This window comes from Oryx dammah, unplaced genomic scaffold (assembly GCF_014754425.2).
Source record: "Oryx dammah isolate SB20612 unplaced genomic scaffold, SCBI_Odam_1.1 HiC_scaffold_25, whole genome shotgun sequence".
In the NCBI taxonomy this organism is placed as follows: domain Eukaryota; kingdom Metazoa; phylum Chordata; class Mammalia; order Artiodactyla; family Bovidae; genus Oryx; species Oryx dammah.
In genome coordinates, this window is record NW_024070209.1 from 57760639 (window position 1) to 57832727 (window position 72089).

The window sequence follows — 72089 nt, forward strand, 5'->3', positions numbered from 1 at the left end:
GAGAAGGCAATGGCACCCCACTCCAGTACTCTTGCCTGAAAAATCCCATGGACGGAGGAGCCTGGTAGGCTGCAGTCCATGGGGTCGCTAAGAGTCAGACATGACTGAGCGACTTTAATTTCACTTTTCACTTTCATGCATTGGAGAAGGAAATGGCAACCCACTCCAGTGTTCTTGCCTGGAGAATCCCAGGGACGGGGGAGCCTGGTGGGCTGACGTCTGTGGGGTCGCATGGAGTGAGACACGACTGAAGCGAATTAGCAGCAGCAGCAGCAGCAGCAGCTTCTCAAGAACAAGGTTTTAATAAATGGTTTCTCTTTAAGAATCCAAGTTGAGAAGTCTGACTCTGGTCTTAGGAATGTATAGCTTTTCATACACCCCAGTATTCTTTAGATGACTCCAGAATTTTTCTTCTTGTGACTTTCCTATATTCAGCAAAGTCTAGTCATCCTAGTTCTCAAGAATTACATTTACAGATAGCTTTATGCTTTGGAAGTTGTTCAGAAATATTAGCATTGGGTATGTGGTGACTCGTCAGAACTTTCATGTCTCTAGAGTTTCATGAATCACTAAATCAAAATGAGACCAGGCACTCACCAGTATATATCACCAGACACTGATATACACTTTTGAAAGTTTTAAAAAATCACTCTGTCTTTTGATCAGTGGAAAGCATAAAAGAGATGTTGAATATGTTTTAAAAATTAAAAGTGCTTTTTATAGTACCAAAAGGACCATTATTCATTGGGTCAGCTTAGTAAAATCTCAATATTCTTAAAATGAAAGAGAAATTGTGAGGGTATTTTTCTCATGCACTCCATAAGCCAAATAAAATTTTAACAGTTAAGGAAGGTTGATAAAAAGCACACTATTTCCTCGATATCAGAATCATTAACTTTTTAATAAACTGCTTTAATATACATGAAACTGCTGGATATGTACAAAGGATACAATTTATACTCCTAAGTAGTTTAAAAGTAATGCTTAAACCACCAAGAGAAATTAAGGTTCTTTAAAAGTAAGATGTTTGATTTTAAGACAGATCGTACATATTTTAATACTTGTAAAGTTTGAAAATGAAATGATGGCAAAATAATAAACAGTAATAAAAGGTTTAAGAGTGAGAATATAAAAAATTCTAAAAAAAATCCATCCCCCAAAATTATGAACAAGCTTGACAAAAAGGCAAAAGCTAAACAAAATTGATGCCTGGATATCAGATAATGAACATGTGTATAACTAAATAAGATTATGACATTTAGCATTATTGTTTGTATCTGAAAATAATATATTTTAATATTATATACATAATGTTCTTAAACATAAAGAAAAATAACTCAAGTATAATTGCTTTTAAACAACCATATGACATTGAATACCCATATATCTCACATACATATATTTTTAAAATACTTAAATTCATATTGCAAACAGATTGTAGATTAATTTATATTATACTTTTGAATGAGCCCCGTTCTTTACTAACATGTCCAGTACACCTGAATTGTCTCAAAAATAATTATTTGGAGGACATATTAAAAAAATATAATGGCATCAAAATAATTTTATGTTTCTTCTCTCATTGCCTTAATGCATCATGATGGTTTTCTGAATTTTTGGACATCCATAGAGCATGTCTCTCCTTTGCTTCAGTCATTTATATATTCATTGAATTCTCAGACTTTAGAGTTAGGGGTAAAGATGTAATAACTGAACTTAGAGAGAAGGGTAATTTCTTTGGTTTTTCTTTTCTTTTTTTTTTAAGTCTTCTAGTATACAAAAAGTAAGGTACAATAAACCTGTTTGACACTTTGATAAGAGCATTTTAAGATAAAGAAAGTATAACTTCAAAATGAAACTTCCTAAACAAATTTATGATTACAATTTTACCTACTATTTTAGTGGTTAGGATCTTTGAATTTCATTGAATTATAAAAACTAAAAATTGTATTAGTTTTTTACAATATATTTGAATATTTGAAACAGACAAACTAAAATGAGTAAAGATGGGTTTGTTTAAGAAAACTCACTCTTTTTTTAGAATCTTGGTAACCAAGCAGGGCTTCCCTGGTGGCTCAACTGATAATCTGCCTGCAATGTGGGAGACCTGGGGTTTGACCCCTGGGTTGGGAAGATCCCCTGGAGAAGGGCACAGCTACCCACTCCAGTATTCTGGTCTGGAGAATTCCATGGACTATATAATCCATGGGGTTGCAAAGAGTCAGACACAACTGAGTGACTTTCACTTTCAGTAACCAAATGTATTCCAAAATAGAAATATATATTATGAATTGATGCCATCTTTGAGGTCACTTTTACAGTTAGAGAAAAACCATATAAACCCTAATCTTGGCACACCAAATGATACCAGACAAAGAGGGAAAATTCCTGAAATTGTTTTATTTTGGGAAATCAATGGTACTTAATTCATTTATCATTGTTCAGTGGCCCAGTTGTGTCCAATTCTTTGCGACCCCATGGACAGCAGCACGCCAGGTTTCCTGATCCTTCACCATCTCCTGGAGTTTGCTTAATTCATATTCACTGTATAATTTCTTTTGAAAAGATGACAATTGCTGTTTTCTGCCTTCTTTTAAAGTTAAATATCATCAGATAAATCTTTGAAATTATATTGATTTTATTAAAATAAACAAGAAAACGTCTTTGGATATAAATTATATGCTTGCTTTTCAATTTCTCCTTCCTCCCTTAAGTCATGTTTACTGAAACATTTCTTTTTTTGATTTTCTGCTGGCTATCTAATTTGCTGTGCTGGGAATTATTAAAAGTTGAGTTCTTGTTTCATTTAACTGACTTCTATCAAATACATTTACGTGCTAATGAAGCCCTGAAAATATTGCTTGTTTATTTCAGCATAAATTTGATCATGATGCATTTAACTGTTATTAAGTATTTGATATTTATTTTTTTAATTAATGCCAACCATTGTTAAATATTCCTAATAAGATTAAAAAAAGAAAATACTAGAAATATAAAGTAATTATATTTTTCTTTTTTGGTATGGTACCTGTAGATGAAAAATTGTTATTTTCTTCTGTGTTTATAGCTCTGTAAAAGTAATAGCAGAGAGGTCAGCCTTAAAATACTTTAGGTTGATGGTCAAACCACAACATGGACCAAAATTACATTGATCCAGTGGTTAGATAAAGGGGTGAAAAAGAGGTCTCAGAAATTTGCTTTACTTCTATAATATTGGACAAGCAAATGTATATCTGACCTTTCTGTGATATAATTTTTCCATCTATTGAATTGGGATGATAACTTTCCAACTAACTTGTTGAAATGATTAGTGAGCTTCTATTCAAAAACCACTCTGAACTATTCCATAAGAAATTTTTCAGTGTAAATATAAATGATTATTAGCCATAAGCCCTATTGTCTACTGAAAAATTTAAAATACAATGCGGCTATATTATTTTCATTGTTATTATTAATTATAATGATGGCTATAATATAGCCTTATGTAGAAACAAGTGTTGTGGTTATATTTTAATAAAGTGAATAATAAACCTGAATTTTCAGTCCCTTGTCTGAGCTGTAATTTAGTTTGAGTACCAAACTTGCTAATATTTAAATAATACTCATGATTTGTAAATACTTTCTTGACTGAATATTTTTTCACCTTTCAAAGAAAGCAGCATTCACAATTCATTTTTTAGTATTAACTCTAAAGAAGAAATGGGTTATAGAAACAACTTATAAATTTTCAATCTAATCAGGTATTGCCATCAATTCATTTTCATAACAAGTAGAGGTAATTTTAATTTCCCCAAAGGTTTTATCAATGACAAGTGGGACTCTTCAAATAATATGTAGGGTATTCCTTTTAAATAAGTTAATATGTGATTTTATGAACCTTGTATTTCTCTAGTTGTATACATGTATGTACATATACACACATACATGTTCAATGCTTTGATGTGAATATAAGTCTTTATTTTGGTTGAATAAAGTATGAGCTCTTATTTTTGCATAAATATATGGTTACATATTTCCCATGATTTATGATATATTTTTAAATGAAAAACATTTAAGTTTTCACATGAAATATTACTGTGTGCTTTCAAATAAAGAGTACCACTTAGCAAAAACTGGCAACCTGCAGACAAAAGAAAAATGCTAGCATTACTAGAAAAGACAATAAGTCATTCTCTCTGTGATTGGGAAGGTGGAATTATTACAAGTTGGAGATTCTTCCAGTCAACGAATGTTTCTTCCAGTTATATATTCTAGAATGAGAGAAGTAACTACATAATGGGGTCACAGACCCACGGATCCAACTCTGAAATGTCTTGAGCTACAATTCCATTGCTTTCATGACCCCTACTTTGACTGGAGGACCACATTGATGTTTGGGATCTCCAGGTTAGTGTCTCTTTGGAGTTGACATCCCCAGTAATCCCCAAAAGTCTGATTACTTCACTCTCCCAAAAGTACCGTCACCTTGGTAAATAGCTGTATGTACACGTATGTTGATTCACGTTAGACTTCTGTTCACTGGACCTAGTACTCTTCTACTTATACAGATCAAGTAAGAATTTAGTAGACTGCTGGTGTATTTTTTTTTTTTCCTGAGGACATCATGGTTAAATTGACAATATCATAAGCCTCTTTTGAATCAGACTATATTGATTACTTCTTTGACTCTACAGTTCCATATGGTAGCACTGCCCATCATATCTTTGGCACTAGGCCTGTGCCAAATAAGGATCCCATTTTTCACATAACATTTAAGAATGTCAGTTCAGTGGAAGCTGTCCCCACTGTAATTTCTGTCCTGTAATGTAGAGTGACAACAGAGGCATTAATCCTGAATTGCTTTCTCAATCTTTTTCCCCAGTATAGTCACCAGGTTGTCAATCAATCAGTTTTATGATCTTGGAATATGGTCCACAGTATTCTAACCAGATTTTCTTTGTTTGAAGAATTACTGCTTAGACTCTAATCTAGAAACTTAAAAGAAAGATGATATAAACTATAAATATAAAATTTTAGCTTTTTGAAGTTCATAATTATCTGAGCTTTCTATCTCCTCATAGTGTACCTTTTCTCAAATGATTAGAGGATAACTGATGACTTTAAATCAAGATTCCAATGATTTTCCCTTTAATTTTGGCCTAACACCTTCCTTGAGAATGTGCATAGGTTTCCTCCAAAACATGAAGACTGGCAAGGATGATTGGCCAAGAAAGAAGATAGCATCTACTCTCTTTCTCATTGTATTTCTTAGTGAAAGTTTATTGCAATATGATGATCAAGTGTGTAAACAAATATACATTTTTATTAATGTTGTCCAACTATTGCTATTCTATTGATAGTGAACAAAGATAATCCTATTCTGAAATATGAACAAGTATAATTTTGTGGATTAACCTGAAGTATTTTTATTTTTTATTTTCTAATTATAAATGAATGTTTTGTTTAGAAAATGTTGAAAATATGAGATTAGTTAAAAGATAAGCAGAAAGATGATCCAAAAATGCCACTATGCAGAGATTCTGCTACCTTTACATCTAATAATATACACAAATATGTGTGAGTATTTATAAAATTAATTTAGCATTGAAAACTGTTGTATAGATTTAAATACATATTGTTACTTTAAAGTTAACTTTCTGTGATGAATAGAGTCACTTTTTAAAATATTAGTTTTTGAAGTCACATTAATAACATGTCATATTCTATTTGCTCCTTCCTTTTAGTTGAACTTTCATGATGCTTTGTTTTACTGTTACTAATATTTCTTCAATGACTTCATTATCTAGATAGATTCCTAGAAGATAAAATACATAGCCAAAAGAATGAAAATGTTAAACTTAGTTCATGTCACCAAATTACTCTCAAAAATATATACTTGTTTGTATTACCAGATGAATTGCATGAGCTATTTTCCCACATATATACCAACATTATTTATCTTTTTTTTCCAAGTTGACAGTTTCCTGGTGTTTAATATACATGTTTTTGGCTTTAGGCTGTAGAATTATTTTTTTCTGTGCATTTTGTGTTATTGGATTTCTTATTTTGAAATATGGTATATAAATAGTCCGTGGTATCGACAGTAATACTAGTTTTTGTTATCTTTTGTACATTCCTTGTATTTTTAGAAAGACCTTTCCATCTTGCAAGGAAACATTTGCTATGTTTTGATCACTCCCTCAATAATTTAATTTTTATATTTTTTCTTTAGTATAGCTAAAATATCCTTTAGTATATCATGTGAAACATGGACCTAATTTTTATTTATTCACTAAAGAATTTTTTTCAGTGTGTTTTACCATTTTAATGTAGAATTTTCATATTCCACACAAGTTTTTGTTTTCTATACTTTTCCCATTGGTTTATTCTCTATTTTATATCAAAATCATATTTTTACAGTTTTTAAATATTTCTTTAATAAATGTCCTTATTTCCAATGCTAAATTCCACATATATTTTTTGCTTTGTTTATTCATGTATAGCTTCATTTGAAATAAAATTTTGCATCTTTCTCTCTCTGTTTCTTTTTTTTTATTCTAGAACACACACACACACACCATTTTGACTGGGATTTTGTGGATCAATTAATTCATTTGTAAATAATTGAAATATCTAAAGCTGTCAAAAAGAAATGTTATGGAGTAAAAAATGGCAGAGAGCTCCATTTATGTTTTTTATTTCTTATATTCTCAATAAACACGAGCTGACTTGCTTTTTATTATGATTTAAGTATGTATATAAAATATATATATATAATATTATTATATTTTGGCCAAATCCTTAATTTGTTAATTTTTTTGAAATTTCTAGTTCAAAAATAATTTTGTAAAGAAAAAAAAAATGTTATCTTTATAATAGTTACATTTCTTCTGACTTATATTTCTATATTGTATTTCCTAAACTTTCTAGAATAATGCTACATGATTATGGTGATCTGTAACAAAGTTCTTTTGTTTCTAATCTTAACACAGACTGTCTCCTGTATTTTTATGCATTTACTTATTTATTCAACAAAAATGTATTATATACCTTCATTGTGTCTGTTAATGCTGAGTTCAGTGCTATGTTTACAATAGTGGATAACATACTTTATTTTAGGTAAAATTTTATCACATTTTTATCCCTTAAGCTCCATTTATAAAATACACATTTATTAGGATGGACATTAAGTATTACTTAATGACATTTGGGAACTTCATTTTTCTCTTTTTGTGAGTCCTGTATTTTTCCCACCTTTTAGTTATTGATTATATGAAATAAATATTTTTATTTCTTAATGTTAAAATTTTTTTGCCTTTCTGGAATATATTATGATTGTTTTTCACAATATTTTTCCTAGATCAACCCTCATTGTGTTTACTTTTATTTTGTCTGCAATTTTTAAACCTCTCTTAATAAGGGAACTCAAAATTATACTCTCTTTATCAGTTGTTACATTTATTATTTATCTTTTTCTGTTTCTGAAATGGTTAAATTATATGGACATGATCTTTCCCTTTAAATTTACAAAATATTTATCATAAACTGCCTTTGTGGTATCTTTTTTGGGTATAGTATTGAGAAAATGGTGTAAATTTTATCCAGATGTTTTTTGCCTTTTTGTGTCTTTGAATCAGAATGTTGAAATAGATTTCCTAGAAAACACCCATTTCATTGAAAAGGTAGCATATATAATGATTTATGTGATAATTACATTTTCTTAAATATCTTCTCTAGCCATGTAGTTGTTCATTCAATCCCTGTGGACCACTATACTAGAAATTGTAAATAAGGCAGGTGAATTTCTTCAATCTATATTCTGATAATCCAGAATAAAAAAGTCATTAAAGTATTAGATGTACTTTTTCCTTAAGGTTTAAAATTCCTTCATGATATGTAAAATTTCTCTAGTTGTACTTTTTTTTGCATTTTAGTTTTGTTGATTTACTCTTATTCATAATTCCTGAAGGTTTTCAGATTTATTATTTTTTAAAAGAACTTGAGGAGAATTACCTTCAAACTATAGGAAATTTTATCAATGTGCTATTCCCATGGTATAATATCATCTATGTTTGAATGAATTCCTCCACCAATACTCTCAGACATTCTAAGTTATTTTATCTTACCATTATCTTAAATTTCACTGCCTTATATAGCCAGATTATTTCTTTGATCTATAACAGATTGGCAAAGTATTTCTGGAAAGGACCAGATAGTAAATATTTTAAACTTTATGAACTATATGGTCTGTTACAACTACCTAACCTTGCCATTATAGCATGAAAGCAACCATAGAAAATACGTAGAAGAAGAACACATCCGTGTCCCAATAAAACCTTATTTGCAAAAGCAGGCAGTGGGTGGATTTGGTTCAGGTTTTATAGTTTGCTGACTCCTAACCTAGATCATTTTAAACATGCGTTGGTCTTACCAATCAAGAGTGAACAACAGAATTTTCTCCTAACCTGATACTTTCTTCTACTATTGTCCTATCTTAGTCTTCCCCTTAATAGAGAGTCTGGTCATAAGATTCTACCCCAGAATTTCTACAGTCTGTAATTAGAGCTTATTAAACCATCAAAAGAGGTCTTGCTAAATTTGCCCCTGACTTCATTGTCACTAAATGCTATGCCTTTATTTAAAATTCTTTGCTTCACTGTGACATCTCCATAATATTTAAAACTGTCTTTTCCTCTTTCTTTAAATGTTTTCCTTTCCACAATTCCATAGTCAAACTATTTCCCCTTCATTCCAACATGTTTCTTTTTCATATCTTTTATAAGTTCAACTTTCTCTACTTGAATATTATGTTTTCCTTAAGGCTCTTTGGAGAAGGCAGTGGCACCCCACTCCAGTACTCTTGCCTGGAAAATCCCATGGACGGAGGAGCCTGGAAGGCTGCAGTCCATGGGGTTGCTGAGGGTCGGACACGACTGAGTGACTTCACTTTCACTTTTCACTTTCATGCATTGGAGAAGGAAACGGCAACCCACTCCAGTGTTCTTCCTGGAGAATCCCAGGGACGGGGGAGCCTGGTGGACTGCTGTCTATGGGGTCGCAGAGTCGGACACAACTGAAGTGACTTAGCAGCAGCAGTAAGGCTCTTACCTTGCACCTCCTCTTATATCACTATATTCTCCCTCCCTCTCTCTCAGTGATAGCATTTACACACACAGCATGCATTATCATTTATTTACTAACAGTAAATGTTACTTCTCTATTACTTGAACTCTTCCCTGAGTTCTCCATATGTATACCAATTTCCTATTTGACATCTCAATGCAAATATCCAAGAGTACCTTAAACCCATTTCCAAACTAAATCACGGCCTTTCCTTCTAAGACTATTTTCCTTCTGGCAGCTCATGTCTTGTCAATGAAGCTATCCATTTCTGTAAGTCAGAATCAGGAATCTTCCTTGACTCTCTGTACACACTCTCACATCCCATAAACAAATTACTTTTTGAGTATGTCCCAAATCCATCCATTCTTCTCTCTCTTTACTATTGTCATCTTTTGTCCTATTTAGTTCTCGCAGGCCCAACTCTTGCTGCATTGGATTTATTCTCTGTATATACACTGCATACAAGGTGGATCTTTCAACACAAGAGCTGATCATGATACCGTTCTCCTTCATTTAGAGAATTTAGTGGAGTCCTGTTGTTTTTGGATAAAAACTAAGATCCTTAGCATAACCTTAAAAACCTGAATAATCTGATTCTTTCTTCACAGATCCTTCTCACCCATACTCCTCCTGCTCTCAAATCTCCAACCAAGAAACCCTCCACATTCTATACTGACTTTCTTTTCTTTTCTTTTTACTGGTCATGCTCTATCCTTTGATAACATTACTGTGTAAGCCAGCCCTAGGCTGCTACTCACTCAATTTATTCCAGCTTATCATCTCCTCAGGAAGCCATTGCTAAAATTTTTATATTGTCAAGCCACAAGATTTACTTCATCACCACCACTTCTTTTTAATTGTGATTTGATTAACATCTTCAAGTTCTATTTGAATCTCCCATATCCATGCAAAAGTACCATATGACTGTTTCTGTTTGACCTTATATCTCAATGTCTTATTCTATACTTTGTATAGAAGAGGAATGTCATAAAAGTTTACTGGAAGAATAAATAAATGCATTCCCAAATTTTACTACTATTTTCTGCCTTCAAAAATTGGCTTTCTTCTTTGAAAAATCTCTATAAATTTTTATCTTGAAAAATTTGTTTCTTTCGTTATTTAAAGTTCAAACTATATAATATAGATTTGATGTAGCTCATTTATAATAATTTTTCTGATTGACTTTTTATTAATATATCATCTTATTATATCTGTGTTCAAACTGACATAATACATAAGGACAAAAACAGAAAAATACCTATGTATAACTTGGTTTACTATTTTCCTAGAATTTTTGTATATTTTTGTAACAAACATAAATAAAAGCAAACTGTTTATAATCTGCCAGTTTTATTTACTCTATTGTGAGCATATTAAGCATCCACCTACAGTGTAGTTTTAGTTAGTGCATAGTACTGTATATTGGTTTACTACATATGTGGATTATAGTTTTATTCCAGTAAATTTTGCAAATTTTTGGAATAAACAAACTTAAGATGACCACTTTTGAACTTATATCTTTCTACATATGTTTAATATTTATAATTTTATATTAATATTCCAATCCATCTTATCCAAAATTTAAAAAAAATTGATGGTGATCTGTTACAATTTAGATCAAAGACATTTTGTTCTATATTTTAAGATTCATCATTTTCATTACTAATAATACACTGTAATACCTTACATTTGTTTGACATTTCTATATTTTACTTTCTGTATTTTATGTTCACTTGCTTTGCCAATTTTTATTAACTTCTATAGGTTTTAAATTAATTTATTCATCTTTTAGCTTTTATAAATATCACAGATGTTTTCCTCAGCAATTTTTATTCATCTTTTAATTATGTGGGATTTTGGTTATATAATTAGAAAATTAATTTCACATAATTAAGTTATTGTATGTTTTATTTTATGGTTTCTGCCTTTATTGTATAGTACAAAAATTATCTCCAGAAATATTAAATAAATATTCATTTGTGACCCTCTAATTGTTTCATGGTTTTATTTTTTGCATGCAAATCATTAATTCAACTAACTTTTTGTTGTCAAAATTTTGCCTACTTCCACAATCTTATTAGTTATTTACTCACAGTTATTAATATTTGATTTGTTAATCTCATAGTGTTAAATACTTACAGATACATATATTAAAGTATGCATATATGTTTATGTGTTATATGTATGGATTATGTTTTCACATATATGTTTCTATATTATATAAATATGTATGAATACACATACTCTTCTATTAAACTTTTAATTTTCCTCCTACTTTTTATTTAATATAATCAGTAGAATTACATTTCATTGTTCATATTTTTAAAATATTTTGGGTATAATTTTGAGTTTCTAACTTAATTATAAAAGGCACTATATATAGTATTTCATACATTTACATATATAATATATCTTATATATGCATATAGATATTATTTATAATATACATTATATTAAGTGTGTATATAGTTCTTTCAACTATCTTGCTTTCTATTGCCTTTTAACTTCTCCAAAATCATATTCTAGAAATAAATCACTGTTAACACTTTACTCTGTATTTTTCTGGATATTTTCTGTGCATTTATAAATGAATATGTTTTTTTACTATATAATATTATACTACTTGTACTGATCTAAATTCTATTTGTATGCTTTTGGCTTTGCATCTTGTAATATATCTTGGACTTATATCCATGATGGCAAATAAAGATCTACCTCTTGGTTTTCAGTTTACTAAAATGATTCTCTAGTGGTAGACAAGTGAGATGTTTGAAAATATAGAGACAAACCTTAGAATTATTACATCAATACCCCAATAAAATTTTTTGATACTTTTATTGGAATTGTGTTATTTTTAAAGAATAATTTGGAATGAATTAATAACAAATTCTAAATCTTTCATCTTAAATATGATAACGCTTTACTTTTTAAACACTAAAATATTCTGCATGTGAGAAAAATTTATATTACATATATTGCAATTACAGTTGACCTTTGAAGGCAAATTTGAACCTCTTGGGTCCACTTATACATGGATTTTTTCAATAGTAAATAATCCATGTAATACAGTATTACATGGTCCATCACTGGTTGAACCTGAGGATGCTGAGGAACTGCAAATACAGAAAGCCAACTATAAATTATAAGCAGATTAATCTCTGCATTGTTCAAAGTCAACTGTTTTTTACCTTTGTTCCTAATATATACATGATGGATTTTTCTCTTTTGGTATTTTCTACCTGTTTTTTCTATCATCCACGTAATCTTTATTTGTATGTGTATGTGGCAGTGGGGAAGTTATATTTTTTATGTGCCTATTGCAACTAAAAACAACACTATTTGAAATGTTAATTCTAATTGTGTTTCAGTATATTTTCTTTGATTTAATAAATAGGGCATTCTTCATTTATCCATTATCTCTTAACTCTCCCAACTGTTAAAATTTGCATCTTTTATTTTAGTTAAATGTCTAAAATGATATTGACCGATTAGGTTGGTCAACAACTTCCCTCTCTCTCATTTTCACAATAGTTCTGAGGAGGAAAATCATTACTGCGTATGATTTGGGACAAAACCTACAATGTTCAAAGTGATAGAGCAGTGTTTAGAGTGGATATTAAAAATCTTCCACATGAAAAGGATGCACTAGGTGGCCTGGAAGCAATTCTCAAATGGGAATGTTTCCACTCGGATAAAGTAGACTTAGGTTGCTGAGTGATACCACTTTCTTCCTTAGTATCTTCTATTAGGCTTCTTCTAGCAAATGGCAGCCCACTCCAGTGTTCTTGCCTGGAGAATCCCAGGGATGGGAGAGCCTGGTGGGCTGCCGTCGATGGGGTCGCACAGAGTCGGACACGACTGAAGCGACTTAGCAGCAGCAGCAGCAACAGCATTTGTAGTCTTTTGATTTGATTGTAGCTGCCGTGGGAGCCAAAATCAGCCTATAAGTTTGGGCCAAAATATTAGGAATCTTCTCTGTTTAAATTTTCATTAAATGAGTTGCATTTAATGAAACCTAGGCAAACTCTAATGTCTTCCATGGCAAGAGAGATGATACGAAGCAATAGTATAAAATATAAGAGTTAAGAATCAGTGCAACTTTGGAAACTTACAGTGACATGAGCAGACCATGCAGCCTATGTCAACTTGTTTTCTTATCTATAAAATAATGAAACACAGTTAACAACTGGGCAAGTTCAGGTAAGTGTGTAGAGAGCTAGAAGTAGAAAAGCTTTCCTCAAGGCCTTGTATTTGGTGAAGTATGGATATTTTCATACTCCTACTCCTAAAAGACTCCTAAAGTAGGAAATGATCTAGTAGAGATTTTCCAACCTCAGCACTATTAACATTTGGGGTCACATATTTGGTGGTGGGGGATGTGGTCAATCTGACTTGAGCATTGTGGATATGCCTGACCTGAGCCACTAGAAACCAGCAGCAGCACCCACTCTTCCATTATGACAACTGACTGTGTTTCAAGATATTGCTCAATGAGCCCCTGGGAAAACGGAAGTAATATTGGCCATGATTGAAAACCACTGATGTAGCACATAGAATTTGATATTGGAGAGATAAGAATACATTTATATAGCCAAGAAAAGGTCACTAGTGAGCCTCAGACTTCAAAATCTTGATGTCATGTGTATGGAACAAGAGGTATTTGAAGCAGAGATGAATAGGTAACTCTAAACTCAGACTCACATCAAAATTTAGAGATTTCTATGTCAAGCTTTTAACTAACATCAGGAATGAGATGCTTTGTTTTACTATAACTGTTATCCAAGGTTAAAGGACTAACAAGGGTGTACAGATAAAATGGTCAGTCCTGTTCCAGGAAAGAATAAGAAGAAATGAATGATTTTGCTATCCCCATGGTAGTAGTGTAGGTCTAGAGAATTTTGCATGAAGAGAGGCAATGCTGGGAAAATCATGCACATGGTAGTTCAAATACATCTTTCCACAAAGCTCCTGAAAAATTGGGTTTGGGAAACATGAATAGCACCAATCAGGCCTAACAATATTTAATGCATTAATCAGTGAATTTAAAACTATGACTTTGTTTGACCATTATATATATGGAAAGGGGAAAAAACCATAATGAAAGACTTTCTATTCTCACTTCAAAGTTGGAAGACCTGCAAAGCAAGAATCAAGGGGGAAACTGAAAAGCAAATAAAAGATTTTGAACACACCAAATGAAAATGTGTAGAAGAAACTAGCCTCAGGAAAAACCTGGGGCTGGCAGAGGCATTTCTGTAATTTTCTACAATCTCTTAAGAAGATAGTTTTTCAGAAGACTTGCTCTATTAGAGGAAGCAATCTTCACGGATGGTAGAATTTCCCCCTATTAAATGGGAGGGGTATAGTTAAACTCTTGATGAAAGATTTCTTCCAATTGAGTTTGAGGATCACAAGTTATGAAGTCTGAACACATGTCACAGACTTATTGGTACCGTGGAGAGGATAAAATTAAAAAGACTGCTTTTTTTTTTTCCTCCCATAGGAGCACTTTGGAGTCAAAAGTACCTAGGATCTAACACTAACCCCGCCATGTTATTAGCTCTGGAATCATGGGCAGACTTTGAAGCCCATGTCAACCTGTTTTCTTATATATAAAATACTGATGCCTTTTGTACCTTATAAGCTTATATAAAGATGTCATATAGTAAAAGACGTAGTCTGACACAGAGTGTCCTTAACAAATGGTAGCTATTGTGATATTAGTATTATGCATGCAATATCCTCTCTCTTTATTAAGATGTCATTAATTTTGAGTTATGTTTATTACTGTTATCAACTATTTCAGCATATTAAGGAATATGTGATGGCACTTTGGAATAAGCCATTACATAAGACAAAATGATTATATATATACATTATTTATATTCATATTTACATAATTCCATATAAATCCATATTTATACACATATATATACACACACACACATATATACACATATGTATACACAGGGAGAGAAACAGACAGAGAAAGGAATAGAGTGTGTGTGTGCGTGTGAGTATATGAATGTAGATATAGTTCTGGGATTAAAATATTTTGTCTTCCTGACTTTTTGAAGCTGTATAAAAGTGTGACATAAGGGATATTTGGAGGAAGATCCTGAGTATAAGCTCTGAAAAAATTTTCAAATGAACTTCTGTCATTACTTATGGGAAATCTGGAGTGATAAATGCCTATATTATAAAAGAAGAAAAGTCTCATGTGAATGTCCTCAGCTTCTACTTTAATAAATTAGAAAAAAAGAGTAAATCAAATTTAAAGTAAGCCAAAGTAATAATTAGTGAAGACAGAAGTTGAAATGTATCAAACAAAAAAGTATAAAATAATAAGGAAAATTATTCTTTAAGAAAAACAATACAGTTGATTAAACTCTAACTGATCTGCAAAAAAAGAAAAAAAATGAATATCAGTATCAGGAATGAAAGAGGTTGGATCATACCAGTTTCCAAATATATTAAAAGCAAAGTAAGAAAATATTACAAGCTTCTTTTTGCAAATTAACTTGATATCTTAGACATAACTAAAAAATTCATCAAAAGACAAAAGATACCAAGGTTTACTGAAGAAGATAACCTGAATATCCTTATATCTATTAACTAAATAAAATAAGCACCACATATGAAACTCCAGGTGTCAGTGGCATTATTGATAAATTTTATCATTCATTGAATAAAGAAATATAGAAACAAGAGGATTGAAGAGAAAATTAAAGAGGAGGAAACATTCCAACTCATTCAGTAAAATCGTCACTACACTGGTACCAGAAGCAGACAAACAAATTACAAGAAAAGAAAACTAATGTAATAGTTAGATGTAATAAATATACATCTAAGAGTTCTACTGCTACTGCTAAGTCACTTCAGTGTCCGACTCTGTGCAACCCCATAGACGGCAGCCCACCAGGCTCCCCCGTTCCTGGGATTCTCCAGGCAAGAACAATGGAGTGGGTTGCCATTTCCTTCTCCAATGCATGAAAGTAAAAAACGAAAGTGAAGTCGCTTAGTAGTGTCCGACTTCTACCGACCCCATGGACTGCAGCCTACCAGGCTCCTCTGTCCATGGGATTTTCCAGGCAAGAGTACTGGAGTGGGGTGCCATTGCCTTCTCCACACAATACCTCAAAATTTATAATCGTGACCAAGCAGGGTTTATCCCAGGAATTCAGGAACACTTTTGGTATAGTGCATGTGTGCTCAGTTGTTCAATATGTCTGATTCTTTGTGATCCCATGGACTCTAGCCTGCCAGACTCCTCTGTCCATGGAATTTTTCAAGCAAGAATATTACAGTGGGTTGTCATTTCCTTCTCCAGGGGATCTTCCCAACTCAGAGATCAAACACATGTCTCCTGTATCTCCTTGGCAGGTGGATATTTACCACTGTGCCACCTGGTATAGTATTCTAATATCAATCAATATAATTTATGATGTGGTATAATTAGCATATAATTGTCTAAGTACATATGGATAAAGCATTTGACAATATGCAACATACATTTCTAGTAAAACTCAGCAAACTAGGAATAGAAGGGAACTTCCTTAACCAGATAAGGATTATTAGAAAATAATAATATGGCTTTCACCGTAATATCAGGAACAAGAAAAAAGTGTTTGCTTTCACCTTCTGTTTTCATGATGTGAAAATTTTAGCCAATAGGCAGAAATTAGAGACTAAATCCATCCAGATGGGAGAGAAAGATATAAAACTATATTCAGAAAACAGACCATCTAAATAGAAAATCAAAGGGGATTCTATTAAACAGCAACACAAAACTCACATAATAAGTAAATTTATCATGGTTAAAAGTGTGCCATATTATTATATGAGATCAATTTACTTCCATATTAATAATAAATAAATATTTAAATAAAAACAATGCAATTTATGATAATATCAAAATATTAATTACTTAGGAAATAAATCTGAAATAAAATACCCAAGATTTGATCTGTACTCTGTAAACTACAAAATATTGCTGAGAGAAATTAAAGAATACATAAATAATCAGTGAGGTAGATTTTCTTCATGAATCAGAAGACTATTTATTATTATAATGTCAGTTGTCCCCAGATTGATCTAAAGATTCAATATAATTGCAAACAATATCACAGCAGACTTATTTTTGTGGAAAATGCCACATTAACATTGAAGCCTGGAGAATCCCATGGGCAGAAGAGACTGGTGGGCCATAGTCCATGGAGTTACAAAGTCAGATATGACTGAGCAACTAACTAAATCTCATGCTAAAATGTGAAAAATCTAGAATAATCAAATCAAATTTGTAAAGGAAGAGCAAGTTGGAGGGAAATTTACTTTATTTTAGGACTTATAAAGCATTAGTATTCAATACAGTGTAGAACTGACATGAAGATAGACAGTCAATGCAACAGAATAAAGTTCAGAAGGTAAACCCATACTTATATGGACAACTGATTTTTGGTAAAAATGCAAAGGCAGTACAAGGGAGAAAGCATTGTCTTTTCAACATATTATGTTTAATATCCATATGCAGAAAATAAAATAACAAAATGCATCATACCTCATATCAATTTAACAATATGGATCATAGACCTACATGTGAAACTTAAAACTATAAAGTTCCTAGAGCAAATAATATAGTAGATAAAATTTTTTGTTTTTTTTTAAGATATTATAACAAAAGCATGATCCGTAAAAGAACAAAATAAACTTTAAAAATTTGCTCTTGGTAAAACACGGTTAAAGGGATAAAAATATGAGCCACAGACTGAGAGAAATAGCTAAAACACAAATGATAGGTCATACCAAATGGTGACAAAGATTTGGAAGAACTAGAATGTTCATTCAATTCTGATGAGCATGTAAAATGGTAAAATCATTTGGGAAAACCATTTTAGCAGATTCTTAAAATGTTAAATATAATCATAGCCATGTGACCTAATACTTCTACTACAAAATTTCTGCATATTTAATCAGAGATATGAAAGCTCATGCTTATACAAAGACTTGTACATGAATGAACATAGCAGCTATATTTGTAATATCCAATCACTAGAAATCACCTTTATGCTCATCAACAGATTAACAGGTGAGCAGATTGTGTTTTATCCATACAAAGGGACACTACCCAGAAATAAAAATGGACACAGCAATGATATGCACCATAAAAGAATCTCAGTATTTATGCTGAGTGCTAGAAGCCAAGCAAAAGAGAGAATGTTATACATGATTCCATTTGTGTAGCTCTCCAGAGAACACAAACTAATGAATAGTGATAAAGAAAAGATCAGTGGTTTCCTGGAGATGGAGAGAATTATTGGTAGGAAGGTTAAAAAAGGGCACACAGAAATTTCTGAAAGTGGTGGATATGCTCATGGTCTTGATTGTGCTGATGGTCTCACCAGTATATACAAATTCCAAAACTCATTAAATTGTGTATTCTATATATGTGCATTCTATATATTCTCTGTGTGTGTGTGTGTGTGTGTGTATATATATATATATACTGCATATATATTGCATGTTAATTTTACTCTGTAAAGCTGTTAAAAAAAACAATGCAAACACTGTCTTGCAGAAGAATAGCCTGGACCATGCAAAATAAAAAGAAGTGGGAAAAAAACAGTGCACAGATCTGGGGATTTTTCTGTGAAAAATTCTTAAGAGTAGAGAAGCAGTAATGGGAAAAGGAAGCTTCACTTTTAATTATCTCCTGATATCCTTCCCTGATGTTTCCCAGAACTCAGCCAAGAGTATAAGTACCTAAATGTTGGGAAACTGGGGATCTAGGGAACACTGCCACTGGGAATCTAGGGCACAAGTCATTGTTCATCACCTCCCAATGTGTAGAAGAACCACTGACAGCCATGAGAAAGATCAAGAAAGATTCTGTAATAGAGATCTAAGGAGGGATTGCCTGGTCACAAAAAAATCAAAACCAAACCAAATCCAAACAAATCAATTCGTTAAATGAACTTCTGTCCCCAAATTTGTTGTTTATTTTTCCTTTTATAGATTCTCTACACTCATAGACAAAACTTGGCAGGTCTTTTGTAGTAACACTTGCTTTTAGTTATAAATTCTTTAACATGTTAAGAAAACGTGCTTTCAGCTTATAACGGGTTTATAGGAAATGTATGGAGAAGGAAATGGCAACCTACTCCAGTGTTCTTGCCTGGAGAATCCCAGGGATGGGGGAGCCTGATGGGCTGTCGTCTATGAGGTCATACAGAGTCGGACACGACTGAAGTGACTTAGCAGCAGCAGCAGCAGGAAATGTATATTGATTATTAATATAAAAGTAAGCCATGTCTATGGAAATAATTGCTTTTAACTTATTACTAAAGTTGATTTATTTTGTGAGACTTCCTAATTTTCAACCATCACCACTTTACTACTTGAAACTCTGTCATAGAATAGCATGGTAATATATGGCTGAAATAAATTCAGTATAAAATATTAAGTATTAGGTATCTATACCTGTAAAAAATTAATTACTACTTTTTTCAACTTGACTTTTTATTAGCAGAATTAAACTCAGTTTGTTAAAAAATTGTGAAGCTTTCTGTAGTTTCATCATTCTGCAGTACAGTACATAAAAATGGATGTGTATTTCATTTATGTTATATTTTAAAGTCTTGGATCCTGGATTCTGGGTCTTTTACAGAACATATATTTCTTAACTCATTTTTATATATGTTTATTTTTAAGAATTTATTTAAAGTGTTAATGAAATAGTTTCAAAAATTTATACTTTTTAGAAAGTAATTTCTAAGAGATACTCAAGTTTGTTTTCAAAGTAGTAGAAATAGATACTTTAAATATTAAATTTAAAAAGTCTCTCAATTTGTAACTTTATAAGTGACTTATTGTTTTGGTCTTCACTCCTTTCTTAAATACACATATTTAATGCATATAGCTCTGATCTTGATTTCAAGATATTTGTATATATAGTATTTATTATTCTTAAAAATGGTCCTCTGATTTTTATTATTGATACACTCAATATTTTTGTTTAATTGTTACTAATTTATACCTTTCCTTAAATATATTTTTATCATTTGTATTACTAAGTGTGGTTTAGTTTTTTAAATTTTTTTATTTCATAATGAAAGAATTTAACCCATGATATTTGGTCAGAGTAGAGTTTTGGCTTCGTTCCATGAGCCCTGATTGGTATGATTCTGATTATTCATAATTTTTAAACAGATGTTAATTAATTTTTTTGTTGTCTATTTTCAACCTAGTTTAGTTAAAAAGAATGCTATATTTTGGATTTTGAATTGCTTTTTTTTGAGACGTTTGAAATAACTCTAATTTTTTAAAACAATTTTATTGCATTACTTTTACTTTGTAAAACAAATTGAGATGTTTCTATGTTGACCAGCACAAAATATTTTAAATATTTTAGTCCCTGGGTACAAAAATGTATTGTTTCTTTCTGTGGCATAACAGCAAATATATAAACTATCTTAATGATTTTAAACTGTTTAATTTCTTGCCTATCTACTGATCTCTCAAAACTGAGAGATACATGTAAATTTCATGAGGTTTTCCACACAGTTTTATAGTGGCTCCTTAAATCTCGATTATTTTATTTTTTAGTACAAATAGGTTGGTGTTTATATATTGTTTTCACATAGAATGTTTCAGGAGTTTTTATATCCTTTAGGAAAGTACAATTAGAAATATATACCAGTGTTTTTGTTCAGAAAAATTATTTTCACCTAAGTTCTCTAAAATTTTGTATTACTTTTGTAATCTTGCATTTAAAAATTTTATCTATATACTTTTCTACATATTAACATATAGGTTCTATACATGTCATATGTTAAGTATGAATTTTGTTTTTTCAATTTTAGATAGTTTTAGATGAAATTTAAATTTTTCCTTAAGTCCACTTGAAATAATTCTTATGTGTAACTGACACATTCTTCACATCTTACAATATGATTGCATGCCTTTTAACTTTATATTTTCTTATCATCTTTATTATCTTCAAAAGGTATGTACCTTTTTTCATAATTCAAATAGGTGTCTTCATTTTTTCATTCTTTAAAGTTTTTAAATTATCTGGTTCCACTAATTATCTGAAAATTGAAGAAATGTATAAAATTTTATGCCCACTCCCGAGACAAAGAATTTAGCATTCTTTTTGCCTTTTCTTCAACAATATATTCTTATCATTATTTTAGATCTAACTTTATTACTATTATATAATATATAATTATATATATATTACATAATTATATTATATAATTTACACATATATATTTACATAAATACTTAATGTTTTAAAGTTTATTTAGTTTGTATGCATTGAACAAAAGGTATTTTGGATTTTTTTGACTTCTGTTTTATATTATTGAATTCTTATGTTGCAGCATTAAAACCTGCTTGGCAAGGTGGAACTTTGCTGCATATTATTCTTGCATTTATCTAGAATGTGCTAAGCTGTTGGAATGATATTGTTTGAGATGTGATAAGCCATTTAAATATGTATATGGCATTTTTCATCTCAGCAACATTGCTAATTTCCATCCAATCATTTTTCTGTTTTACTTCCTTTATCTTTTGTTTACTTCTGTATTTATCAATAATTGGCTTCTCTTTCACTTTCCTCTTTATCTATTTTGTAATCTCTCAGTATTTTCTAGCTTTTTAATTCCCTTTCACATTCAGAGTATTATTTTCAAATATTTCTTCTGTAACTTTAATTTTCAACAAGCTATTTAGATCTTTATGTCCTGTAATCCAGAGTTTCTCTCTGAAATTTGTACTTTTTTTGAAATTTGCTCTTGTCTGCTTTTTAAAAAAATTTTTTTTCTCCCTTTCTTACATTCTCTCTTTTATTTTCTCATTTTGTTGCTTTTTCATACCAACACTCTTTCCATTTTTGTTACTCAATCCTCTTTGATGACTGTCAGATATCACTGTAACTTATCATGTCAAAGAAAAAGAACCATTTTATGAACTGTTTCTCTAATCTTTTTCAAAGCTTTTAATGATATTGATTTTTCTTTCATTTCCTTTTGTTCTGTCATATATTGTTACCAATCTCATATTTTCTTCCTGAATGAAAGAAATATTGGTTCAGATACAGTATTGCAAAGACACAATGGGGCAGGGCTGACTACAGTGTCCAAAGGTGAGGTTGTGGAAAGTCCTCAAATATACAACAACACTAGAAGTCAACCTGAGATGCTTAAAACCTTAATTTCAAATTCTAGCAAGTTTTACCCAAGTTTTTACTGTAATGAGTTACTATCTTTCTCTAGGCTGCCTGATTTTAATATGTAGGTACAGTATCTTTTGTTGAGCTTTACAGATTGTGTGTGTGTGTTAAATTGAAGTATAGTTGACTTACTATCATTTTAGTTTTGAGTGTACAGCATAGTACATCAATATTTTTATAAATTAGGCTCTATTTAAAGTTATCATAAAATATTGATTATATTCCTTGTGCAGTGCAGTATATACTTGCAGCATATTTATTTTATACATAGTACTCTATAGTTCTTAATCACCTACTCATATCTGGTCCCTTCCCTCATGCTCTCACCCCTAGTAATCACTAGTTTTTTCTCTATATCTGTGAGTCTATTTATGTTTTGTTATATTCATTTATCTTAATGTTTATAGATTCCACAATTAAGTGATAGCATTCAGTATTTGTCTTTCCTGTCTTTCTTATTTTACTAGAAATAATACCCTCCCGGTTTATCTATGATATTGATGCAAATGGCAATATTTCACTCTTTTTGTGGCTAAGTAACATCCCATTAAATATATACTGCTTCTTCTTTATCTGTTAGTCTGTTGATGAACACTTAAGTTGCTTCCATATATTGGCTATTGTAAATAATGTTGCTATGAATATTGGGGTGAGTGTATCTTTTCAAACTAGATTTTTCATTTTCTTTGATTATATACTCGGGGGTGGAATTGCTTCATCGTATCATAGTTTTATAGTTTGTTTTCCAAGGAATCACCGTAGTGCACCAATGTGCATTCCTACCCAAAATATGCCCTTTTCTCCACATACTCACCAAAATTTGTTGTTTGTGGTCTTTTTAATGATTGTAATTTTGATAGGTGTAAGGTGACATGTCATTGTGATTTTGATTTGCAATTAGTAAATGATGGTTAGCAACGCTGAGAATCCTTTCATGTGCCTGTTGGCCATCTGTATGTATTCTTTGCAAAATGTCTATCCAGATCTTCTATATACTTTAATCAAGTTGTTTGTTTTTTGATATTGATTTGTATGTGCTATTTATGTATTTTCGATCTTAACCTGTTTGTGTCATATTATTTGCAGATATTTTCTCCCATTCAGTGAGTGGTCTTTTTATTTTACTAGTTGTCTCCTTTGCTATGTAAAAGTTTATAAGTTTAATTAGGTTCCATGCATTTATTCTTGCTTTCATTTCCTTTACATTAGGAGACAGTAACAAAGAAAAATATCCCTGCACTATGTGTCAAAGTATTATCTTTATGCTTTCTTGCAGGAGTCTTATGGCTTATGGCCTTATATTTAGGTCTTTAACCCACTTTGAGTTTATTTTTCTGTGTGATATGAGAATATATTCTACCTTCATTCTCTTTCATGTAGCAGTCCAGTTTTCCCAGCACCACTTATTGAAGAGACTGTCTTTCCTCCATTGTATATTCTCGTCTTCTTTGTCATAGAATAATAGGCCATAAGTGTGTGAGCTTATTTCTGGGCTCTCTATTCTGTTCCATTGATCTATGTTTCTGCTTTTGTGCAATACTGTTTTGATGACTCTAGCTTATTTTAGGATTATTTGTTCTAGTTCAGTGAAAAAAATGGGCATTTTGATAGGGATTGAATTAAATCTGTATATTGCTTTGTGTATTATGGGCATTTTAACAATATTAATTTATCCAGTCAATGAATGCTAGCTATCTTTAAATTATCTTTATTATTTCTTTGTATTATCTTCAATTTCCTTCATTACTGTTTTATATTTTTCAGTGTATAGACCATTCACTTTCTTGGTTGTTTATTCCTAGATATTTTATTCTTTCTGATGTGATTTTAAACAGGATTATTTTTTCTCTCTGATAGTTCAATATTAGTTTATATAAAAGCAATGATTTCTGCATATTAATCTTATATCTTGTTACTTACTGAATTCATTTATTAGTTTTCATAGATTTTTTGTGGTGACTAGGGTTTCCTTAATATAGTGTTGTGTCATGAAAATATTGATTGTTTTAATTCTTTCCTTCCAACGTGGATGCCTTTTATTTTGTCAGGTCTGACTCCTGTGGCTAGCACTTCCAATACTATGTTATAGAATTGGCAAGAGCAGGGATTCTTGTCATGTTCCTGATTTTAGAGGAAAAGCTTTCAACTTTCCATTGTTTAGTATAAAGTAGGCTATGGGTTTGTCATAAATGACTTTTTTAATAGGAAGATGTGTTCCCTCTATACTCATGTCGATGAGGGTTTTTAACATGAATGAATGCTGAATTTTGTCAAGTGATTTTTCTGCATCTATTGAGATGATCATGTGATCTTTATTCTTCCTTTTGTTTCCTTTTATTTCCCTACTAGTGATAGGCCTGTTAATATTTCTATTCCCATGTAATTCAGTCTTGGAAGATTGGATGAATCTAGAAATTTTCTGTAGGTTGTCTAATATGTTAGCATTTAACTTCATAATATTTTCATGATTTTTTCTATCTCTGATATCAGATGCTCCTCTTTCATTTTGTTTATTTATGCTCTCTCTCTCTTTTTCTTAATAATCCTGGTTAAAGGCTTATTAATTTTGTGTATCCTTTCAAAACACCAGTTCTTGGTTTTATTGATCTATTTGTGTTTTTTTTTTCTGTCTCTTTTATTCATTCCTGATATTTATGATTTTCTTTCTTCTGATGACTTTGGGCTTTGTTTATTCTTCTTTTTCAAATTTCTTTAGACAGGAGTTTAAGTTGTTCAGTTGATATTTTTCTTGCTTCTTAGGGTAGCCTTGTATTGCTTGTATTCCCTCTTGGATGCTTTCCTTTTGGTGCAATTGCAATATCCCATAGATTTTTGAAAAATTGTGTTTTTGTTTTCATTTGCCTCAAGGTAATTTATTATTTCCTTTTTGATTTCTTCATGATCTTCTGTGTTTCAGTGGCATGCTGTTTGGTTTACAAGTGTTTGCATTTGTCCCATTTTTCTTCTTATAATTGAATTCTAATTTCATGCTGTTGTGATTGCAAAAGATGCTTGATAGAATTTTTATCCTTCTAAATTTTTGAAACTTGTTCTGTAGCCTAGTGTGGAGAACATTTCATGTGCGCTTGAAAAAAAATGATATATCACTGGTTTTGGATGGACTATGGTGTGCTTAGTCACTCAGTCATGTCTGATGCTTTGCGACCCTATGGACTGTAACCTGCTAGGCTCCTCTGTTCACAGGGATTCTCCAGGCCAGAATACTGGAGTGGATTGCCATGCCCTCCTCCAGGGGATCTTCCCAACCCAGGGATCAAACTCAGGTCCCCCACATTCCAGGCATATTCTTTACAATCTGAGCCACCAGGGAAGCCCAGACTATCACATCTGTTAAATCCAACTGATCTAACCTGTCATATAAGAATATATCTCTCACTGATTTTCTGTCTGGAAGACTTTTCTTTGATGTAAGCAGGTTGTTAAAGTCCCCTGCTATTATTGTGGTGTTGTCTATTTTTCCCTTTATGTATGTTAACATTTGCTTTATATATTTAATTGCCACTATATTAGTTGCACATATTTTAACATGTGTTATATCTTCTACTTGTATGGAAATATATTCATGTAAGAAGGCATACTTAATAAATGCAGTGTATTCTGACTCCTTCACTGACTGTTTCCTATCTCTCTTCCTGTGCCCTGGCACACAATAATGTTGAAATTTAGGACAATTAGTAACCTCTCAAGGGGCTCTAATTACCCAAATTATAAAAAAGAAAAAAAAGTTCCATGTCTCTACCTTTAAATCAAAATTAGTGAGGAAAACACCTTGAAGGCCAAGTTGGGACAAAACATAGGCCTCTTTAAATACAAATAAAAAGTTCTTGAAGGAATTAAAAGTGCTACTCCTATAAACACACAAACAGTAAGAAAAGAACATGAAACAGCCTTTTTGCTTATATGAAGAAAATGATCTGCAGAGATCAAATCAGCAACAATTACCCTTTAAGCTAAAGCCTGTCTGTTCCAGAGAAAGATCCTGATTCTATGCAATTCTATGGAGGCTGAGGGAGGTAAGGAAGCTACAGTAAAAAGTCTGGAGTTAGCAGAGGTTGATTCACGAGGTTTAAGGAAAAAAACGTCATCTCTATAACATGAAAGTGCAAGCGAAAGCAGTAAAGGCTGATGCAGAAACTGCAGCAAGTTTACACTGAAGGTCTAGACAAAATGAAATAATAAAAATCCCTATTCTAGACAACAGATTTTCCAGCATGGATTAGACAACTTATATTGGAAGAAGATGCCATCTAGGTCTTTCAAAGCTAGAGGGTAGAAGTTATTGCTTGACTTGAAAACTTCAAAGTATAGGTTGATTCTCTTATCAGGGGCTAATGCAGCTTGTGACTTTAAATGGAACCCAATGTTCACTTACCATTTCAAAAATTATAGAGCCTTTACAAAATATGCTAAATTTACTCAGCCTGTACTCTATAAGTTAAACAACAAACTCTGGATGATAGCACATTTATTTACAACACAGTGTACAAATATTTTAAACCCACTCTTCAGATCTGCTACTTAGAAAAAGATTTCTCCTATCAAAATGTGACTACTGATTTATCAAACATCTGGACACCTAAGAGCTCTGATGGATATGTGCAATGAGAATGATGCTGTTTTTATGTCGGCTAACATATATTCATTCTGCAGTTCATGGATCAAGGAGTAATTTTGACTTTCAAGTCTTTTTGTTATATAATTATACAGTAGCTGCCATAGAAAAACTGAGCTTGGCTTCAGTTCAGTTCAGTTCAGTCACTTAGTCATGTCCCATTCTTTGCGACCCCATGGACTGCAGCACATCAGGCTTCCCTGTCCATCACCACCTCCCAGCAGCTTGGCTTACATCTGTGCAAAGTCAGTCTACAAGGTTTTTGAAAGGATTCACTATTCTATATGCCATGGAGACCATTTCTGATTCGTGGATAGAGATTAATATATCAACATTAAGTGGGGTTTGAAAGTAGTTGATTCCAACCCTCATGAATGATGTTACAGTGTTCAAATTTTCAGTGGAGAAAGTAACTGTGGATATGATAGAAATAGAAAAAGAACTAAAATTAGAAATAGAACCTAAAAACATAACTGAATTGATGCAGTCTTGTGATAAAACATGAAAGGATGAGGATTTGTTTCTTATAGATGAGTAAAGAAAGTAGACTCTTGAGACAGAATCTACTCCTGGTGAAAATGCTTTAAGGATTAGTTAAATGGCAAGAAAAGACTTAGAATATGATACTGCTGCTGCTGCTAAGTTGCTTCAGTCGTGTCCGACTCTGTGCGCCCCCATAGACGGCAGCCCACCAGGGCCCCCCATCCCTGGGACTCTCCAGGCAAGAATACTGGAGTGGGTTGCCATTTCCTTCTCCAATGCATGAAAGTGAAAAGTCAAAGTGAAGTCGCTCAGTCATGTCCGACTCTTAGCGACCCCACGGACTGCAGCCCACCAGGCTCCTCCATCCATGGGATTTTCCAGGCAAGAGTACTGGAGTGGGGTGCCATTGCCTTCTCCAACTACCAGCACAGTCAATAAAACCACAACAAATATCTTTTATTTTGAAAAGAAAAAATATGTTAGGTAAAAATTACTACCTAAGGGCATTGCATGCTCAGATAAATCATTAGTGGAAAGAATGGTCATTTATGTAGCAAACTTATTCCTTATTTTAAGAAATTGCCATCATGTAGCAAACTCATTTATTTTAAGAAATTATAGCAGTCACACAGTCTTTAATAGGTAGTCTTTCACCCGCTCTGTTCATTCAGCATCTATCAACATCAGGGGAAGATCTCCACCAGCAAAAGGATTTATAAAACAATCATCCTCCAATTGAAAATAAATAAATTTAAGAAAATAAGAAAAAAAGAATTGCTGAAGTTTCAGCTGATGGTTAGCTTTGTTTAGCAAGAAAGTTTTTTGTTGTTGTTGTTTTTTTTTTACTTTATTTTAAATTACAATACTGTATTGGTTTTGCCATACATCAGCATGAATCTGCCACAGGTGTACACATGTTCCCAATCCTGAATCCCCCTCCCACCTCCCTCCTCATTATAGTTGTACCTTGTTTTTCTTTAGATGCAATGCTATTGTACACTTAATAGGCTACAGAATAGTGTAAACATATCCTTTATATGTGCTGGAAAACCAAAGAATTTGTGTGACTCACTTTATTGCAATATTCACTTTATTAGAGTGATCTGGAACTGAATCCCCAATATCAACCAGGTTCAGTTCAGTTCAGTTCAATTGCTCAGTTGTGTCCAACTCTTTGCAGCCCCATGAATCTCAGCACACCATGCCTCCCTGTCTATCACCAACTCACGGAGTTCACACAAACTCATGTCCATCGAGTTGGTGAGGCCATCCAGCCATCTCATCTTCTGTCATCCCCTTCTCCTCCTGCCCACAATCCCTCCCAGCATCAGGGTCTTTTCCAATGAGTCAACTCTTCGCATAAGGTGGCCAAAATATTGGAATTTCAGCTTTAGCATCAGTCTTTCCAATGAACACCCAGGACTGATCTCCTTTAGGATGGGCTAGTTGGATCTCCTTGCAGTCTAAAGGACTCTGAAGAGTCTTCTCCAACACCACAGTTCAAAAACATCAATTCTTCGGCACTCAGCTTTCTTCACAGTCCAACTCTCACATCCATACATGACCACTGGAAAAACCATAGCCTTGACTAGATGGAATTTTGTTGGCAAAGTAATGTCTCTGCTTTTCAGTATGCTATCTAGGTTGGTCATAACTTTCCTTCCAAGGAGTCTTTTAATTTCATGGCTGCAATCATCATCTAGGTATGCTTGTATTAATACTTTGCAGCAAGACAGGATAGTAAAAGTTATAATGACAAAAATAGCCTCTTCTTGTAAGCACTTTTCTTCTGTGGACTACACCTCCCATAAACTACTGCTTTTCTTACTACTAGATATACTCTTATAATAGAGGAATATGAATCTCTGTGGAGATATTGTATTTTCCCATATTAATTTTTTTACATTGTTTCAACTTTACTCCAAATTTATGAAAAAATATATTTTAGTAAAATATGTACTGTACTGTCAATGTTCACAGACATCTTTATAAGATAATCTCTCTTTTTTTTTTTTCCAGTTTATTTTGCTTTGCTTTGCATATGTGCTAAGTCACTTCAGTCATGTCCCATTCTGCTGCCCTACAGGCTGTAGCCCACCAGGCTCTACTGTCTATTGGATTTTCCAGGCAAGAACACTGGAGAGGGTTTCCAGGCCCTCCTCCAGGGAATCTTCCTGACTCAGGGATCGAAACCCGGTCTCCTATGTCTCCTTCAATGGCAGTTGTGTTCTTTACCACTAGCGCCACCTGGGAAGCCCTATTTTGCTTTATGTCTCATCAAATAGACTCAGTCTTCAAACAATTGCTTATAGGACAAACAGGTAAAAGTGGTATATATATATTCTGGGTCTTTTCATATATGGATGTGTCTCTCTGTTTTCTCCATATTTATAATCTAGCTAGACTGAGCCTAAAGTTATTTTGGAGCACATGCTGCTATATTTCTGATATTTAGGATTAAATATAAGAAATATGTTTGAGAACTATAAATGAAACTTGGGTGGTCAATTCTCTGTGGTGCATACTGGGACCATAATGTTAAGGTCAGAGAATATGAATGAAAATCTACTACCTGTGTGTCATTTTATATTTATGAAAAAAAGTATGTGGTTTTTGTATCTGAAAAATATAATAGTTAACTATTATTAGTTCTCTTAAACTGAATAGGCTTAACCCACCAAATTTTAAAAGACATTGATTAATTACATCTACTCTAATATGGGTTTCCTTGGTGGCTCAGATGGTAAAGACTCTGCCTGCAATGCAGGAGATAGGAGATGCAGGTTCAGCACCTCAGTTGGGAAGATTCTCTGGAGAAGGGAATGACTACCCACTCCAGTATTCTTGCTTGGAGAATTCCAAGGACAGAGGAGCCTAGTGGACTATAGTCCATGGGGTCCCAAAGAGTTGGACATGACTGAAGGACTAACTATAATAGATACAAAATATAATATATCTTTATATAGCAGTTGAATAATTTCAATAGCAATTCTCAAAATCTGAACACATTTAACACTCAAAGTAGTATGTCCTCTTGCAAGAGGCTTGTTACCTCCATTATACAAATGTCTATCTCCTATCATACTTTAAATCTGCTTGGAGTATTATACTGATAATACTAAGAAAGGTAAATGATGAGAAGCATACATGAGTGTCATTAGCAGTTAGAAATCTAGTATAGGTTTTGCAGTCTAGTGTAGTACAGCTACAACTCTTGCATGCTATAAGTGGTAATTATTGTTTTTGTTTTGTTTTAATACTAAATTGCTTAAGTATCTTCTAAGACTATGAAAATTATTCTTCAAGTTCTGTAGACCATGATTTTGAAATAATGAAAACTTATAAAGATGCATGCTGTTCTAAATGTTGAATGTTTCCTATAACAGGATTGTTTAAAATAGTTTATTTCTGTGAACTAGCTATTCTTGGTTCTTTGTCTTGTTGATTTGTGCAATCATAAATCAGAGTTTATATTATAGATAGTTGCTTAAATATTTTGAGTATCATTCCCTAGTTCTCCAAATCATAGTAAAAGTAGACTTCTAAGAAAGACTGGTAAATTGTAGATTAATCGCAGTTCTGTGTAAATATAAACCTGAAGGACCACCTGTGGCTATAACTCATGTGTTCTCTGCAAAGGGTAATATTTGCACAGGTTCAGACAGATTATAGTCTTCTGCACTAAAGGCAATTTGAAGAGATCAGAAGTAAACATCATATAGCAGTATTGAAAAATCAAGATATATAGAGACCATTTGACCATCGTTACATTCCCTGGTGGCTCAAAGGGGAATGAATCTGCCTGCAATGCAGGAGACTCAAGCTCAGTTCTTGAGTTGGGAATACCCCCTGGAGAAGGAAATGACAACCCGCTACAATATTCATGCCTGGAGAATTCCATGGACAGAGGAACTTGGTGGGCTACAGTCCATAGGGACTTGTAAAGAGTCGAACAGAGCTGAGTGATTTTTCACTTCACTTCACTTCACATGTATTAATATTATTAATATGTATACCTGCTATATATACCAGTATGAAAGTGAAAGTGAAAGTGAAGTCGTTCAGTCGTGTCCAACTCTTTGCGACCCTGTGGACTGTAGCCCACCAGGCTCCTCTGTCCATGGGATTCTCCAGGCAAGAATATTGGAGTGGGTTGCCATTTCCTTCTCCAGGGGATATTCCCAGCCCAGGGATCAAACCCAGGTCTCCTGCATTGCAGGCAGACGCTTTAACCTCTGAGCTACCAGGAAAGCCATACTTGGGTAATATTTTATAACATTTTTTGGAGTCACAAATAGGTATGGATTATTAAAGCCCTTTGTACATGTATCAAACATATAAATGTATTGTGTAAGACTCATTCCAGTACCAGGTTCAAACATGGCAAAGGCGATAAGGGATGGATAAGAAGAGAGGTTGTGAATAAGTTTATTAATTCCGTAAATTCATATTTGATTTGTACTTGTACTAAAGAGCAACTTGTTATTTTCCTTGATAGACCTGAAAATGTCATTTTAAGATTCCTTTAAATTTTCAATATTCTGCTCTTTCCACTTAATTTTTAAGTTTTCATTATTTAAGTGGTATTCACACAGTTCTTCGATATGTTGTAAATTATTTGTGAGAACAGAAATATTTAGCTATTTAATTTTGCATTCTTACTGCATGCTATGTTATTTCTGATGTCTCTTTCCATTCAAATGAGAGCAGAACTTTCAGAATACAAATTTGTCATTTTTAGAGGTTTATCACAAGTGTTGGAAATGAGCTTTATCATCTCTTTGGTGTTATTTATTTCTTCATCTCAGTGGACTAATTTAAAAGTATACATAGGCTAGTGATCAATCACGCCATATATCTAAACTTTAAAATAGTTTTTTAACTTGCTAAATAATATATCTTTTTTCATAAGAAGTATGCAATTATTTGTGATTATAGTGATTTTGTCCTTGTAACCTATAATCTAAACTATTTTACCATGTCCTTTTTTAAGGTTAAACACAAAATAAATACAGTTTCTTACACAAATATCTGTAAAGGGTAATTTTATTGAGAGAAGATTTTATTAATTTTTTTTTAAGACAGGAAATATCCCCCCTCCTCTCCTCTTTCTCTTTGTCTAAAGAGGAAGAGAAAGGACACAATAATAAATTTTTCACTTGTTTCCAAAATCCATTAGTTCATGTATTTTTAATTTCTATGAGAATAACTGCCATTACTATTTTTTCTGATGAACCTGTTCTGAGTTGGAAGGAAATGTATATTCCAATCAATGTGACGCAATAGCTTATTAAAATAGTCTTCATGACTTAATTTTGGAAGTGGTAACTTTGTAACAATCTCAGAATATTTATTGTGCTCCAATAAAGTATAATAGAAGTTTAAAATTTATTTTTTAAATGCAGCTTTTTCTTTGAGGAAGTCAAGGATGAAGTTGACAATCCTCATTTTTGTTGAGTGCCTCCAGGGCTGTCTTCTCAAGAAATCTTGGGTCACACTCCTACTATGAAAATCTTCTTGACTTCTTTTCTCTTCCTCATAACATCCAAATTCTTAACCTTTTTATAATCTTTATGACCTGATTTCAAACCTTCTATTTGAATTAAAATTCTGTTAATTCCTATTACACAGTTGTTGTTTTGTTTTGTTTTGTTTTTCTCCTCCCAGCATGAGCACTTTGGTTCACAACTATCAAGAAACAACACATTTTTCCTCTCGGTGTCAATTGTTATTTCCCCTATTTTATCTACTTGGAAAATCACCCTTATTTAAGACCCAGTTCAAATTTTATCTTCAACTCTCCAAGTGGCTTAGTGGTATGCTCTCAAGCTTTGCATACTCTCTCTTTCTCGCAACTTTACATTATGTGACCCACTTTAGAAAACCAAAGCAAAACTCCTTGTTTACATACCACACTTCACATATGAATTTAAGCTTCTGTATTGTATTTATCTTTGATATCTAGGAGTCTTGTAAATTGTCTGACACATAAAATATTCTCAAAAATAAACTTTAAAAGTAAACATAGTCTGAAGAACACATTAAATATTATAAATAACTGAATGAGCAGAAACCATGTGGAACTTATTGTAATCCTACTTAAGATTCTGATTCATTGAGAATTTTTGTTTTTAACCTGAGTTTTCCTCATCTTTCTAAATAACAATTCCATGCCTAGATATTCCTCAGTGTTCTCCATTGATAAACATGTCATTGATTTCCATTTGTTCTTGGGTAAATTCAAGTAATAATAATTTAAACCAGTAATTTCAAGATTGATTTAATTAACTATTAAAACACTAAAGGAAGAGTGAGTTTACCAATATAAAGAAAAAAACCCTGAGAATATGTTTTTTAACTGTGTGTGTGTGTTAGTCACTCAGTCATGTCTGACTCATTGCAGCCCCATGGACTATAGCTCTCCTGGCTCCTCTATCCATGGAATTCTCCAGGCAAGAATACTGGAGTGGGTTGCCATTCCCTTTTCCAGGGGATCTTCCCAACCCAGGGATTGAACCCGAGGCTTCCGCACTGAAGGCAGTTTCTTTACCATCTGAGCCACTAGGGAGGCCCACTATTTAACTTTTTAGCATTTGCATTTAATCACATAAACTAATTTTAAAATTAAAGTTATAGTTTCTAGCGTCAAGATTATTTTGAGGATGTCTAAAATGTGTTTCTACTTGAAATACTAAAATATATAAGTTTAAGAAAACTTTATTAAAATTCTAAAGTCTCTATGCAGTGTTCTTGACCTTGAGATTATTAAAAGACAACTGCAAAAAAGCCCTCATATTCTAGACCAGTCTTGAATCCATGGCCCCTTTGCCATTTCATGTCAGACTTGAGAACAGAGACATCCCTTCAGACACAGAAAACTAACCTGGCCAAAATATATGAATGATTCATGATCTAATACAGTACAAGCCACCACAAAGAGACAGGCCACTTAAATGTGCTAGAGAAAATAATACATATTGAAAATACCAGAAAAAATTGTCATTGGGCTATAAAAAATAACTCAATCTTTCTACCCAAGGAATCTCCTGTTGCTAACTGAAGTGCTCGGTTACCCACTAACCAAAACACCTAACTTGGTGCCTCAGACATTGCCTACTGCCTACTTATGGATGCCACTATTTGCTTCTTAAAATGTTTATGCCTAAGCACTTTTCAGTTACACTCAAACCAGTTAAATAAATGCAATCCAACTGTATTTCACTATGCTATGGTTTAACGGCAACACAACACATACTGTTTCTATCAGTATTAGACAAGCCTCCTAAAACTGACTTACAATGAGGTAAAAACAAAGGAAAACCTTACTTTGAAGTATTTTTTAAAAGGTCTATATAAAATAGATAAAATCTCTGACTTATAACAATCAATACATTCAAGCAATTGTTAAAGATACTTACCATCTCATCTATACAGATGGTCAGCTTGCTTCATCAACCAAAAATAATGTTACTAAAATTTTTTGGTAGATAAACTTTTTTTTTCACACCAATAACTTTCATGAGAAGAGCTGTCCCAGAAATCAACCCCCAAAGTTTTTTGCAGTTCATTCATTTAGATTTCAATTCACACTCAAGGTAATTTTTGTTCTCTGCATAGAGCTTTTCACCAAAGAGGAAATTTCACTCAGGTCTTCTTTCTCAGACTTTGACATCCTCTGTTATTTACTCATCTATCACCCATTTGAATTAAAAAATGTCCTTATGGAGTCTTCCAGATTTCACTCAAGACACAGAATTCACTTATCAAATATAAATGATTAGATGATAGATAGATGTGCATTATAACTTAGAATCTCACGGCATTTTAACCCAATAACTTGAAAATTTAGATTAGATAAAATATACCTTGAGAGGTGGAACAAACAGATTTTATTGTTCATGAGTTAATACTAATTCATTCTAGTAAATGAAATACATTCCAAATAAATAAATGAATAGTAAATTTTTAAAACCTGATTTTGAAGTGATACATATAGTTGCTAGCATTAAATTATAGAAGGATGAAAGATATTTTCCCATGTCATCTTACATCTAAAAATACACCAGTCAACATATTATAAAATAATGACTTTAAATTTCTTTTGAATTTGTCATATAATTATTATCTTCTTCTGTGGATCAATACCTCTCTGGAATCTTGGTCAAGTTTTATTCTCTAATATTTTCAAATAGAATGAAAAGTTAATGATATGTCCTATTTTATCTTTCAGAAATATTTCTATAAGATTTTTATATTAAAAAATACATTGTTTTCCAGTAATTTATATTTCTTTCTTTTTTTCTTTTTTTGCCTTTTCATTTACTTCATGAAGTCTCAAAAACCTCATGTAGGGTATTTGATTTAAAATTCAATGCCTTGTAGGAAATCGAATGAGAAATAAAGGTTTCTCTCTTTCCTCACAGTTGGAATAAAGATTGGCCAAATTGTATTGGAAAAAAGCACCAGCAACTTCAAATTTGTGAAAATCAGCCATCATAGTTCATAACATGCTTCCCCCATTCATTATCATCTTTTTATTGAAATCACTAATTCAAACTCAGGAAAAGTTTGGCTACCTATTGCTTTGAAACACAATATTTCATTTGGTATTTTAGACCATTTATTTCTTATTTTCATACACCTGGTTAGATATTAGAGTTATACTCTAGTTTTATGTCCTAAAAATTGCAACCAAATATTCAATCCAGGAATTTTGAGAGAAACGCTATATCTCATGCTTATTGTCAGGTCCCAAAATAAATAGAAGAAATAAAATCAACCTCCACCCTCGTGTTTTGTTACATTGTAAGCTTGCTATGTGAAACAGGTTAACCTGGAGCAGTTGCCCTTATCCTTTGAATAATCATGCTGTTTTGGAAAAGGGGCTTTCAAATTTATGAATACATTTAAAGAATTTCCTACAAGTAATGCCTGAGACAAATACCACACACTTCCAAAACAAACAAAAACAATCTTACAATCTTCAATTAAAAAGGAAAGAACATGGAAAGAGAAACTAAGGGTGACTCCTAGTGCAGGAGAAGCTGGGTGGTGGGATCTCTACCCTTGACATTTGTCTCTCCCTTCATCCTGAACCTGGATGATCAATAGGCTCCACTAGCTAGAGAACAATGACTCTAGTTTAATTTCATCAAGCTTCTATAATGGGTCATCTAGGCAAAAGTGGAGTCCACCTACTCTCGTCTGCCTAGTTCTCTAATGTGTAAAGAAGAGAAACCCTAATGGATTGCCTTGCTAAAACCAGGTATTGTTCATAGTTAAGTAGGCAGGTTCAGGAACCAGATTGCTACATTTAAATCTCAGCTCTGCTTTATCCTAAGCAGGTTATTTTGCTTCTCTGAACCTCATTTTTTCCTTCTGTAAAATGGAGAGAATACTAGACCCATGTATCACAGAGATGTAAACAGAATTAGGTGAGTTCACATACGTATCAGTTTATAACAGGGCTTGTCACAGAGAATGTGCTCAATATGTTAATTAACATTCATATTGCTTTTTCCTGAAGGGTGCAAGTAGGTAGGCAGTGAATTAATAGTCTTAGTGGTAAGAGTTGACATTCTCTAGGCAGAGACTGAATAGATAGATGGCTAATACTGTGCTTTCATATAGATCATATCTGAAATACCAAACATCAACTCAAGGCCCTTTCAGATGTGACAGCTTGGGGTGTGTTTAGTGATTCAGTGACTCTGTGTTACATTTGGATGTGGACTTGAACTGCATAGAAAAAAAAAAAAAAATGAGCGAAAAACCTGCAAAGAACTCTTGCAGCCTGTCTGTCTCTGGCTCTCTCTATTTCCCTATGTCTCTGTCTTTCTGTCTCTGGATCTGCTCTGTCTCTGGCTCTGCTCTGTCTCCTCATCCCCTCCCCCTCACACCCCTAAAACAACAAATTTTGAGTTTCAGAATGTTGGAGAGTGGTGCTGAATGACTCATATGGGTTATTCTTTTTGTAAATTGTGAGCTTTTATGCCTGCACTTCCTTTTTACCCCCTGCTCCTTGCAGTACTTAATTTGCCTGCTTTATTAATAGTGGCTGTATGGAGTAGGCAGAAAAAGATCTATCTAAGAATTGAAATGATGCATTAGTTGATTTGCTTGGGCCTGTTTGCCTTCAAGTTGGTGAACTGTACAAATGTCCAGTGAGCAGTCAGACATTAACCCTGAGTGAGGTGACTATTCATTTTTCATGGCCTGTGTTCTTATTTCTGTGCATCTGCAGTTGCTAACATATTAAAATATAAAGAACACACTATCTGTTGGAAAAATAGGGCAAGAATTAGCACAAAGCACCTCTAAGGAAGACTGAGAACCTTCTGAATTATCTACTGCCGGGAAGTAGTGTGGAGATCTTTTGCAAATGCTCTGCTTCTCTTCTCTTGTGTGGTTCTTTTCACTTGATAATTTCCTCTTGAAAGTAGAAATCCACTAACACAAACTTCATTAATCAGGTACAATTTGCTAAGATTGATATTCAGGCAATGCAGTGTAAATGAAAGGGCATGGGCCCAGGCCGACCCCATCTACCCTTTATACCATATTCCAACAATTTCTGCAAGCACTCTAACTCTGGGAAGTTTGCTCTTCTTATCTGGATGGTGGTGAATCACCAGTATAGGCCAAATTAAGCTAAGGGTAAAGGGTTCAATGAGATCCTAGACAGAAAAACTTTGTGTCATAAGCAAGGTATTATTTGAAATACTTTTTTTTCCCCTAGACATTTAGCTTTTTTCTATTTCTGTGTTATTTGAGTAACAGGTAGCTTACAGTCTTTATGAGAAGATGAAGTGTACACTGACTCTAAAGGGTCTGAGGATCTATGGGCATGAAAGAGAGGGGTCAGGAAATGGCGTGGAGGAATGGCAAGATCCCTCCTCTAACCCTGAGACCCACTGTGCCTGCAAATGACTTACAGGGCAGTACTGCGCTGTGTACTTCCTGCAGGTCACGTCACTGTCACAATCAAAGTCACCTCCTGTTACCGATCTTTGTTTATAAGTCTGCAGAGATTAGTATCCTGCTAAGGTGGCACTCTCCAGCAACTCTGAGGACTTGCTTTTTGAAACCTTCAGTGCTTTTACACAGTGTAATGCCTATTTGATCTTTTCTTTTTGTCAGATATATTTTGTCATCAGAAAAATATTCATTTCAGGAGTATTTCACTTCCTCTACAGTTTTATGGTGGGTGATAGCAAGCCCATTAAAAGATTCTCACACTCACTTTCATATTTTTAAAAATCAGACATTCACATTAATGAAAAGGTCAACAAGGAAACAAAATAGCTTAAGAGACAGAAAACTCCTTATGGAAAAATAAATGCTGAATTACATAAAAATCTTTCACCATAAGGGACTGATCAACTAGCTTTTTTCTTCCTTTAAGAAAAGATAAAAACTGTAAACTCACATATGGCGATTATAGCAGACAGTGTCTTCACATCAGAGACTACTTACAGGCTTTTAGAAGTAAGTGCTTCTGAAATGACATAAACAAATACAAGTGCATTTTCTCTAATTGAATATCTTGAAACTCAGATTGATTTCCAGGAAAATAATTAGTGTATGCAATGAAGTATCACCTCACATTTGTCAAATGGCCATCATTAAAAAATCCACAAACACTAAATGCTAGAGAAGTTGTGGAGAAAAGGGAACCCTCCTACACTGTTGGTGGGAATGTAAATTGCTATAGCCAATGTGGAGAAGATAATGGAGGTTCCTTAAAAAACTGAAAAGAAAGCTACCTATATAATCCAGAAATCCTATTACTGGGCATATATTTAAAAAAAAAAAAACCCACAACTTAAAAAGACACATGTACCCCAATGTTCTTTAGAACACTATTTACAATCACCAGGACATGGAAAAACCTAAGTATCCTTTGACAGATGAATGGATAAAGAAGATGTGGTATATATACACAATGGACTATTGCTTGACAATAAAAATGAACAAAATTAAGTCATTTGCAGAGACGTGTATAGACTTACAGTCTTTCATGCAAAGTGAAGTAAGTCAGAAAGAATAAAATGAATATTGTATATTAACACATTTATGTGGAATCTAGAAAAAAGCTGTACAGATGAACCTATTTTCAAGGCAGAAATAAAGACACAGATGTAGAGAATAGACATGTGAACAGGGAGGTGGTGAAGAGGAGGGTGGGGTGAACTGAGAGAGTTGCATTGACAACATACTATCAGTTCAGTTCAGTTGCTCAGTAGTGTCTGACTCTTTGCAACCCAGTGGACCGCAACACACCAGGCCTCCCTGTCCATCATCAACTCCTGGAGTTTACTCAAACTCATGTCCATTGAGTCGGTGATGCCATCCAACTGTCTCATCCTCTGTTGTCCCCTTCTCCTCATACCTTCAATCTTTCCCAGAATCTTTCCCAGAATCACGGTCTTCTCAAATGAGTCAGTACTTCACATCAGGTGGCCAAAGTATTGGAGTTTCAGCTTTAGTATCAGTCCTTCCAATTTTATGCAGGACTGATTTCCTTTAGGATGGACTGGCTGGATCTCCTTGCAGTCCAAGGGACTCTCAAGAGTCTTCTCCAACACCACAGTTCAAAAGCATCAATTCATTGGCACTCAGCTTTCTTTACAGTCCAACTCTCACATCTGTACATGACTACTGGAAAAACGATAGCTTTGATTGGAAGGATCTTTGTTGGCATGTAATGTCAATAAACTGTCTATGCTGGTCATAGCTTTTCTTCCAAGAAGCAAGTGTCTTTTAATTCCATGGGTTCAGTCACCATCTGCAGTCATTTTGAAGCCCCCCAAAATAAAGTCTGTCACTTTTTCTACCATTTCCCCATCTATTTGCCATGAAGTAATGGGACCAAATGCCATGATCTTAGTTTTCTGGATGTTGAGTTTTAAACCAACTTTTTCACTCTCCTCTTTCACTTTCATCAAGAGGCTCTTTGGTTCTTCACATTCTGTCATAAGGGTGTTGTCATCTGCATATCTGAGGTTCTTGATATTTCTCCCGGCAATCTTGATTCCAGCTTGTGCTTCTTCCAGCCCAGCGTTTCTCATGATGTACTCTGCATATAAGTTAAATAAGCAGGGTGACAAAATACAGCCTTGACGTACTCCTTTTCCTATTTGGAACCAGTCTGTTGTTCCATGTCCAGTTCTAACTGTTGCTTCCTGACCTGCATATAGGTTTCTCAAGAGGCAGGTCAGGTGGTCTGGTATTCCCATCTCTTTCAGAATTGTCCACAGTTTATTGTGATCCACACAGTCATAGGCTTTGGCATAGTCAATAAAGCAGAAATAGATGTTTTTCTGGAACTCTCTTGCTTTTTCCATGATCCAACAGATATTGGCAATTTGATCTCTGGCTCTTCTGGCTTTTCTAATTCCAGCTTGAACATCTGAAAGTTCACGGTTCATGTTCTGTTGAAGCCTGGTGTGGAGAATTTTGAGCATTACCTTGCTAGTGTGTGAGATGAGTGCAATTGTGCGGTAGCTGGGCATTCTTTGACATTGCCTTTCTTTGGGAGTGGAATGAAAACTGACCTTTTCCAGTCCTGTGGCCACGGCTGAGTTTTCCAAATTTGCTGGCATATTCAGTGCAGCACTTCCACAGCATCATCTTTTAGGATTTGAAACGGCTCAACTGGAATTCCATCACCTCCGCTAGCTTTGTTCATAGTGATGCTTTCTAAGGCCCACTTGACTTCACATTCCAGGATGTCTGGCTCTAGGTGAGTGATCACACCATCATGATGATCTGGATTGTGAAGGTCTTTTTTGTGTAGTTCTTCTGTGTATTCTTGCCACCTCTTCTTAATATCTTCTGCTTCTGTTGTGTCCATACAATCTGTCCTTTATTGTATCCATCTTTGCATGAAATGTTCCCTTGGTAGCTCTAATTTTCTTGAAGAGATCTCTGGTCTTTCAATTCTATTGTATTCCTCTTTTTCTTTGCATTGATCACTGAGGAAGGCTTTTTTATCTCCTCTTGCTATTCTTTGAAATTCTGCATTCAAATGGGTATATCTTTCCTTTTCTCCTTTGTCTTTCACTTCTCTTCTTTTCATAGCTATTTGTAAGGCATCCTCAAACAACCATTTTGCCTTTTTACATTTCCTTTTATTGGTATGGTCTTGATCACTGCCTTCTCTACAATGTCACAAACCTCTGTCCATAGTTCTTTAGGCACTCTATTAGATCTAATCCCCTAAGTCTATTTGTCACTTCCATTGTATAGTCCTAAAGGATTTGATTTAGGTCATACCTGAATGGTCTAGTGGCTTTTCCTACTTAAATTTAAGTCTGAATTTGGTAATAAGGAGTTCATGATCTGAGCCACAGTCAGCTCCTGGTCTTGTTTTTGCTGACTGTATAGAGCTTCTCCCTCTTTGGCTGCAAAGAATATAATCAATCTAATTTCAGTGTTGACCGTCTGGTGACGTCCATGTGTAGAGTCTTCTCTGGTGTTGTTGGAAGAGAGTGTTTGCTATGACCAGTGCATTCTCTTGGCAAAACTCTACTAGCCGTTACTCTGATTCATTCTGTACTTCAAGGCCAAATTTGCCTGTTACTCCAGGTGTTTCTTGACTTCCTACTTTTGCATTCCAGTCCCCTATAATGAAAAGGAAATCTTTTTTGAATGTTAGCTCTAGAAAGTTTTGTAGGTCCTCATAGAACCATTCAGCTTCAGCTCTTTTGCATTAATGGTCAGGGCATAGACTTGGATTACTGTGATGCTGAATTGTTTGCCCTGGAGCTAAACAGAGATCATTCTGTGGTTTTTGAGATTACATCCAAGTACTGCATTTTGGACTCTTTTGTTATGATGGCTACTATATTTCTTCTAAGGGATCCTTGCCCACATTAGTAGAAACAATGGTTATCTCAGTTAAATTCATCCATTCCACTCCATTTTAGTTTGCTGATTCATAAAATGTTGATGTTCACTCTTGCCATCTCTTGTTTGACCACTTCCAATTTGCCTTGATTCATGGACCTAACATTCCAGGTTCCTATGCAGTATTGCTCTTTACAGCATTGAACTTTACTTCCATCATCAGTCACATCAAAAGACTGACCCAGACTTGTCTTTGAGTGTCTAGAAGTCTCTGCCTGAGGCATGGGTCAGTGGTATCCTGCTGCAAACTGGGGGCACTAAGTATAGCAGTGCATACATGGGACCTTTTGAAGGAGGTCATCATTATCTTCATTACCTCCACCATAGTTTGGCCTCAGGTCAAATAGCAGGGAGGGAACACAGCCCCACCCTTCAACAGAAAATTGGATTAAAGTTTTACTGAGCAAGGCCCCACCTATCAGAACAAGACTCAGTTTCAGCCTCAATCAGTCTCTCCCATCAGGAAGCCTTCCATAAACCTTTCATCTTTCTCCATCAGTGGGCAGACATAATGAAAACAATAATCACAGAAAACTAACCAATCTGATCACATGGACCACAGCCTTGTCTAACTCAGTGAAACTATGAGCCATGCCGTGTAGCACCGCCCAAGACTGACGGGTCATGGTGGAGAGTTCTGACAAAACGTGGTCCACTGAAGAAGAGAACAGCGAACCACTTCAGTATTCTTGCCTTGAGAACCCCATGAACAATATGAAGAGGCAAAAAGATAAGACACTGAAAAAGGAACTCCCCAGGTCAGTAGTTGCCCAATATACTGCTGGAAATCAGTGGAGAAATAACTCCGGAAAGAATGAAGAGATGGAATCAAAGAAAGAACAACACCCAGCTGTGGTGACTGAATGTGAAGCAAAGTCCAACAATATACTTTCAGTTCAGTTCAGTTCAGTCGCTCAGTCATGTCTGACTGTTTGTGACCCCATGAATCACAGCACGCCAGGCCTCCCTGTCCATCACCAACTCCCGGAGTTTACCCAAATTCATGTCTGTCAAGTCGGTGGTGCCATCCAGCCATCTCATCCTCTGTCGTCCCCTTCTCCTCCTGCCCCCAATCCCTCCCAGCATCAGAGTTTTTTCCAATGAATCAACTCTTCACGTGAGATGGCCAAAGTATTAGAGTTTCAGCTTCAGCATCAGCCCTTCCAGTGAACACCCAGGACTGATCTCCTTTAGGATGGACTGGTTGGATCTCCTTGCAGTCTAAAGGACTCTGAAGAGTCTTCTCCAACATACTTTACCATGTCTAAAATAGCTAGTTGGTGACCAGTGTTTATAAGAGACAAATACCTATCCCTCAATAGGGTTTGGAAAGCATGAAAGTTTCTCAGTACTGAACTAATTGCTTGCAGAAGCAAAATTTTCTACTTAAGGAATCCAGAAAAAAAAAAAAAAAATTAAAATACTAACCACTTACATAGAACACTTTGTGTTTCCATACATAAAGTTTTCTAAATACCCTATAGATACCTAGCAATTTTTAAAAGACTGAAGAATAAAGCATGGATAAAGGCCATAACAGTTCATCTTGAAAATTTTGAAAACTGAGCTATGTTGAATGACAAATAATATTTGCATGGATGTAAAGATAAAGTCTTACTTAAAAATAATACTTTTGTCTTTAATTACATTTTGAACTAACAATGACAAACAAAGAGATTCCTTTCCATGAGCTCCATTTGGAGTTGTATGCTTCCATTACCTTTACACAAGTCCTGATCAATTTTGTTAACATATAAGATTGAAAAGAAAATACAATTTTAGAGAAGCAAGTACTAGTGGGAATACCAGTGTTTTATAAGTCTGCTCAAAATAGATGTTAATGTAATTTATCTTGAAGTTTAGAATCTGTGTTTCCTTGGAGAAGAAAATGAACATCTGTGAGCCTAATTCCTTCATTCTTAGGGTTAAAGTAACAGTACCTGCTCCATGTGTTTATTGAACAAGCATGAAAACAATAGATTTAAAACATTATATGGCATTGATATGCATCTCAAAATAAATCATTTTTTAAAAGGATGATAATGGAAACATACTATTCCATTTGTACTTATGGAAAACTTGAAATAAAGTTTTAACTCTACAAAATAGGGCCATTATCTTGTTAAATTCCTTCAGGGCTTCCTTTATTCAAGTTGAAAGGGGCTTCTTTTCTTTTTTTAGTATTTGTGTGTGTGTGTTTTCAGAAATTTGTTTTTGCACAGAAGTGCCATCACAAGGATATTTCAGAGGTACCTGGCTAAATACTTTTATTTTCTTTAGTGCCTGCTGATTTCCTAAAGACTGTTTCCCTGAATTCTCAGTAGTCTTCTTGAATTGTACATAATTTGTATTATTTTGGGGAAAAAATCTTCAGTCTTACCTCTTAGAGAAAACATTTATTCCCTTATTTTTCTGGTAAAATACACTACTGTAAATTGTTTTCTTAGAATATTATTTTTTTAAAGATCAAATTATTGATTTAAATAATGTTTGAAACTGGCGTTAGTATGACAATCATTCCATACTGTTCTTTATGCTACTGCAACATTATTTTTAAATTGCACTATTTATCATTATAAAGATTTTCCAGAATAAATTTTTCTTTGAATATAGCCTTGATTACAATTCATTTCTACTCTTTTGATCATATTGTAAACATTTTCTACATAATGCTTTGGTTATCTTATTGGGGTAAGAGTTATTAAGAAGAATAATTGGTGCTGACTTTAATTCCTGAAATATTTTACTACTAAACTAATTTGTGGCTTTTGTTTCATTATAATCAAATCATCAGTTCAATATATTTGCTGGTTTTGAATTTTTGTATGTAATTTTCATTTAGAATATGATTAAAATTTGAAAATGTCCTACAAGCACATAAGAATTGAATACTCTTTTTGATAGTTTAATTGTTGCTTCCTTGCTAAGTCATGTTTGACTCTGCAAGCCATGAACTACAGTTTGCCAGACTCCTCTGTTCATGGGATTTCCTTCACAAGAATACTGGAGTGGGTTGCCATGTCTTTCTCCAGGAGATCTCAATATGTATTGATAGTTTGATACCTATGTCTAAAATAAATCCTATCAATTACATTATCCCTTTACTTGAAACCCTTATTTATGTTTTTATAAGTTTGCTATGTTTGGGACTGAGTAAAGTGTATTAAAAATTTCCCCCCAAATGGAAAAGTTAAAAAAAATTTATGTATGAAAAATAATACATTTATGAGTCTCACATATATCCATTAAGTATTTCTTGTCAGTGAGAAATGGAAATTTAGTTTGACGGAGCTGGGATAACTGATTAACCATTTTAGGGGAAAAAAAAAGAGGGACTATAACATATAACAATAACTATAACAAGTATAACAATAAATTGACATATGTGAATAAATGGGAATATTTTAAAACAGTGATGTAAAGGTGTATGTCTAGACAAGGATGACTGGGAAATGGGCATTGCAGATATGGCACAAAAAGGGCAACAAGAAAGATGGTGCTTCTTTTGGCACTAAAAGGCTCAGATAGTTCGTGATTCTTTTTACAAGTTTAAGCAAAATTTTCTGTGTAATTTTTTCCCATGAGGAAAGATTCAATTGAACTCTTTATCCTGAGAAAAGCCTCCACTGTTTTCATTAAAATTTTAATGTGTTTGTGTTAGTAAAAGTCAGTATTGATCAACAAGGAAACACAAAAGATTATTTTTTGTGTGTAATAAAACCTTAAATAAAATAGAAAAGAAAGAAAACATATAGATCGCTATAATGGAAAACATTATTTCATTAAATAGGAAAAGTAGGTCTACAAATCAATTCATTAAAGATAAAATATCATAAACCTTAAATAAAAAAAGGGAAAAGAATATGAACAGGAAACCTAGTAAAGAAAAAAATATAAAATGTCCAATACATGAGAAAAGAGAAAGTTGCTCACTTGTGTCTGACTCTTTGTGACTCCAAGGACTGTAGTCCATGGAATTCTCCAGGCCAGAATACTGGAGTGGGTAGGCTTTCCTTTCTCCAGGGGATCTTCCCAACCTAGGAACTGAACCCAGGTCTCCTGCATTGCAGGCAGATCAGGCAGATTCTTTACCAGGTGAACCACAAGGGAATATCCCCAATTTACACATAAATAAAATATATGCAAATTACACAAAAAGTAATTATCCTTTTTTGCTCATCAGATTGACAATATTGTCAGTATATTTTAAAAATTACTAGATGCTAGTGTTGATGGAGAATGGGTAAAACTTTAAAGAAAATAATTTAGAAATATGTATCAAAGGGCTTTAAAAAATGTTAACCTATAAAGTTAACCTATAAAGCATATACTTGTGAAACTTGTCTAAATAAATAGACATTCAAGATCTTTCTAGAAGATAATTTAGAAATATGTATCAAAAAGTCTTTAAAAATGCATATTACTTAATCTAGAAATCATATACTTGTGAAACTTGTCTAAAGAAACAGACATTCATCTTTGCCTTGTCTACAGGAAAAAAAAATCTACAAAGTGAGAAAAATTCTTTATAATTTACTGTATATTCTTTAAATAAAATACAATGTATTGTTGGTTCAAAATAGAAAAAATATTTGTGAAAAACAATTTAGGCATTGTTCATTATGATACTAACCTATGATATCTAGCAATATGCAATGGGCTATACAAATAATGCAGGCTATCTTTTTATTTTTTATTTTTATTTTTTTGCAGGCTATCTTTTTAAAGCTTGAATTTTTAATGGGATTAATGTGTTCCCCTGAATTAAGCTAAATTAATTACTTATGAATGAACTGAATTATCAAACCAGCACTATCTGTGCTTCTTCATATGCATGGATTGGAGTTACTTCCTCTACAACATACAGCTGGTGTTTTAGGGAAACAATATTTTCTCTTCTTTTACATATTTTGGAAGAAAATGTTTTCTCATCAAATACATCTTCTCTCTTGGTCATAAATTTTTCTTAATGTTTATATGTCTGTCTTTCACACAACCAGTTGTTTGCAGCATAGTGACCTCTTCCTTTCCTCAGCTTACTCTCAACACAAAATGGAATTTGGACTTTCGGATACCAGCAGATGAGTGCAGTGATGCTGTCTGCCAGTCAACAATGATGTTTTAAAAGCCTCAACTACATTCATATTACAAAGATTTATGTTGATTATTTGAAGCCTTTAACATATTATAACATTATTTTACAAAAAGTACAATATAAAAGAATTACTCATCATTACAAGTAACATAATTGAATGAAAGGTGATCATCCCTACAACTGCAAAAAAAAAAAAAAAAAAAAAGATCATTTTGACCCTTAATGATAAATATATTGGATTTAAATAAGTCAACTAGTAGTTTATGACCTGTTTTTTACAAATTTGGTTACCCATTTTCTATAATCATTTGACCTTTAAATATTTGTTATTGTTGTTGTTGTTCAGTTGCCCAGTTGTATGCTACTCTTTGCAACCTCATGGACTGCAGCACGCCAGGCCTCTCTGTCCCTTACCAACTCCCGAAGCTTGCCCAAATTCATGTCCATTGCATCGGTGATGCCATCAGCCATCTCATCCTCTGATGCCCTCTTTCCTTTTGCTTTCAACCTTTCCCAGGATCAGGGACTTTCCAATGAGTCAGCTGTTTGCATCAGATGACCAAAATACTGGAGCTTCAGCATCAGTCCTTCCATTGACTATTCAGGGTGAATTTCCCTTAAAATTGACTGGCTTGATCTTGCTGTCCAAAGGACTCTCAGGAGTCTTCTCCAGCACCACATTTCGAAGGCATCAATTCTTCAGCACTCCACCTTCTTTCTGGTCCAGCTCTCACTCTCCCTATCATGTATGACCATTGGGAAAACCATAGCCTTGATGACCACTGGGAAAACCATAGCTTTGACTATATGGGCCTTTGTTGGCAGAGTAATGTCTCTGCTTTTCAATACACTGTCTAGGTTTGTCATAGCTTTCCTGCCAAGGAAAAAACGTCTTCTGATTTCATGGCTGCAGTCACCATCCACAGTGATTTTACAGCCCAAGAAGAAAAAATCTATTACTATTTCCACCTTTTTCTCTCTCTATTTGCTATAAAGTAATGGGACCAGATGACATGATCTTAGTTTTTTGTTTTTGGGGTTTTTTTTTTTTTTTTTTTCAGTTGTAAGCTGGCTCTTTTACTCTCCTCCTTCATGCTCATTAAGAGGCTTTTTAGTTCCTCTTTAATTTCTGCCATTTAAAATATTTACTGTCTTGATTTAATTTTGACTTTTTTAGGGGCGCATTTAAACCAAGTCTAACTGCCATATTAATTCTGTTCCAATGTTATTTCTGACATTTTCATAGAAGTTCACCCCTACTGAGAAGTTTCCACTGATATAGGCTTCTGGGACTATTATATACACCATGAATCATGTAAGGGTTGGCAGTTAGATTCTGTCAGAAAGGCATAAATATGATTAAGTTAACAAAGAAGGAGATGGGACTGTCAATTTGTAAAAAAATCTTTCAGTTCAGTTCGGTTGCTCAATCGTGTCCAATTTCTTGCGACCCCATGGACTGCAGCATGCCAGGCTTCCTTGTCCATCACCAACTCCTGGAGCTTGATCCAATGCATGTCCATCGAGTCAGTGATGCCATTCAACTATCTCATCCACGTTGGTCCCTTCTCCTCCCACCTTCACTCTTTCCAAGCATGAGGGTCTTTTCCAATGAGTTAGTTCTTCACATCAGGTGTCCAAAGTATTGGAATTTCAGCTTACATTAAAAAAAAAAGCAGCTGCAGCCCCAGACAGATAACTCTAAATCTACTCAGTATTTTTTACTTCTCTATTTCTCAGGTGCTCCCTGATTCTTTTGCTCTCTCTTCTCTTTTTGCATCCCTTCCTCTGTCAGCCTATCCATCCACACATGTTAATTTTTTGAAACAATTTAACAAAATGTTTTTTTCTCTGAAAATTTAAAAAAAACACACATACACACACTTTAACTGTAAATTCCATGATTGATATTTTTTTCTACATCACTGATCCAGAAAACACACACACAAAAATATTTGTTTCAATGTAATACACATGAGGAATGATAAAACCAGAGCAAAACAGACAAATTCACTTGGTTTACATTCTAAGCAAAGGAAGTGACCATGAATACTTACATTTCCAGGACTAATTGAGTAAGTGGTAGTAATTATTTGTAGTAATGACATACAAGTGGACCTGCCCTGACTGTTGCAGTACTTAGAATTCTACCTGACAAAGAAAGAAGAGAAAATGTACAATAGAAGGAAATCTCTTTTTCATTTCTTTATTAGTGTCACATACACTGGCTCCAATATAGCTGTCAGGCAGATGTCTTGGCTTAAATACCCCTGGCAGTGACTTTATTGAAAATCAACACAAATCATGGTCAACTATCAGTTCTTACTCCCCAAAGAAACAATTAAGTCAAAGTGACAGCTCAGAAGGCCTCATGAGGTGAAAACCAAAGCTCAAAGTCTATGAGGGGAAGGTGCTCTCTGTCACAGTTGTCAAGCTGCAATAGGGTCAATAGTCCTTTCTTTATTTGATTTTACTTGTACATGAGTCCCACTCATTTCTAGAAAGAAAAAAAAAAAGACTAATAGAGTTATCAGTTGAGCACTGTGCATAAAATCATTACCATTAGCCTGAAGGGAAAGCAAAACTCTTATGTCTGAGTGATGTTAATTTGTGTATATGTGTTTGATTTTACATGTTTTTTATGATAACAATAACTATATTTATTCTAAACTTCCTCTTTATGAATCCCTGGATAAATATTTGTTTCAGATCTTAGAAGAATAATTCATATTATAAAATGGTTATCTAGTATTTTAGTATTTCATAACATTGAGCCTTTTTAAATTTGCATTTACATTCATGATCCCTTGATTCCTTTAATAATTCAGAAAAGTGGGTAAGGAAGTAAGTTTATATGTAAATATCATTGCAAAATCAGTTTTGACTTGATAGAGAGGATAGATGGTAGGTGTATGGAAGTGTGTGTGTATGTGTGTGTTTGTGTGTGTCTAAGGGGGAAAAAAACAGTAGCCTGATACAGTAGTGATGCTTTCTAAGGCCCACTTGACTTCACATTCCAAGATGTCTGGCTCTAGATGAGTGATCACATCATCATGATTATCTGGGTCGTAAAGATCTTTTTTGTACAGTTCTTCTGTGTATTCGTGCCACCTTTTCGTAATATCTTCTGCTTCTGTTAGGTCCAGACCATTTCTGTCCTTTATCAAGCCCATCTTTGCATGAAATGTTCCCTTGGTATCTCTAATTTCTTGAAGAGATCGCTAGTCTTTCCCATTCTGTTCTTTTCCTCTATTTCTTTGCATTGAGTGCTGAAGAAGGCTTTCTTATCTCTTCTTGCTATTCTTTGGAACTCTGCATTCAGATGCTTATATCTTTCCTTTTCTCCTTTGCTTTTCGCCTCTCTTCTTTTCACAGCTATTTGTAATGCCTCCCCAGACAGCCATTTTGGTTTTTTGCATTTCTTTTCCATGGGGACAGTCTTGATCCCTGTCTCCTGTACAATGTCACGAACCTCATTGCATAGTTCATCAGGCACTCTATCTATCAGATCTAGGCCCTTAAATCTATTTCTCGCTTCCATTGTATAATCATAAGGGATTTGATTTAGGTCATACCTGAATGGTCTAGCAGTTTTCCCTATTTTCTTCACTTTGAGTCTGAATTTGGCAATAAGGAGTTCATGATCTGAGCCACAGTCAGCTCCTAGTCTTGTTTTTGTTGACTGTATAGAGCTTCTCCATCTTTGGCTGCAAAGAATATAATCAATCTGATTTTGGTGTTTACCATGGTGTCCATGTGTAGAGTCTTCTCTTGTGTTGTTGGAAGAGGGTGTTTGCTATGACCAGTGCATTTTCTTGGCAAAATTCTATTAGTCTTTGCCCTGCTTCATTCCACATTCCAAGGCCAAATTTGCCTGTTACTCCAGGTATTTCTTGACTTCCTACTTTTGCATTCCATTCCCCTGTAATGAAAAGGACATCTTTTTTGGATGTTAGTTCTAAAAGGTCTTATAGGTCTTCATAAAACCATTCAACTTCAGCTTCTTCAGCATTACTGGTTGGGGCATAGACTTGGATAACTGTGATATTGAATGATTTGCCTTGGAGATGAACAGAGATCATTCTGTCATTTTTGAGATTGCATCCAAGTACTCCATTTCGGACTCTCTTGTTGACCATGATGGCTACTCCATTTCTTCTGAGGGATTCCTGCCCGCAGTAGTAGATATAATGGTCATCTGAGTTATATTCACCCATTCCAGTCCATTTTAGTTTGCTGATTCCTAGAATACCGACCTTCACCCTTGCCATCTCCTGTTTGACCACTTCCAATTTGCCTTGATTCATGGACCTGACATTCCAGGTTCCTATGCAATATTGCTCTTTACAGCATCAGATCTTGCTTCTATCACCAGTCACATCCACAGCTGGGTATTGTTTTTGCTTTGGCTCCATCCCTTCATTCTTTCTGAAGTTATTTCTCCACTGATCTCCAGTAGCATATTGGGCACCTAATGACCTGGGAAGTTCCTCATTTTGCTTTTTCATATTGTTCATGGGGTTCTCAAGGCAAGAATACTGAAGTCTCTAGAGCCAGACATCTTGGAATGTGAAGTCAAGTGGGCCTTAGAAAACATCACTATGAACAAAGCTAGTGGAGGTGATGGAATTCCAGTGGAGCTGTTTCAAATCCTGAAAGATGATGCTGTGAAAATGCTGCACTCAATATGCCAGCAAATTTGGAAAACTCAGCAGTGGCCACAGGAATGGAAAAGTTCAGTTTTCATTCCAATTCCAAAGAAAGGCGATGCAAAAGAATGCTCAAGCTACCGCACAATTGCACTCATCTCACATGCTAGTAAAGTAATGCTCAAAATTCTCCAAGCCAGGCTTCAGCAATACAGGAACCGTGAACTCCCTGATGTTCAAGCTGGTTTTAGAAAAGGCAGAGGAACCAGAGACCAAATTGCCAACATCCAGTGGATCATGGAAAAAGCAAGAGTTCCAGAAAAACATCTATTTCTGCTTTATTGACTATGCCAAAGCCTTTGACTGTGTGGATCACAATAAATTGTGGAAAATTCTAAAAGAGATGGGAATACCAGACCACCTGACCTGCCCCTTGAGAAATCTGTATGCAGGTCAGCAAGCAACAGTTAGAACTGGACATGGAACAACAGACTGGTTCCAAATAGGAAAAGGAGGACATCAAGGCTGTATATTGTCACCCTGCTTATTTAACTTGTATGCAGAGTACATCATGAGAAGCGCTGGGCTGGAAGAAGCACAAGCTGGAACCAAGATTGCTGGGAGAAATATCAATAACCTCAGATATACAGATGACACCACCCTTATGGCAGAAAGTGAAGAGGAACTAAAAAGCCTCTTGATGAAAGTAAAAGAGGAGAGCAAAAAAGTTAGCTTAACGCTCAACATTCAGAAAATGAAGATCATGGCATCTGGTCCCATCACTTCATGGGAAATAGATGGGGAAACAGTGGAAATGGTGTCAGACTTTATTTTTTTTGGGCTCCAAAATCACTGCAGATGGTGACTGCAGCCATGAAATTAAAAGACGCTTACTCCTTAGAAGAAAAGTTATGACCAACCTAGATAGCATATTCAAAAGCAGAGACATTACTTTGCTGACTAAGGTCGGTCTAGTCAAGGCTATGGTTTTTCCTGTGGTCATGTATGGATGTGAGAGTTGGACTGTGAAGAAGGCTGAGTGCCGAAGAATTGATGCTTTTCAACTGTGGTGTTGGAGAAGACTCCTGAGAGTCCCTTGGACTGCAAGGAGATCCAACCAGTCCATTCTGAAGGAGATCAACCCTGGGATTTCTTTGGAAGGAATGATGCTAAAGCTGAAGCTCCAGTACTTTGGCCACCTCATGAGAAGAGTTGACTCATTGGAAAAGACTTTGATGTTGGGAGAGATTGGGGGCAGGAGGAACAGGGGACGACCGAGGATGAGATGGCTGGATGGCATCACTGACTCGATGGACGTGAGTCTGAGTGAACTCCGGAAGTTGGTGACAGACAGGGAGGTCTGGCGTGCTGCGATTCATGGGGTCGCAAAGAGTCGGACACGACTGAGCAACTGAACTGAACTGAACTGAACTGATACAGTAGTAGAGTCCACATTGCTATTAATACATGATCAATTTGTTATCTACTCTAGGCTGTTTTCTATTTCAAATTAATCACTGCCTATGTCTATTAGGTATTTTAAATTAGAGATAATAAATTTTAATACCACAATTAGTTTGATGACAAGTGATATGGGCTTGTTTGTGATCAAAACAAGGTAAATTCGGTTTAGGATTAGATACACCTGAAATGCACGTGTTTTTAATTCATTCATTTTTTCCTTCATTCCTTTCATTCATCAACTTCATAATTTTCCACGAATGCCACCTTGAGCAATGCTGAGGTGGTTAGGAATCTGAACACACTTCCTGCTTCACATCTTTACACTGAGTTATTTTGAGTAAGTGATTGACCTCCTTGTTATAAGCTTTTTTTATTTGTCAAATGATTGTGATAGCCCCTATGACATTGAACTGTTGAGAGGATTACATGCTGTAATAATGTACTACTGAGCACCAGCTATATTCCTGGCACAGATTTAAGCACTGAAGAGTTAAGGAAAATAAACAAAGATTTCCCTTCAGAATCTCCTACATTATAGGGAAGAGTATGACAATAAAAAAGAACACATACAGTCAAATCACATTATTTACAATAGTTATGTTTTATAATGTTGCCAAGAACACTGAATTAACACATTCTAAACCATTGCTGTTAGGGGAAATACAGTGTAGGTTCCTGTGAGCCTCTGGCCACATGAATTTGTAGACTGAACAATATATAACCTTGTTTTATATGTGTTTCTGCTTAAAGACACCTTGTTTAATAGATTCTGTTGATTCACTGACATTGAGCTTACAGCCAAAAGCATAGTAACTCATGCCTGAACAAGTCTCGTCTAACACACATTTTCTCTGCAAGGCACAGCATAGTTTTCTTGCATTTAGGAACACTAGAAAGCACTTCAGCACTACACTTGGGACCGTTTTAAACAGATAAATCACTACCGAAAACATGAAAAATGGGAAAAACATGGCACAATATATACTGCAAAAAGGACACTTGTTTACAATATGAGAGATGAACAAGAAGGAGAGAGTTCAACCTCAGATGAGAATGTGCCTCTGGGTGCCAAATTTTTCACAACTCTGTACATGACTGTAAATGACTTTGAAAATACCACAAGTACTAGGCTTGAGGTTACAACTATATTTTAGTGAGTGGGTAAATTTGCAAATATAAAATTTGTGAAAAATGAAGAAAGACTCTATGCATGTGTGTGTCTAAAACATACCATATGGTAAAAAATATGTTGGAGAAAAATCAAGGTAAAGGGTGCAGAGAATGCTGCTGCTGGTAGTGGTGAGTGTGTGTATATGTCTAAAGCTGCCTGTAAAGTCCTCGATGATAACCTGGCATTTGCACAAAGACCTTAAGAAAGTTAGGGAGGATGCCATGTGGATATCTTTCACAAATGTCTTCTAGGCAAAGAAGAACAAGTGCAAAGACTTGAGGCAGCATCACTATCCTTTTGTTTGAGAATCAACATAAAAGCCTGGGAAAAATGGAAAGAGGTAGAGATTGGAGAGGAGATGAGATCCTGGAGACTGTAAAGGGATAGGTCACATGAGGCATTAGAGAGGGCAAAGGGAAGTCAAGGAGGGTTTCAGAAGATGAGCAGTACAATTTGACATATTTAAAGTGTATCATTCTGACTTTTGTAGAGAGTGAATGGGAGTGAAGCAGGAATTAATTTTGGAAACTACTATAATTCCAGAGCTTATTACAGTAATTTGACTGAGAGATAATGATACTTTGTACTGAAACAGTCAGGCATGGATGAACTTTGGATCCATTAGAAAAATAGACTTGATAGGATTTTCTAATTGTGTATAAGGTATGGGAAAAGAAGAGTCTGTGGTAACTCCATAATGACTGTCTGAGCACCTGGGAGAATGGAATTGCTTTTGGCAAGTGGGGAAAAAACGATGTGAAGTGTGGCTTAGGGGAAAGGGAGAATTGGGCACCTGGTTTCGTATGCCAAGTTTCAGGCACAGATGTGTCAAACACAAGTGGAAGCATCATGTCCTCAGTTGTTGTGTGAGTTATGAGTTGCGCGACTTGCTGTATGATTATAACTAGTACGTTGGGAATCATACACTACAGTTCAGTTCAGTTGCTCAGTCGTGTCCGACTCTTTGCGACCCCATGAATTGCAGCACGGCAGGCCTCCCTGTCCATCACCAATTCCTGGAGTTCACTCAAACTCATGTCCATCGAGTCGGTGATGCCATCCAGCCATCTCATCCTCTGTCGTCCCCTTCTCCTCCTGCCCCCAATCCCTCCCAGCATCAGAGTCTTTTCCAATGAGTCAACTCTTCCCATGAGGTGGCCAAAGTACTGGAGTTTCAGCTTCAACATCAGTCCTTCCAATGAACACCCAGGACTGATCTCCTTCAGAATGGACTGGTTGGATCTCCTTGCAGTCCAAGGGACTCTCAGGAGTCTTCTCCAACACTACAGTTCAAAAGCATCAATTCTTCGGCGCTCAGTCTTCTTCACAGTCCAACTCTCACATCCATACATGACCACTGGAGAAACCATAGCCTTGACTAGATGGACCTTTATTGGCAAAGTAATGTCTCTGCTTTTCAATATGCTATCTAGGTTAGTCATAACTTTCCTTCCAAGGAGTAAGCATCTTATAATTTCATGGTTGCAATCACCATCTGCAGTGATTTTGGAGCCCCAAAAAATAAAGTCTGACACTGTTTCCACTGTTTCCCAATCTATTTGCCATGAATTGATGAGACCAAATGCCATGATCTTAGTTTTCTGAATGTTGAGCTTTAAGCCAACTTTTTCACTCTCCTCCTTCACTTTCATCAAGAGACTTTTTAGTTCCTCTTCACTTTCTGCCATAAGGGTGATGTCATCTGCATATCTGAAGTTATTGGTATTTCTCCCAGCTATCTTGATTCCAGCTTGTGCTTCTTCCAGCCCAGCATTTCTCATGATGTACTTTGTATAGAAGTTAAATAAACAGGATGACAATATACAACCTTGATGTACTCTTTTTCCTACTTGGAACCAGTCTGTTGTTCCATGTCCACTTTTAACTGTTGCTTCCAGCATTTAAAACCAAGAGACTGGAAGGGATCCTTAAGCAAGAAGGAGACAAGGTGCTGAAATGGAGTTCTGTACATTAAAATAACAAGTGATTTATGTTCTTATTGAGTGTTTATGTCTGATTTATTGGTACATTTGAATCCACAAAGTTTCCTGTGACTTCAAAAACAATTGGCATGATCTTGTTGTGCCCTTATTCATATATTATAAGTAAAAAATAAAAGTTGTACATTAAAAATACTGTTTTATCTTAAAGACAAGAGAATTCAATTTTGTTTTCTATATGTGTAAATGCAAAGTCTTAATACATTAAGTGTACCTATCATAAAATACCAAATGAAATGTTGATCGATTGTTGTCATTATTATGCTGAGGTACATTTTTATGGACTTCCAACAACCAAAGGTTGAAAGTGTGCCATAAACATTGTAAACTTACTTGACACAACAGTCTTTATATTTACCTAGTGCTTGTCAGCTGACTCACCTTTATGCTGCTCACAGCTTCATTGGACAGAAAAACAAATGTCTTTTGGTGGATTAGTATTTTAGTTACTCTGAAAGCATATCTTTTCTATCTTCCTTTTATTTTTTTTTTGTTTGTTTGTTTCCTATCTTCTTTTTAAAATATATTTCATTCTTTCAAATACTTGCTTTGTATCATTTGGGCTCTGTTTTATGTAACTTTCAAAATATTTGGCATCAATTTGGTGTGTCTTCCAAAATTCTTATGTCCATGCATCTGTTTCTTCACATGTCAAAAACCAAGATCTTAATCCTTAGTTCCCAAGGAAATAGTTGGACAACATGAAATATTCTACCTTGCTATATGATATGTAATTGCATATGATACATGCTCGCTTATGTAATATTCAGTTCAGTTCAGTTCAGTCTCTCAGTCGTGCCTGACTCTTTGTGACCCCATAAACTGCAGCACACCAAGCCTCCCTATCCATCACCAAATCCTGGAGTTTACCAAATTCATGTCCATTGAGTCAGTGATGCCATCCAATGGTCTCATCCTCTGTCATCCCCTTCTCCTCCTGCTCTCAATCTTCTCCACCATCAGGGTCTTTTCAAATGAGTTAGCTCTTGGCATCAGGTGGCCAAAGTATTGGAGTTTCAGTTTCATCATCAGTCCTTTCAATGAACACCCAGGACTGATCTCCTTTAGGATGGACTGGTTGGATCTCTTGCAGTCCAAGGGACTCTCAAGAGTCTTCTCCAACACCACAGTTCAAAAGCATCAATTCATCAGCACTCAGCTTTCCTTATGGTCCAACTCTCACATCCATACATGACTACTGGAAAAACCATAGCCTTGACTAAATGGAACTTTGTTGGCAAAGTCATGTCTCTGCTTTTTCATATGCTCTCTAGTCACCATCTGCAGGGATTTTGGAGCCCAAGAAAATAAAGTCAGCCACTTTTTTCACTGTTTCCCCATCTATTTGCCATGAAGTGATGGGACTGGATCCCAAGATCTTACTTTTCTGAATATTGAGATCTAAACCAACTTTTTCACCCTCCTCTTTCACTTTTATCAAGAGGTTCTTTAGTTCTTTACTTTCTGCCATAACAATGGTGTCATCTGCATATCTGAGGTTATTGATATTTCTCCCAGCAATCTTGATTCCAGCTTGTGTTTCATCCAGTCTTGCATTTCTCATGATGTACTCTGCATAAAACTTAAATAGGCAAAGTGATAATATACAGCCTTGATGTACTCCATTTCCTATTTGGAACCAGTCTGTTGTTCCATGTCCAGTTCTAACTGTTGCTTGCTGACCTGCATAAAAGTTTCACAAGAGGCAAGTCAGGTGGTTTGGTATTCCCATCTCTTTTAGAATTTTCCACAGTTTATTGTGATCCACACAGTCAAAGGCTTTGGCATAGTCAATAAAGCAGAAGTAGTTTTTTTTTTTTTTTTTGAAGTATCTCACTTTTTTGATGATCCAGTAGATGCTGGCAATTTGATCTCTGGTTCATTTGCTTTTTCTAAAAGCAGCTTGAACATCTGGGAATTCATGGTTCACGTATTGCTGAAGCTTGGCTTGGAGAATTTTGAGCATTACTTTGCTAGCATGTGAGATTAGTGCAATTGTGCAGTAGTTTGAGCATCTTTGACATTGCCTTTCTTTGGGATTGGAATGAAAACTGACCTTTTCCAGTCTTGTGGCCGCTGCTGAGTTTTCCAAATTTGCTGGCATACTGAGTGCAGCACTTGCACAGCATCATCTTTCAGTATTTGAAATAGCTCAACTGGAATTCCATCACGTCCACTAGCTTTGTTCATAGTGATGCTTCCTAAGCCCCACTTGACTTCACATTCCAGTTGTCTGGCTCTAGGTGAGTGATCACACCAGCATGATTATCTGGGTCATGGAGGTCTTTTTTGTACAGTTCTTCTGTGTGTTCTTGCCATTTCTTCTTAATATCTTCTGCTTCTGTTAGGACCATACCATTTCTGTCCTATATTGAGCCCATCTTTGCATGAAATGTTCCCTTGGTATCTCTAATTTTCTTGAAGAGATCTCTAGTCTTTCCCATTCTATTGTTTCTATATTTCTTTGAACTGATCACTGAGAAAGGCTTTCTTGTCTCTCCTTGCTATTCTTTGGAATTCTGCATTCAAATGGGTGTATATCTTTCCTTTTCTTCTTTGCTTTTCACTTCTCTTTTTTTTTTTTTCACAGCTATTTGTAAGGCTTCCTCAGACCGCCATTTTGTTTTTTTGTGCTTCTCCTTCTTGGGGATGGTCTTGATCCCTGTCTCCTTTACAATGTCACGAACCTCCATCCGTAGTTCATCAGGCACTCTATCTATCAGATCTAGTCCCTTAAATCTATCTCTCACTTCCACTGTGTAATCATAAAGGATTTTATTTAGATTATACCTGAATGGTCTAGTGATTTCCCTTCTTTCTTCAGTTTACATATGAAGTTGGAAATAGGTGTTAATGTTCTGAGCCACAGTCAGCTCCCAATCTTGTTTTTGCTGACTGTATAGAGCTTCTCCATCTTTGGCTGCAAAGGATAAAATCAATCTGATTTTGTTGCTGGCCATCTGGTCATGCCCATGTGTATACTCTTCTCTTGTGTTGCTGGAAGAGTATGTTTACTATGACCAGTGAGTTCTTTTGACAAAACTCTATTAGCCTCTGCTCTGCTTCATTCTGTACTCCAAAGCCAAATTTGCCTATTACTCCACGTGTTTCTTGACTTCCTACTTTTGTATTCCATTCACCTATAATGAAAAGGACATCTTTTTGGGTGTTAATTCTAAAAGGTCTTGTAGCTCTTCATAGAACCATTAACTTCAGCTCCTTCAGCGTTACTGGTCAGGGCATATACTTGGATTACCATGATATTGAATGGTTGAGAATGAACAGAAATCATTCTGTCATTTCAGAGATTGCATCCAAGTACTGTGTTTCAGACTCTCATTGACTACGATGGCTTCTCCATTTCTTCTAAGAGATTCCTGCCCACAGTAGGAGATATAACGGTCATCTGAGTTAAATTCACCCATTCCAGTCCATCTTAGTTCGCTGATTCCTAGAATGTCAACTTTCACTCTTACCATCACCTGTTTGACCACTTCCAATTTGCCTTGATTCATGGACCTAACATTCCCAGTTCCAATGCAGTATTGCTCTTTACAGCATCAGACCTTGCTTTTATCACCAGTCACATCCACAACTGAGTGTTGTTTTTGCTTTGACTCCATCTCTTCATTCTTTCTCGAGTTATTTCTCCACTGATCTCCAGTAGCATATTGGACACCTACCGACCTGGGGAATTCCTCTTTCAGTGTCCTACTTTTTCGCCTTCTCATACTGTTCATGGGGTTCTCAAGGCAAGAATACTGAAGTGGTTTGCCATTCCCTTCTCCAATGGACCACATTCTGTCAGATTTCTCCACCATGACCTGGCCATCTTCGGTGGCCCCACACGGTATGGCTTAGTTTCACTGAGTTAGACAAGGCTGTGATCTATGTGATCAGATTGGCTAGTTTTCTGTGATTGTGGTTTCAGTCTGTTTGCCCTCTGATGCCCTCTCTTTGCACCTACCATCTTACTTGGGTTTCTCTTACCTTGGATGTGGGGTATCTCTTCACTGCTGCTCCAACAAATTGCAGTCACTGCTCCTTACCTTGGACATGGGGTATCTCCTCACAGCCGCCACTCCTCACCTTTTAAATGCATTTGTCTACAACCTGAACATATGCCTTTGCTTTTCAGTAACAGTTCTAGTCAATTGTAAGAAACTATACTTATTAGAGCTACAGTAAATTTATCTTCAGTGACTCAATTCTTACCTTATCTAACCCATCTATGCCTTTCACAGTAGTGTGTAGTACTAATATTTCAGGAATATGTTTATTGTGATTAACTGCACCTTTATAAATAATGGAGGGCTCCCTTGGTGGCTCAAACAGTAAAGAATCTGCTTGCAATGTGGGAGACCCAAGTTCGATCCCTGGGTCAAGAAGATCCTCTTGAGAAGGGAATGGCAAACCACTCCAGTATTCTTACCTGGAGAATTCCATGGTCAGAGGAGACTAGCAGGCTACATTCTGTGGAGTCACAAAGAGTCAGACACAACTAAGTTAATCTGTGTCTTCTTATCTGTCTTATAAATAAGGAAACTTTATTGTGATATTAAAATAATTCACTTAAAAATGAAGACAATTATGTCAGTCTTATCAAGAGTTGTGTAAAAATGTCAGATGTATAAAGTGCTATGGAAAAAGTTTGCACTTGAATATGTAAAAATTATAATACTGAACATTTATAGCTATATATGAACTCATATTAAAATATATGTGTGATATACATATATAGAAAAATTTAATCATCTTCCTTTTCCAGAGTGAGATTGATATCTTTAGTTTGCTGCAATTCATCATCTCACTTTCTTAAAAGCTTTTTATATATTCATCAAAATTAGGGCCTTTATTCTGGAATCATATGGAAATGAAATAAAGTCTCTAGCTTTATCATTTGCATAATTGCAAATTTTTGATTTATGTGTTAACCTGGCACTAATTCCCATCTATTTCTTGGCAGTGTCTTTACTGTTAGCAGCAAGCTTATTTTTGCAGTACATTAGCTCTCTATTACTAAATTTCAGTTTGAATTCTTTGTAGGATTTTTTCTCTGCCCTCTGACACATTCTCTCTTTCTCCATCAAATAGGCTTCTGTTTGAGTAGTTTATTACTGGCCTTCTGTGAAATAAAGATGCTTCTGTGTGGCTTGTGATTTTCCTGCTGCCCCAGCTTTCAGAGGCAAACCCTTGCTGCTTCCTTTGCCCAGGCAGAGGCTGTAGTTTTTAGAGATCACCCTTGCAGTCACACTACTTTCCTCAAATGTAAATGTTTAGCCAGGAATCAAACTAATCGATTCCCCTCTTGTGTTTCCCTCCTCACTTCTTTTCTCTGCTCTTCCTTTTAAAAATGCACCTAAAGCTGGGTGTGAAAGCACAGTTTCTGTGTTCTCTAATCCAGGCATTTTATGCACTAATGGGGCACAGTCCTACCATCCTAAGTAAAAACTGGATTAGTTTTCAATTTCAGAACAAATATGGCAAAAACAGGCAACACACTATACTAGGTACTTCTAAGGGATTAAAATTTCAGAATATGTCCACTTAGTAGACATTATCTATCATCTCTTTGGAGACTGAGAGTAGATATCTTGTGGTGCTCTGATGAGTGAAGGAAAGAGGATCAATTTGGGCCTTTAGGGATATCACTATGTGTGGTAAACATCACATCATGGGAGGCTGGGTGTGAAGAGATCCCTGAGAACACAAGACATAGAACCAGAAGAAGAGCTAGAAGAGAGATAGAAGAGTGTGTGAAGACTTCCAGAGCCTTTCAATGAGAATCCATGTTCCCAAATCTGGGCAAAGATGGCCCCAGAGCACTGTCCTGCTCTCACCTCCATGTGGCAATTGAATTTTGAGGTGTCTGTCTTCCTTATGGACTTTAAGCCCAATGATAACTTAGTCCCCCTGAATAAAATAGCTTTTCCATATTTGAAGAATGAATACAGATGGCTCCAAAAATACATTAAGCATACTTTGATTTTATATTATAGTATGCTCTCACAGAATTATCAATTTGCCTGACTCTGGGCTTCCTGTGGATGCAGAGTATGTAATAAGCATCTTTTCATTCTCAGTCAATAATGATTCTTAATTTTTCTGCTGGCTTCTCTGGTGACTGAGATGGTAAAGAATCTGCCTGCAACACAGGAGACCTGGGTTGGATTCTTTGGTTGGAAAGATTTCTTGAAGAGGGGAATGACAACCCACTCCACTATTCTTGCCTGGACAATTCCATGGAAAGAGGAACCTGTGGGCTACAGTCCATGGGGTGTCAAAGAGTCAAAACCAACTAAGTGATTAACACTTTCACTTTCACCATCCCCATAGTAAGAACTAAATATTTTTCAAATGAGGCCATGAATAGAAGAATTAAAAAAAAAATCAGTGATAGGCAAACATATAATTATTTAATGAGGTTGTAATGAATTTTTTCCTTGATATTGTCTGTTCCTTTGGTTTTTATTCTCTGGAGAAGAAGCAGAGGAGGACTAAAAAAAAAAAAAAAAATGCCACAGATGCTGGCTGGAAATACTATAATAGACATCATAGACATTTTGGAAAGAAAAGGGAGAATCCAGTGAAATAAATGTACAACACAAAAGTAAATAAATAAATACCCATACAACATGACATTTTGCATGTCTTGGCTAACATAGAGAACTACATAAGTGCTTCTGATTGCTATTCAAATGTAAATAGAGAAAAAATAACCTCTGGTTTATTCAAAATATTTTTTCAGTGTTGACGGCCATTGATTTTAAAGAGCACAGAGTGTGTTTCTCTTCTAAAGGTCTTGTCATGTTTTTCTACCATCCAAACTTAACATCACTTTGCTACTTTTTTTCTTAAAAATATACAGTTTTTGGAATGAAATGTCAATTTACACTGTCTTTAAAATCACTGTTACATTATTTATATACTCAACCTCAGCCTAACTCAAAACCAAATTACTGTAACTTTGGCCTGATTTATTTGACATGTATTACTGTTAGGATATGTTCAAAAGATCCCCTTTGCTCTCCTGGTGTTTAAGAATGCAAGCATAAAAGCCTACAGCTACCCATATGCAGTTACAAACATGTGTATGACTGTGAGTACATTCTTGGGCCATCTGAAGTGGAATTTTATCCATGCACTTAGACTCCTTAAAGGGAAATGTAAAATAACGGATGGCTGTCATGTAATCCCAGGTGAATAAGAATCCAGAGCAGCCCAAGATATGGAAAGGTCATGTTGTAATTGCCCGTGGAGGGGCTGAGTTTTTCTGTTACATGCCAGGATGGATATTCCAAACAGGGAAAACATAAATAAGTAAGGAAACAGTGTGCTCACCACCAGACCTTTTGGAAAACCCAGAACTCAGGAGCTTCCATGAGCTTCCATCTTTCAGCCGCACAAACTCCATCCCCTCTCCCCAACTCCATAAAGAGGCCCTCAGTAAAAAGAAAGGCTCATTCTAAATAAAAATGTAGCATGTAAAATGTGATATTTAGTTTCAGTAGTGAACAGGAAGTGAAAGTTGCTATATGTAGTTTGGAAGCTTTTATCACAACACTAAATATTTTACTGGAGAAAGATTATTTCAGAAACAAAGACCTGGAAAAGGAACTTTCTTGTGTTGGTGTTTTACAGATCTGAATTGATTATTCACAAAGAAAAGAGTGACTAAACAATATTACCATTTAATATAAAAGGAAGAGATGTTTTAAAACATGAAATAGTTGAAAGATTGGATTGTTTAGTTAGTGACTCTAGGGCATCGCATCAGCAACCTCAGTTCCTTGCATCAAGGTGTCTCTCCCAGGCCATTAACCTCACGTTTGAGGTTATAAAACTCTAAATACTTACATTTAACTGCTGGATAGTCTCATTATTTTTCTTTTCCTGCTCAGTGATAACCAAGACCAATTTAATTCTGACTTCTCTAAAGTAATTAATTTGGGGTGTTTTTAAAAAATCAGAATACTGCAGAAGCAGGTTTCTTTTCACTTCCATCCAATTAAATTCACAAGCCTTTTCTGTCCCCATATGCCCCCTTCTGATAAGCTTTGTTCAGAATGGAAGGTCTGTGGAGAACTGATCTGAATTTAATTCTATTGTTTCTAAGAAATGTATCCCATAGTTAAAGTCTTGTTGTTTTTCTCTAAAACAAAGATCTCCTCTTTACATAAAAAGAGTAATGGTTGCTTAGGGACTGCCTTAGACACCTTTTTATGTTCTATGAATGAATTATATAATCTCTAAGCAAAATAATGGTGCAAGAAAAAATAGTCCATATTACATTTGAGAAGCCTGCTGTTTTTTTCATTACCTTAGATGCCAGCTGCCTGTATGCATTGTTCTGTAATGCCAGTCTAATCAGTGTGCAGACTAGGAAGACAGTATCTGAGAAAACTAGAGAAATCTAGCTAAAAACAATAAATCAAAAGGGAAATCATAATATTGAAACTGTTGTGTTCTAAAAGAACATACTTTCCAGCACAGTGAGTAGGTAAAATCTTTGGCAGAAACAAATGCTTTTCCCTACTATAGTTGTTGAGTTCAACTAGGATTTAAACAGTGGGTGAATTTTAAGTGCCTATCTATATAATAATATTATAAGAGATTTTCTTTGTCCCCCAGTGTGATCACAAGACAGAATAACAACTATTAGATCAATCTGTATGAATTGAAGTGAATCTTTTCAGATATGTGCTTTTAAAATGCAGATGTTCTTGGAGACAGAATGCAGATTATTAACAACTGTGAGTTTATTAATTTATTCTTCTCCCTCAGAGGAAAGCTGTTTGGGAAAAGTTGTGTTGATTGAAAACTCCATATGTATAATCAATTTTCATTTCACATAATACTTAAAGATACATATTATCTTCAGTTTGTGGACGGGCATATTTTTAGCTCAACTAGTTAAGTAATTGGCTAAAGGAAGTAAAGATTTCATTCATTCATTAATTAACTATTTGTTGAAAAGCTACTATTTTGCCAGGGCATGCTTTAATAGAAATATACTATATATAATGTGGATAACATATATTGGTCTGAAACTTCATGAAGATTAAATACTGGTGGTGGCAGAAAGACAATCAATAAGCTATATTACAGTAAGGGGCAGTGATAAATGCTATGATGAAACATTAGGGGTTTGAGCTTCTGAGAATACAATGATTGCCGGGGTCCAGCCCCAGTGGATCCAGGGAATTCGAAGCAGGGATGGCGTTGGTGAGGGAAAAAACTTATTTATTTATTAATATAAGATTAGATTAGGAAGAAATAGTGTAGTAGGAAAATTAAGTGGAGAAAAGAGGCTGAATAACTTGGTTTATGTGGAAAGCCAATACATTTCCAGACAAGGAGCTTGCACTATCTACGTTAGGCCACCGGCATCCATTTGAATATCGGAGAGTGCCCCGCCTTGGGCTCTCTCTCTTACAGATCTTAGAAGCTGGGACCAGTAAGCAGACATGGCGAGCCTCCATGCCCCAGATGGGAATTCAGTCTGGAATTAGAGCAAAGAGGAGACACGGGGGAAACCAGTCCTTCCAATGCCTGGCCCCGCCTCTATTGTCTAGGAAGGCCTTTTATACCTTTTTGATTGTATATAGAGATCAATGGGTAATACAAAATTATGCAGCATTAGCAGCCCAGACTCTTATCAAAACCAGGCTTTTCTCTCTGCATACCTATTGTATACACAAGTCTTAGGTGGTTTACATCGTCTTCTGGCCAAAAGGGCCAATTAACATTTTACAGCCTGTTTTCTGATAAGGGTTTGTCAACCAGAAGACTTATTTGTGTTGATCTTCCCAAAGTCTGGTGCCACTCTTAGAAAACACTAAATAAAGTTACATTTTTACATAGCAAGGACACAAGAGGAGTGCAGTGATATATAACAAAGAGAAAAGTAATTAACTCAAAAGTCTAGTGTTACTAACATCAAAACTATTATATATCTTTTTCCATATCCCATTTACATTGATTAACATCCTCCCAGGTGCCTAAAAGATAAAGAATATGGAGGCCTGGCAGCAATCATTGAGTCAACAGTGAAAACCCATCACTGATATGATTTTTAGCTCTTAGAAAAGGCTCTGTATCTTAAGATGCTTTAAGCTTTGTGCCTCTCGCAGTTGGGGGGCTGTAAGCAATTCACAAGCTGTAAGAGGTCTGAGGGAACCTGTTAGGCAAGCTAGAGAGATATCAGAGGGGTTTAACTGAAACATCCCTTTCAAATGCAGAAGACTAAAGCCCTGATTTGACTTTTTCCAGAGAATATTAGAAAAGTGGAAAAGCAGGCAGACTCTGGTCTTGAGGGGTGGATGTTCAGGAAATTCCAGGGGGAACCCCTGAAGCCTGATCACGTCCTTGCATTTTGTCAGGCCTCCTTCTGCATGACCTTGTCATGGGCAGGATTCCTCACGCTGGCCCCCGACAAGTGATTACACATTTCATAATTTTTTACTTCTCTACCATGCAGCCTCTCAAGGTAAAAGGTGATTAGGATTGATTTGGTTCTAAAATGTAAACGGTTTCATGTAGTATCACTCCTTGTTGTCATTTGCTTATTGGAGAAGTATTTTTTAAATCTGTGTTTTCAGGTATATAACTACATAAGAAATATTTAGTCGTGTATGAAAATGCTAATTCTTATCACCCAATCCAAAGGTCCTAATTTAGCAAACTTGGTAGAAGATTATTTTAATAAGCATCTGTGGTGATTCTAATGCAGGTCCCTCACTGGTCACCTTTTGAGACAAAATTGTCTGAAGGAATAGGTGGTTAACATGGTTAGCCACTGTAATATCAAGCCCTAAATTGAGGTTTCAGAAAAACAGGCTTGCTCAAGACCAATTATTGTCTGAGAGCTACATTGTCAATACATATGACTCTTAAGCTCTTGAAGGATGCATGGCCCAAATTGAGATGGGATGAAAATACAAAATACCCACTGGATTTTGAAGACTTGGTTAAAAAATTAATTTAATGTGATGCATAAGTAATTTTTAACAGATTACATGCTGAAAGGATATATTGGATAGAATACTCCAGGCAAGAATACTGGAGTAGGTAGCCATTCCCTTCTCCAGGGGACATTCCTGACCTTGGGATTGAACCGGGATCCCTGTATTGCAGGCAGATTATCAGCTGAGCTACCAGGGAAGCCCATATTAATATAAACAATAAATATTGTTATATTAATTTTACCATCTTAAACATTTTTAATATGGCTACTAGAAAATTTAAAATGATACATGAAGCTCACATTGTAATTCTATTGGACTACTGTCTTAGACAAAGTTTGAGCCATTGTTTATTTTAAAATCTATGAAAATAATTGTACTGTTATCCCACACTTGATTCCAGGATCATGTTACTCGGACACACATGGATCTTTCTGATATTTCCCTAGTCTTATCCCATGCAATGCCACACTGACCCCATGCACTCTCTTTGCTATGTTCTGTACCAGCCAGCATCCAGGTTATTTACCTTGTCTATCCTTCCAAACAATACTATACAACCCTATATCATACATTCCTACTATTTCATCGAAATCATTTCAAATCCCATCTTTGAAAAAGATATACCTATAAAATTTATTGTGTATCATGATGATGTGATCACTAGTCTAGAGCCAGACATCTTGGAATGTGAAGTCAAGTGGGCCTTAGAAAGCACCACTATGAACAAAGCTAGTGGAGGTGATGGAATTCCAGTGGAGCTGTTTCAAATCCTGAAAGATGATGCTGTGAAAGTGCTGCACTCAATATGCCAGCAAGTTTGGAGAACTCAGCAGTGGCCACAGGAATGGAAAAAATCAGTTTTCATTCCAATTCCAAAGAAAGGCAATGCCAAAGAATGCTCAAACTACCGCACAATTGCACTCATCTCACATGCTAGTAAAGTAATGCTCAAAATTCTCCAACCCAGGCTTCAGCAATACATGAACCGTGAACTCCTTGATGTTCAAGCTGGTTTGAGAAAAGGCAGAGGAACCAGAGATCAAATTGCCAACATCCAGTGGATCATGGAAAAAGCAAGAGAGTTCCAGAAAAACATCTATTTCTGCTTTATTGACTATGCCAAAGCCTTTGACTGTGTGGATCACAATAAACTGTGGAAAATTCTGAAAGAGATGGGAATACCAGACCATCTAACCTGCCTCTTGAGAAATCTGTATGCAGGTCAGGAAGCAACAGTTAGAACTGGACATGGAACAACAGACTGGTTCCAAATAGGAAAAGGAGTACGTGAAGGCTGTACATTGCCACCCTGCTTATTTAACTTATATGCAGTGTACATCATGAGAAACGCTGGACTGGAAAAAAGACAAGCTGGAACCAAGATTGCCGGGAGAAATATCAAGAACCTCAGATATGCAGATGACACCACCCTTATGGCAGAAAGTGAAGAGGAAGTAAAAAGCCTCTTGATGAAAGTGAAAGAGGAGAGTGAATAAGTTGGCTTAAAGCTCAACATTCAGAAAATGAAGATCATGGCATCTGGTCCCATCACTTCATGGGAAATAGATGGGAAAACAGTGGAAACAGTGTCAGACTTTATTTTTTGGGGCTCCAAAATCACTGCAGATGGTAACTGCAGCCGTGAAATTAAAAGATGCTTACTCCTTGGAAGGAAAGTTATGAGCAACCTAGATAGCATATTCAAAAGCAGAGACATTACTTTGCCGACTAAGGTCCGTCTAGTCAAGGCTATGGTTTTTCCTGTGGTCATGTATGGATGTGAGAGTTGGACTGTGAAGGCTGAGTGCTGAAGAACTGGTGCTTTTGAACTGTGGTGTTGGAGAAGACTCTTGAGATCCCCTTGGACTGCAAGGAGATCCAACCAGTCCATTCTGAAGGAGATCAACCCTGGGATTTCTTTGGAAGGAATGATGCTAAAGGTGAAGCTCCAGTACTTGGCCACCTCATGCGAAGAGTTGACTCATTGGAAAAGACTCTGATGCTGGGAGGAATTGGGGGCAGGAGGAGAAGGGGATGACAGAGGATGAGATGGCTGGATGGCATCACTTACTCGATGGACGTGAGTCTGAGTGAACTCCGGGAGATGGTGATGGACAGGGAGGCCTGGCGTGCTGCAATTCATGGGGTCGCACAGAGTTGGACACGACTGAGCGACTGAACTGAACTGATGAACTCTGTATTAATCAATTAATTGACTCACTCCAGAAGTTATTAAAATGTTGCAATGGTAATGTTTCTGATTATTGTGTACTTTAGAGCAATCAGTGATAAGGTGTAAAGAGAGGACATGCAATCACTGACTGCACTTATATTATAAAATGTATTACTAGAAATGGTCCTGCAGTGCAAAGATAAAATATGTAAGTTTACTTCATTATTCACTATTGCACGTGTTAATAGAGATTGAAGTAGAAGGAAGATAACAAGGTCTGTGAATGAGAAAATCTTAGCATCATTGTCAGAACTGTAAAATATATACCGACCTTCCATTTATACAAAATAGAATCATTCTTCTCTGGTAGAGAATAGTGATTTTCTTGGAGGTCAATTACTATCACAAAATGCACTTAAAAACCATAAACATTTTCCAGTGTTGTGTTGCAATATAGATATCTATAATTTTTATAAACTTCATAATTATAAACATATGAAAGATTTTAGTTTATTGGTTAACATATTATTTGTGTTCATACATAATATTTCAGATTTACAATATATTAGGTTATTCATGAACATATTTTAACATAAAGGGAAGAGGATTTCTCACTTATTTACCAAGATGATCTAACAGAATAATAATTAAATTTAGCACTGATGATTCAAACAATTCATCTCTCTTGCTTCCTACTCATTTATTCTTTGAGACTTTCATAACCTTTGCTTAGATACTACTCTGTCACTGTTCAATTCTAAAACACACATACATGCTCACACACACAAATATATACAAATGAACCCTTCTAGAAAGCTCTGTTTAAACAAAAAAGACTACTCTAGAGTCAAAATTTCAAAAATCATATGTGATTTGATTTTTGCACAGGTAGGCGATTTGTGATTTTATTTTTTCTTATGCTGATTGTTAATTAAGATGGATGCAAGACCCACTTTGTTTCCATTTAAAAGCCTTTTCTTGTGAGTATTTCACCATCTGTGAATCCAGCAACAGCATGAATATCAAAGAGAGCTGTTGGTAGATCTTCCTGCCACCTGTTTTTATTTTTTAAATTTTTTTCCTGGTGAGCCAGTTATGCTTTTCCACATGCGAGGCCAATTTCCTTGTAACTTTTTCTTGTGTCAATAAAGGCAGTTTATTTTCTGATTGGTAGTGGTCAGAAGTGAGGGTGGGGCTGGGTGAAGAAGAGTAAGAAGAAGGCTGGACTCTAATAACCCTTGCTCCTGTTCTCCACTGAGCTCACTCCAATTTTACCAGGGAAGACTACTTCACCACAGTAATTCCTATATAAAGGGAGACTTTCCAAATGTCTGGACTGATTGCTTTCTCTCTGAAATGATAATCATTCCCTTGAGAGATTTGATTTTGATAATGACTTCTCTCTGTCAAATATTTTGCTGTCTACTAGGGATAAATTGGAGAAGGAAATGGCAACCCACTCCAGTGTTCTTGCCTGGAGAATCCCAGGGACGGGGGAGTCTGGTGGGCTGCCATCTAAGGGGTCGCACAGAGTCGGACATGACTGAAGCGACTTAGCAGCAGCAGCAGCAGGGATAAATACTCAGTGTTCACATCATGACTTTCACAATACTGTGTGAAACAGAGCAAACAAACTTACCTTTGCAGACAGCATAAGAGCTTTGGTAGCTATACATGGGATATTGTGGGGACAGAGCATGTGGGGTGTTCAAGTCAGACTTCCCAAAGAAAGTGTCAGTTGAACTGCTTGTTTAGTGAGTAGACAGCAAGGGAAAAAAGAGAAAGAATGTGTTCAGTTCCTCTCAGTTTGTTTTCAGAGAAAAGTGGATTCAAGGTACTATTTTATTTTATTTTTTTAAGGATTATGACCTGACTGATATTAATTAATATGTACAGAAAGATGAAAGCAAGCAGTAGGTTTTTGCTAAAGGCAGGCAGATAAGCAAAACAAATAATCAGATAAAAGAAGAGCAGTTCAACCAGCTATTTTGAGGCAACTGACTGAAAAGTCATTTTATTGGTTGCTCAGTACAATTCAATACTCCCAGGGTGAGAGAACAAAGTCAGCCACAGATCAGGGGATGCTGAGTGAAAAAGCAGTAATGCTCTTAAATCTTCAGAATAAATTGGATTAACTATAGAGAGATTGCTCAGGTCCCAAATGAAGTATGTAATTTTTTAGCAAAATAGGTTTATATTTATTATTTCAAA